This window comes from Cibotium barometz, chromosome 21, assembly GCF_041138505.1.
Source record: "Cibotium barometz isolate CiBa-2024 chromosome 21, ASM4113850v1, whole genome shotgun sequence".
In the NCBI taxonomy this organism is placed as follows: domain Eukaryota; kingdom Viridiplantae; phylum Streptophyta; class Polypodiopsida; order Cyatheales; family Cibotiaceae; genus Cibotium; species Cibotium barometz.
In genome coordinates, this window is record NC_141066.1 from 24,518,244 (window position 1) to 24,590,332 (window position 72,089).

At 39.8% G+C, this 72,089-nt stretch overlaps 1 protein-coding gene and 1 pseudogene across 1 annotated transcript; one reads left to right on the plus strand and one right to left on the minus strand.

Moving 5' to 3' along the window:
• The first annotated feature begins 18,257 nt into the window (after window positions 1-18,257).
• Window positions 18,258-20,461, plus strand: LOC147626989 (uncharacterized; annotated as a pseudogene).
• A 2,520-nt stretch (window positions 20,462-22,981) lies between these two features.
• LOC147626990 (heterogeneous nuclear ribonucleoprotein 1-like) lies at window positions 22,982-25,314 on the minus strand. Its single transcript, XM_086815571.1, has 2 exons — window positions 24,827-25,314; window positions 22,982-24,431 (listed from the first exon to the last, which is right to left on the minus strand). The coding sequence occupies exons 1-2, from the start codon at window positions 25,046-25,048 to the stop codon at window positions 23,196-23,198; spliced, it is 1,458 nt and encodes a 485-aa protein (XP_086671697.1). The 5' UTR covers window positions 25,049-25,314; the 3' UTR covers window positions 22,982-23,195.
• Window positions 25,315-72,089: the final 46,775 nt, after the last annotated feature.

Sequence of the window (72,089 nt, forward strand, 5' to 3'; positions counted from 1 at the left end):
AGAGCCGAAGCCTGAAGAGAAAACAGACGAGAAGCAGACTGCAGAGGCGGGACCTAGTAGGGAGGCAAACAATGAAGAACCTAAGTCTCATGAGGGTGCCAAGGCTAGTGAGGATCCCAAGCTTTATGATGAAGATCCCAAGCCTAATTTACCTGATGTAATGTAACCAACTCAACTTTAAGAATTGTTTCTATTACTGTTTTTGTCCCTTAACAATGATTATAAGCTTCAATCATATTCGGACTGATTAGAATCATGTCAATAATGGTTCTAGACACCGAGGAGGCTTATTATCTTGGATGTCAATGGATTGCTGCTCAAAAGACGGCCCAAGAGCTTTGGACCAAGTACTATAGGGAATTACAAAGTTGGAGAAATGCATGTCATTCTAAGGCCCAAACTGTATGAATTTATCAACTTTGTAACTAAGAACTTTAGATTGGCCATATGGTCCTCAATGATGACGCATAATTTGAGGCCTCTTGTCACGGTAGTTTTGAGAGAATCTAAGATTGAAGAAATAGAATTGTATTTCGTATATGACTAAAGGCACTGTTACATTGACTCATGTGTTGGGGTGCCCTTACTTATGAAGCGCTATGTGGATATCCAACACCCATAAATCCCACAAATACATTATTAATTGATGATACCCCTGAGAAGGCTATGTACAATCCCATGGGAACATGGATATCACCCTTTCCTTTCGAAGGTAATGCAGATGATGTTTATTTGGAAGAACAATTGATTCCATATTTAGATGGATTGCACAAATCAAAAGACTCTGTACAAGATTATGTAATGAGAAATCCTTTTTTGTAATGTAATGTTTTCAACTGTTCTATTTTCACTCAAGTGATGTGTCTTGGAAAATAGTATACATTGTATTATTTTTTGAAAGTAATGCATCAAACAAAAGACTCTTGATTAATTATGTTAAAAGAGTACATTCAAATTTGTAATGTCAAGTAGGAGTGTCATTAACAAGATAGACTTGATTAATTATGTCAGAAGAGTACATTAAAGTGGGTATTGTCAAGTAGGAATGATCTTGACTGTGTTACCCAATTCTTTACATTGTATTAGTCGCTCCCTTCTAAGGAGGACCTTTCTTCCATTGTGAATGAAATTAAAGTGTGCCGGCGTGTCTTACAAGGATTCTTCAACAATATCCTTTCGTAGCTGTTGTGAATTACATTTTCCTCGTATAGAAACAATTGTCACCAGTGTTGAAGCTTCATCAATCACTTCAATGTCTATGACTTTATCGTCCATTGCTTGCACTTGCGGCTTCCTGATCCAGTGGTACCAACTCTCCATTGTTGATGTAACGGGACTTGCTATACCAAAAGGACAAGATAAAAGTTTGAGTTGTAATCATGTACTTCGCAACTACTGTCTCTAGTAGTTGCAATCATGTACTTCGCAACTACTGCCTCCAGTGCAATGTTACAATGGATATCGTCAAAAACTTTACTCGGACATCCCTCAAGAATTCTTGCTAAGAGGAATGTGTCCAAATCTTTGCAGACAAGCATGGTTCTCGTTATCTTTACCTGAAATAAGCTAAAAAGGTTCCACAAACACATAATTTTTACTACACGAGTTGGAATGCTACCTCGTAGGGAGCGTTGCACATCCTTGAAGACCTTGCTCTTGCTGACTCCATTACTGAGGGGTCTGGGATAGGCCAATCCATGTAGTTCCACTCAGCTTGCAAAGGTAGCTCTTCCAAGTGGCAACAATTGTGTTTCTTGTTGAGAGCAAATGGTAGAAATGATCATAGAAAAAGATTCCTATATCTACAAGGCTTTTGTTGCTCCTTCCCTCATACTATAGCCAACCAATGTGTGCGTGAACCACATTCATAATTCCAATGATGCACTGAACTGGCTCCCACCCCTCATATGATGAGGGGTACACATCTGCAACCATAGACGTGGACAATTTACACAGTTCATTAGACCATTATGAGAAAATAAAAGATTGACAAGCGATAGATTTACTTACAGTTTTGTCTATATGCGAGGGAAAATTTATGTCATCTAGATTCTCAAGCACAAGCTCATTATGCATATATATATGCTGCACTAGGACTTCCTTGATGGTTGTCCTTCCAGTCTCTATCTTGAAGTCTTTTACTCTTCCTTTTCATGATGCCCTAAATGTATTCGTGTTACTTGTCTTTCTTTTCTTTCTTGACTCCATAAGGACCCATGTGTCCCTGGTGATTAGCACTTCAGTCCACTGATTTTGTGCATTGAGAGAGTTGAATAATACAAGTATAGCAAACATTGATGATCTTGGTCTCCTTGCCCTAGGACTTGAAGCATCTATGATGGCATTAGTGGGGCAAAATCGGGATGATATAAAACGAGATTTGCAACCCATATTTTCAAGAAGGAATGGAGTACAAAAGCCTGAAGATTCAGAAAATGGAGTGCAACAGAAGGTAGAGGAAATGAAAAGAGCGTGAGATATTGTTTAAGGCCAAGAGGAAGTTTGAGAGGGGGGAATTTTCCCTCCTTTGCAAAAAGGTGTATTTAATACATGGATTCAAATAGAAGTTTCCCTCCCTACAAAAGTGCAGGTGTGTTTAATGCATTTGGGTGTGAAAAGTGACTATCAAGTGTAAGTAGAGTACATTTTGATGTGAGAAAGAAGAGTTTTTGGATTTAGAAAAAAAAATAACCTATTTTTCAACGTAACGTTGCCTTCTTCCTGATTGGATGCGCTCCCTTTTCTCTCTCTACTAAAAGGCCCTACGAATGACCTCCAAAATGTCCTAATGTATAGCCTAAACAATGACAAATTCTACACGAAATTGAAAACTCAGATACACACCATCATAGAATGAAGAAGGAAGGAAACTAAGATATCATTTCTAAAAAGAAAGGTGTGTGCTTACCGTTCTTCCTAAGGGAAATTCAAAAATAGAGTGTAGCAACAACACTGCATTGTAGCACACTCTCCACCTACACGTATGGCCAAAAGATTTCTTAGGGACTTTGCATTTCATGCATGATGTCCCGTCTAACATCTTGAGATCTTGGGTGATGGCCTCAAGACTACTTATAAACTTTCTAATTGATCTGCACACAACTTTAGAGTTACAAATACTGAAATCCTCTCTCTCTCTCTCTCTCTCTCTCTCTCTCTCTCTCTCTCTCTCTCTCTCTCTCTCTCGATATTAAAAAAATGATTGTGCAGACTTACTGTCTAACAGTGCCATGATAGCCTTCAGGGCTAAATTGGCCAAATAACAACGCTTCGAATCTATATTGTAAGCGATTAAACTCCAGTGCAAACTACTAAAGGAAATTAAGCATAAGAGAAGTAAGGGAAGGGAAACATACATAAAATATTCAAATTAAATCAATATCACCCTACTAAGATTGCATATCACTCTCTTGAGGATATGCCATTAGGAGGAGTTGAGCTACGTCAAAATTTATGGAGCTAAACCACAGGTATACATCCACAAGGGAGGTCTGCTGTGAGGTCAAAACAACCAAAAAGAGGCCCGAATCTACAATACAAAATTTCTCTTAAACCTATGAGACGAGAGATTTGATAAAACTAGGCTACATAACAAAATAACATTATCAAATCTAGGATACATAACAAAATAACATTATATCAGTCACTTTAAGCAAGCAAAATACTTTAGAATCCAGATAATGATAAGGATATAGGAAACCTTAGAGCTGCCAGCAAAAATTTATTGTTGACCTCCTTGTGCAAATTCAAAAGAATCCAAATCTCCTCCATATCGAAAGGAAAGTACTATGGATTGTTTCATATCGGAAGTTTGATATAAAAGGAGAGGCCTAAGATACGCAAGGATTCAACATTATTATGTATAATCACTTGACAAACATCTTCAATAGCAACATCAGCATCCCTCCTCGGCCTCTCTTATAGCTCTTGATCTTGGTTGCATCTAGTTTGTGAATTTAGCCGTGTGTCACGAGAATGAGTGACATGTCACATATGTGACCTTAACAATTCCCCTCAAAGGAGGGATTTCAAGAATATCTTTTATCTTCATGTCGGAAAGAAGCACACGCTCAAGAGTCTTGTCATATGGAAATCTAACAAGCTGAAGGGAGTTCATATCCCTCAGCATCACTATGACTCTGTGCACATGGGCAGCGAGGACATAACTATCTTGAAAGAACTCAATAAGACATTCCTATGCAGCTTCCTGCAGGCAACCTAGGGCAAAAGCCTGCCAATACATTTCCATTGTGAATCTGTCTCGCAAATGGATCTTACAAGGCACTAGAAAGGGAGCTTTGGGATGGCGTTTTGCATGTTTCTTTCCACCCTTCTCAGCTCAAGGAGGATGGATCTATGCTTCTTATACCTCCGTCTCATTACTGAGAGTGTGGACATATTCTTCCCAAGACCAACCTTCTTATATTTTGAAGCTCTTTTCCCTACTTCAGGATCGTTATGTGATGAGTGCCTTGCGGTCTGTTTCATACGTGTCATCTGAAAATTTAAACAGGCATTTAAGTTACAAGTCCTCTCAAAAAAAATATCAGAAAACAAGAAAGTAACACCAAATCACTACATTGATGTGATATGGGGACATCGGACACAATCTTGATCCCCTCCTCACATTGTAGTGATTTCTCATGCAAGTCTCTTCCTTCCACAAAATTACTCACGACCACACAAAGACCATATTCAAAAATTTTGTAAGGCCTTGTGTGACGTTGTAGTGATTTATCACATAGTCATTTTGTGAAATGAAGAGCTCTAGATGAGAAATCACTACAACATAAAATGGCAACATCAAACACAATGTCAATCCCCTCCTCACATTGTATAGTGATTTCTCATGTAGAGATCTTCATTCCATAACATGATTATTTAAAAGCTTAAATAAATTAACAAACAATCAATAAAGTATAATGCATGCACAAACTTGTACGACTCACTACAACGCAAAGACCATATTCAAAAGGCCTTGTCTTGTGGTATAGTGATTTGTCATGTAGTACTGATTTTTGACATGGGCACATTAAAAAAAACAACCATGCAATCCTAACAACGTAGTTTGAACAAATTAACGCTCCATCGCAAGAAAACAATATCTACTGCTCTGTGGAAATTGGTAATATAAGAAAAAAACAATTCAAGGACGCAGGTTAGGTGTGATTGGCACAAATGTATTTAATGTATGACAGGCAGACAAAGATGTGCCAAACATAAATTTAGAGGAACGCATAAATTTAGCAAGATGCATAAATTTAGTAAGATGCATAAATTTAGCGAAAAATATAAAATGAACAGTCACACTATAGCACGAAAAGCAAATTTAGAAAACATTGAAAGTATTATCTCGCGTTGTGGCAATTTGTCTGTAGTTATCTTGATTTAAGTAATTGTTGAGGATGCGGAAGTGGAGCCCGCGAAGCATAGACAAAGCGTAGAACAGTCGAGTCAAAGTATACGAGATAGAATAATCGAAGTAGCAAAAGCAAGAAGAAGAATGACACGTGTACACATTAAATAGTAATGGCATGAAATGATTGCAACCAATGCATGTGTGACACATGTCTTTAACACGTGACTCCAACACATGTGGAAGATTACGTAGGGCGACGGCCAATGCACGAGTGCCACGTGTAAATACTGTTACATAAAGCATATGTACCTATATTCATTACCGATTGTATGAATTTTTTCATGCATTCTTCATATCTTTGTCGTGCGTTTTTGTTACATCATCATAGTCGCCGCCATATCCAAGGAGGGATCCGAGCTCTAGTCACCACCTAACCATAGAGGAACGTCCATAAGTGTTCACATTATCAAGCTTATATAGTGGCTTGCATGCCCACACTAGCCCTAGCGCATCTCCCCTAAGCCCCGGAGACACTTGCCATATGTACTCTGGCGTGTGGACTCCATGTCTGGTCGAGCTCCTCCCTGCTACTAACGAGCGACTCACACATGCAGTTACAAGCTACGTGACATTTACCCCCCCTCTTCTAAAGAGTTTTTGTCTGTGAAAACAAACTGGGGGAAGTTGTTAGTATATAGTTGTTCTCACTTGAGGTGTTTTCTAATCTATCTTTCCACTTAGCAATGGCCTATCGGTACACAGTACACCTCATGTTCCAGTCTTTGAACCTAAGAATTCTCCTTGGTTCATGTGGAAGTGTGGTAACTCCAAGGACTCAACTACAACTTTAAGACAAACTACTTTGTCTTGGTGATACATTGTTTTCACATGCCACTGACGTGAAAAACTAGGTGTACTCAAGAGCTCTCCGGCAACTCAAGTTTCTAGACTACGCTACTAAATATTTGTAGACTAGTATGTATGTAATATAAATATTTTTTTAACATAAATATTTAATTATAATAAAAAATAAACATATTTAATATAATAAAGGGAGCAAATCTATCATGAACAACAAAAAACAAATTCCAAAGGTGAGAGGTACTCCTCTCCACTAGATTATTCATCCATGCACAAACATATGATCTAGAACCTCATTGGGTTTCTAGTTTGACCACCCATCAACCTATGGATAGTTGACCTCACTCTTAGAGTGATATTTAACCTTTGAAGATTTCCTTCAAGATGACTATCAAACTTTCTATCTCTGGGTAGGCCATATAGTTTGTAGAGATGTTTGATAAAGAGCCTTTCAAACTTAGATGTGTTCACGTCTTATTAGCTAGTCAAATGTTAACCTTTTTACTTTTTCCTTCAAGAATAATTTTTACTCACGAGAAAATGGTTCAAAAAGTTGTAAACAAGTATCTGTGTGTAGACCATATGGTAATCTACGCATGTAACTTCCCTAAATACTATGACAAGGAAAGCAAGACACACAACACATATTTTCCTTAAGTACTGTGACATGAAAAATTGATATCTTTAATTTTCAATTTTGTACATATTTTGATAGTTTCTCAATGGTAATAAGGTGGAAGCTTGTCCAAGAAAATTGCAGTGCCCACAATGGAATAACAGCGTGGTGATGCGACGGCTTGGCGGCTACCCTGATAACAGCATTCTATCTTCAAATATAATGGTTTTACTTGATTTAGGGTGCACACATTGTAAATGCCACAAGTAAATACTTTGGTATGGTAGATAGACTAGTGATGTCGAAAATAAAAGTGGGCCTTCATGCGTACATGGATTTTAATTGTATTCTTAATATAGTATTCACCATAAGGCTACAAGTTGGGGAGTATGGAAGGCATGTGGAGGAGTGTGTAGGTGCATAATTGGGAAAGATTCTTCTAGAATGCCTACATGATGGAAGAGGAGAATTCCGCCATGTGTAAGTGGGATCTCCACCTACATGCCTCTAAGACTTGGCTATTATCTCATCACACTTTCAAAGTCAAAAAGTCTTCAATTTAATAATCAATAGAAGACTTAGCCTAAGAGGACAATTGATGGTGACATCTACCCTTATGTCACTGAAGGGTTGAAGATTTTTATGTTGTAATTTGTAACAATGGAAGAGAGGGTGATTCTCTACCTATAAAAGGAGCCCTCCTCTCCCTTTCAAATCAATGACTAAAGCCTCCTCAATTGAGCATTTTGTGTCATTGCCATTCTTTTATCTTCAAACCCTTATTCAAACACTCTCCTTACATGTGAATGTCTCATTTAGCATTAGCTCTTCATGCTTAACCCAATTTTGGACCTCTTTGATGATTCATGATAAGTGGGATAAGGAGTTATTATCTTTGGTGGGCCTGTGACTTCTCAAGGTAGCCCTTGCCTTATTGCTGCCCTCCTTTGGAGGTACCAATGGTTTTAGCGGTAATGAGCATGTGAAAAGACTTTGGGGACCATAGGTAAATCTTTACGAGCAATGTTAACCCTTACCCTCTAGCTTGAATCATGAAGGAGATGAAAGGCAAGAGGCTATGTGAAAATTGAGGTTTCATGCAAAGAGAGGGAAGTGCAGTTTTTGTGGTCTAATACCCAAATTTCAACCATCACTCGGGTATTGGTTTCTAAAATTGATCATAGGGCTAGGAATATCTTTATATGCTCTTTCCACTCATGTAACTAATTTCTTAATCCTTTACTTCATTGGTTGATGATCAGAATTTTTTCCAAAGTTGCTAACTTTTAGGCGAATTTTGGTAGTTTTATAGTCATGTAGTAAAATGCTCATAACTTTTCACTCGGTTGCCCGTTTTTAAAAGTTTTTATATAGACGCGAAGCTCTCTTCAAGCTCTACGTACCTATGTAATACTCTTTTGTACCAGTCTATATGGATTTAAAACTGCAATTCTTTGTGTATCTCTGTTTTTATAGACTTTGGCTATTATTTCTTCTTAATAATGATCAATTCCTCTTAATCTCTTACCAAAAAGCAAATTCCATGTATCTTATCCTCTTGTAAGTGATTGTTATATTATTTTACTTTAAGATGTTCCGTCCAAATCGCCCAATTCGAAGGGATGAACCTTACCAACATTCCCCGTATGTTTTCGTTCACATAATCCTGAGTCGGAAGATTTTCTTCCAACAAAGAATTGCCCTCTTGTTTGGAGCTGCAAGACTGGCAGAAATTCTTTCTTCTCCTGAGCCTTTCATCTTTCCTTCCATGAATTATGATCTCACCTTTGATGTGTTTATCTTTATCTGAAGTTAGGGAGAGAAAGGGAGGTGAGGAGGCTGTGAAGTTTCATACAAGTGTGTTTTGATTCTAAGAAGTGACCAAAGTCAAAACCCCAACTTTGTGTCAGAGTACTATGACCAAGGAAACATGCAACACTCGTGCTTCACTAGAACACTAAACCATAGTTGCCACACTTACAACTATGAAAGTTGTCAATAAAATACAAATTGCTACTAAGGCATCGAATAACATCATGCCTTTAGTATAAACCAAAAGTTCTCAAATCCTTAAGAACCTCATAAAATAAATGTGCTCCAATATTCATTGAATTCCTTTACATGTTCTACAACATCAAAATGGTTTTTCTCTTGTGGTTAGAAACACATGGACTTTAATTCAACAAATTTACACAATTGTTATAAGTCTTCGCAAATGTGATAAAGTTCAATTAACCTTACATATAGTTTAAGGAAAGCTACACTTTCCTCTCTCGAAAAGTTCTTAAGTTCTTCCAAGAATAGTTTATAGATCTTGCAATGAAGATATTTTTCACATAGATGGCATCTATGTGATGTATAGTGTATATGCAGTACTAGAAAATCAAGAGTAACGTGCACCAATGAGATTACCATTTCCAACCCACAAGTAGATACATGCCTATCCACATGTCTATTCTTGCAACCACTTTGGTTGTTTGGCAATACATATCTATGTCTCTATGGCCAATCATATCTCTACGGACATGTTTATGGGCTATCTATGGTAACATCCAAAAGCGAATAGCACCATCCAAACACACCTCTGCAAGTGTGGTCTCAGTGGACACCTCTATTATATGAAACAATATCGTAAAACATTCCAATTATCGGAAATGATTTACTATAAAGCAATAAATAAGCAATTCTTATCACGAGTCTGTATATACATATGCTAAAATATGTGGATTAGGTATGCCTCCAACACAACTTACACTGTTAGACAAACAAAATCAATCTATGTGCTTCGAGATTGCTTTGACATTAATAACACAACATCCAATTTGTGTTGAATACCAATATGAAGTCTCGAATAAAACAAATCTTTGTTACCTCCTCATTATGTAGCAATGCACTACCTACCCTCAGGTGACAATATACTACCCAAATATAATCAATGAGAACAAAAAAAAGGGGTCCTTGTACGCACTTCATAAACATATTACAAAACATAAGTGTGTATAATTTTTCTTTGTCCTAGTGAATTAAAGAGGAACAACACCCACTTCACCTTGTCTATCATAAAACCAAATCTCTCTCGCGATTTGCTCAAGCAACTCTGTATATTTTTATTAGTAACCACGTACTTGAGGATATATATATACCCTTCTCGAGTTAGAATATCTCAAGAATGAATCTATCCATGTAGTAATGCAAGTACTCCAAGAGCTGCCCTACATCTACAGCACCAATTTCTTGGATCACTCCAAGCAGAGATGGATCTTTGCTCAAGCATGGTATGTGTAGATGATAGTTTCAAAGAGAACGTCATGGATTGTATCAGGAGCTTACTCCTAATCATGCAAGTTACCATCACCACTTGCAACTTTCAATAGTGGTTGTAATCCTATGCCAAACAATTTTACCCAGTGCTAAAAATGGAAGTCTTTCCAAGTAATCTTGGGTCCTTGAAGCTGCTCTACAGAAGTCTTTTAAAAAATTTGGTTTGCAAAATAAAACCAAGCTCAATATTTGGTCTTCCAGATGGGAAGACCAAGATAAAAATTATTTTTGCTTGGGAAGACCTAGGTAAGGAGAAGTCTTCTTTGATTCGAAAATATATGTATAATTTTTTTGGACCAATATATATATATATATATATATATAGAGAGAGAGAGAGAGAGAGAGAGAGATGTATTATTCAAAAAGCATTACATCTATCCACCCTTACAAAGTTATCTAGAATCAAAGTGTGATTTTATGAAGGTTCAAGGAACCATAATAATAATAATAATAATAATAATAATAATGGACTACATGGCATAATTAAAGCTTCAAATTCGGGCATTAACGCTTAAGCAAATGAAGTAATGGATATATATATATAGATAGATAGATATGTATTATTCAAAAAGCATTACATCTATCCACCCTTACAAAGCTATCTAGAATCAAAGTGTGATTTTATGAAGGTTCAAGGAACCATAATAATAATAATAATAATAATGGACTACATGGCATAATTAAAGCTTCAAATTCGGGCATTAACGCTTAAGCAAATGAAGTAATGGTACGTGTAGTGGGGGGCCTCAATCAAGAGAAGATTCGGAATTAATTTAAAGAAGATGAAGCTCTGAACTCTGCCTCCCGCCAAGCTGCATCGCCGTCTTTCTTTCTCTGCGGGCGGATGCCCTCCCAAGTGCATGGGCACTGAGAGGAGGAGCCCCTCCCTTGTTCGTCCCCAGCTCCCATCACCTGCAAAATCCATTCAAATGCTCAGCAGTCACTCGACCGGTGCTTCTCCCTCTTCATCTCTGCAAGCTCCTAGAACAAACCAGTGGAATCAACTCCCAGACAAACCCTGGGGAGACGACTCATTAATAGAAGCAGTAATGGAAGAAAACTCCCGCCTGATGCAAGAACTTAAGGAAGCTAAAGAGCAGCTATTATCTTCAAAAAGCAAGGATCAACCTAAAGAAGCCCCCATTCCCCCAAAGGAAGTCAGTCAGAACAATAACGGCGTCCAACAGAAAGAACCTAACAGCACAGCTGAAAGAGGTAACCCACAGCCCCTATCAGTCCATGTAAATCTTCCTATTGAACAAGTCAGGAACAAAGTTGAAGATTACTCTGAAAGATGTCTGGTCGGCCTGCTTTTTAGCCCGCGCCCGTCGAAGGAAGCAATGAAAGCCTGGATCCGAGACAGCTGGTCCTCCATAGGAGTTGAGGTAACGCTCACGCAAGCACTGGCCAAAGGATACTACATTTTTATGTTCAAAGAGGCTAGCATGGCTATGAAAGTCATCAGCTCGGGACAATGGATGTTTAGGCACCTCCCATTTTGCTTTATGAGGTGGACTAAAGACTTCAACCTGGATGGCCCAAAATCTTCAATTTACCCTGTGTGGGTAGAGCTCCCCAACCTACCCATTCACCTTACTCCTTGGATCAAAGCCATCCTAGCTCCTTTGGGTCAAGTTCTAGGCACCAAAGCCTTCACTGACTATAATCCCGCATGGCACCCCCAAGTTCTCGTTGAACTAGACCTGTCTCTCCCCCTTCCGGAAGAGATTTCCATTGGGTGTGGGGAGTTTTCCCTTTCCCAACCAATTCTCTACAAGCATCTTCCAAACTCCTGTTTTCACTGTGGAAAACAGGGTCATCTCATTAGGAATTGTCCCATCAAGAATCCTCAAAACATTCTTCCTCACCTAGCTAACAAAGCTCCCCCCCCTCAGCCCTTGGTCCAGTCCCCCCCCTCCTCATCCAACCCGTCATCCATTCCCAGAGAGCCTGATGTGCCAGTAGGCAGCAGACGAAAGCCAACTGTCAAACCTAAACCCGCTGTGCCTATAATAAAGCCTAACAGGTATTCAGTCCTGGCTGCCATTCCAGAACCAGGGGCTACTGAAGAGGAACAGGATTGCGTGGAAAGTACTCCACTAAACAAGCTAAGACTAGAGAAGGAGGTGGATAACCTTGATGATACAGAAATGGGTACTGTATCCAAAGGGGAACAGAACTGGTACACAGCCTGATTTACTGAATGACATGGAGATCAGTAAAGAGCTTAAGAGAGGGAGAGCTCAACTTGGAGCCACCCCCCAATCAGCCACCAAGGGAGGAACTAGCAAACCCCCCAACAAAAGATAATGAAAATAACCAGCTTCAATGTAAAAGGCCTAACGGACCTGAACAAAGCGCAACTGGTCAGACAGTGGCTTAAAACCAAAGGCCTCTTGGACATCATTGTTTTAGTGGAAATTAAGACTACAGGAGAAGAGCTGACCAGAAGGCTCAACACTGTCTCTCCCGACCACTTCTGGATTCACACCCTGCATTCCCAAGGAAGTGGAGGCTTGGCCGTGGGAATTCACCTCGACCTCAGTTCCGAGCTGACAGTTCCGAGCTGAAGGGCTTTCACATAGGACACAACAACCAATGGATTGCAATGTACCTCAACAGCTTTACTCTCGTGGGAATCTATGCCCACGGACCTCAAAAACAAAGGACTGAAACCTGGAACTCCCTCCTCAGCCTGCAGGGCCCCACCCTCATTCTGGGAGACTTCAACATGGTAGAATCCCTTCAAGACAGGTTCCAAGCCAAGGGACAGGTCCTATTTGGAAGAGAGAAGCTTGCTTGGGAGAAAGTCAAACGCAAAGTCAATCTGCAAGACCTAGGCCAGAAAGGAATTTTCTCATGGCAGAACTACTCAACAGGGGAGCTCAAAAGGAAAGCCAGGCTGGACAGAGCTTATGCTAGCAACGAAATTGTTGCAAAACATAACAGATGTGAGTGTCAGGTTGACTCTTCGACCTGCATCTCTGATCACTATCCCATTATCACCACCATGGATAACCAGGACACCAGGCACAAGGCTGGCTGGTTCCACACTGATCCTACCCTTTTTAAATTACCCCTGGTCAAGGAAGAGATAGCCCAAATCTGGAAATATTTCTTCTCTCTCAGCCTTCCCCCAGCTAAAGCCTGGAACCTCGCCATCAAGTCCACTCAAAACCTCCTAGAGCAAGTAAGGAAGGAAGTTTCAGCCCACCGGACCAATAGGCTCAGGAAACTGCAATCTCAGCTTCGGATACAGGAGCCTTCTTCCAACCCTGAAAACCTAAACCAAATCAGAGCTCAAATCAAAAGGGAGGAGGAAATAGCCCTCCAGCAAGCCAAGCTATTCACCAGAGACTGGTGGGCAGGTAAAGCTGATAGACCGAGCAAAGAAATGTTCAAGATGCTTAAAGTGAAACAAAGACAAGAACATCTTCCCCTCCTCTGCTTCAAGAATGGAATCAAGGCCAGCAATCATGATGAGAACAAGCAGCTCCTAACTGATTACTACAGGGACATCTTCCTCGAAACAGGACCCCCCTCTCAAAGCAAGCTAAAAGCCATGCAGACCATTAAAGAGGTAAGAGAAGCAACTGTTCCTCCTAATCTCGCAAAAGTGCTGGAGCGGGACATCTCTCACGAGGAAATAAAAAGGGTAATAGTATCTCTCAAGCCTAATAAAAGCCCAGGGGAAGACGGATTGGCTGCTGAATTCTACCAAACCTTCAGCGAGGTTGTAGTGGACCCTATCCTCCAAGTGTGGCAAGAAGCTATCAAATATGGAGCATTGCCCTCCCAAGCTAATCAAGGTCTTATCAAGCTCATCCACAAAAAAGGTCCCAAGGAGGAAGTTGGAAACTGGAGACCTCTTACAATGCTTAACATTGTCTACAAGATCATCGCCAAAGCCCTTGCCAACCGTCTGTCCGAGCACATGGATAGCTGGATAAATAAGGAACAGAAAGGTTTCATCAAGGGTAGATACATCCTAGACGCCATCATAGCACTTTGGGAAGGCTTTGAATATGCTGAAAAAACTAATCAGGATTTTCTCTTCATAAAGATCGACTTTGAAAAAGCATATGACAGAATACACTGGGATTTCATCCTCCAATCTCTAAGGGATATGGGCTTGGGACCTCAATTCACCCATATGGTCAAAACCCTCTTCGGTAATGCCAAAGCCAAGATAATTTACAATGGAGAGCTATCTGCCCCCTTCCCTCTCCAAAAGAGCATCAGACAAGGTTGCCCTTTAGCCCCCCTCTTATATGCCATAGCCTCAGATGGCCTTAACTGGCTCATCAAGGACAAAATGAAAAAAGGAGAGATAGCTGGAATAAAGCTCCCTAATGGAGATCAGATGTGTACACAGATGTTTGCTGATGATACCAACTGCCTGATAGCCAATGAGGAAGAAAGTATAAAGGCTCTCTGGGAAAGCTTACAAGTCTATTGCATGGCTTCAGGCTCTTCAATCAACCATTGTAAAACAGGCATCAAATCACTCATAGATCCACCACCAAATTGGCTTATGGAAGCAGGATGCAACCTACTCCATGACGGTGAGATCTTCAGGCTGCTAGGAATACCTATGGGCTTTAAGGTCACTCTAAAACAAAGATGGCAGTGGGTCATGGAAAAGATTGACAATAAGCTACTGAGATGGAAAAGAAGACAGCTCACCTTGGCAGGGAGGATCATGATTCTCAACCACTTCATTCTGCCCTACACCATCTTTTTTATCAGCTGTTGGCGGCCACCAGATTCTGACCTCAGCAACTTTACCAAGCTGTGTAGGAACTTTCTCTGGGGCGGTGATCCCTGGAACAAGAGCATACCCAAAGTCAAGTGGGACATATGCACCACCCCTAAAGCAAAGGGAGGACTAGGTATCCAGGACATCAGGATCATTGCCAATAGAATGGCAGCTAAATGGATCATAAGAGCATGTGCTAACCCCTCTGAAGATTGGGCCCAGCTTCTCCTAAAGGATACCCCCAGATTTGTTATCACGGGATTCAATAAATGGAATAGCCTACCCCTTGCAACCATAGTCATATCCAAGTTCTCCATCTCCCCCAAGGGCAGTCAACTAGTGTCCTCAATATGGAAAGCTTGGAACAATGTCAAAATGTTCCTAAACCCAGCCCCAAACCTTCGCATTTCTAATGGTGCTCTGGCCGGGGATTCCTGCTGGTGGTCCAGTCTCCCTTTCCCCCCCCTTCAACCTGAGGAAGCCCAAATAGCGCTTAACCTACACAAGAGAGGCATAGTAACATGGGCAGATCTCAGAGATCAACAGCTAGGAACCTAGCTTTCAAGAGCTGATTTAGTGGCAAAATATGACTGCAGGACCCCGGAGCTGGACCTCCTGCAAAGCAGAACCTCGAAGTGGGACCTGCAAGAGACCTGGAAGCTAAACTTCCCTTCTGCCTTCAACATCTGTGCTTACCAATGGACACGCAGTAAACCTCTCCTCCCCATCCCTAAGTTTACAAAATCCCCACCCATCCACCTACCCCTCAACCGTAGATGGCACTTGCAGTGGGACCGCAAAAAATGGTACAACAGCCTCAGGAACCTCTGGAACCCCCACACTGACCCCAAGAAGTCATGCCTAGCATGGCTCATTGCTTATAGAGCACTATGGACCCAAAGCAAGGCAGCCAAATTCAATGTGGCCTCTAACCAATGCGCCAGATGTGGACTCCCAGAAGACGATATACATATTTTCATACAGTGTCATCACATTTCTCAATCTCTCAAAGAACTGCAAAACACAGCATCTAAATGGGGCACAGATCTATCATGGAAACAGATATTACTGGGAGAAACCATAGGATGTTCAGACATGCTATAGAATGTCATTAGAACCGAATATCTGTGGCATGCATGGATGCTTAGAATAGTAGCAACGTTCAACAATTCAGATATCAAAGGTCCCCCGCTGTCTGTCAGTTTAAGCACAACATGCAGCAGGTACTGGTCTCAAAGATTACCTTACCTAATCAGCTTAGAGGAAAAGCTAGAAATTAAATGTAACAAGAAAGCCTCAGACTTCATCAAACATAAACTGGAAACAATCAAGGGAAAAATCAGGTTAGTCATGACCAAAGACAGAACTCTGATTGACATAATCTGCAGACAATAAAGTTGATCTTCATACAGTTAACAGACATCAGCAGGTTCTCTACAAACCCACAATCGGAATCAACGGATGAATGATTCAGGCCTCATTCAATGCACAGTACAAATGACAACCAGTCTCCTACAAGTTGACAGAAACAAGGAAGGACAAGTCCCGGAAAGTGACTTGCAAGACCAACTTGTCAGTACCAGCCCATGCATCGACCTCAAGTCCCGCCACATCAGGAAGGGCAGATACCCGCGAAGTCCCCTTTGCCCCCTGTAAGAATGGTGGAATACATCAGAACAGAGAAGCGGAGTTTCAAGCCAATCATCACCACAGCGGGGAGTAGCTGGCACCGACACCATCTGCATTCAGTACAAGGCCCATCAACACAGATGACGAGTGAGATAAAAACAAGGGGCCTCAAAAGCCAATATCAAGGACCACAAGCTGATGCATGACATCAATCCAGAATAAGCTGCAAGTAAATAGACCTGACTCGAGCCCTCACAAAAGAGAACACCTTAAGAGGTTACCAAGTTCGGAGGAAGGAGGAGTCCACCCTCTCTGAATCGCCACCAAAAAGATGGATTGAAAGGACGAGCCCCTCTTCCGATTACCAGCATCTACAGACGGTTCACGTGAAGGAGATCTTGCAGAACAGCTTGGCGTCGGCGGCAGTGAATCTGCAAATCAGTTTAAAGCACCAGCATCCTCCCCCAGATTGGAGAAGAGTGGGCGGAGCCAGATCAGCCCGTGATGGAAGAGGCAAAGGAGGAAGATGTAGTGCCCATGCTAACCCCACCCGTCGACCAGAGAGACAGATGGAGCCGGCGGCTGGGCAAAAGGAAGTTTGATCATCAAGTGGAAGGAGGAATAGTGAGAGGAAGCTCATCACCACCGATGAACGTTCAGGCTCGGTCTCGCCATGCAAAGATCCCACTCCCCTCACACGCGGCGCACATGCCTTCACGTGCGCCGTGCTTGCCAATTGGCCTTGCATCATCGGATCCGTTTTGGATTGTCCCTCAAGCGAATCCACGCGTCAGCCATGCGAAAATGGTCTTTGTAAATCCGCCCCTCCCTTTTTCTTAATACATCAGCCTTTTTTTGAAAAAAAAAAATCAAGAGAAGATTCAAGACACTTCACAGTGCTGCTACACTGATTCTCAAAGGATTCGCAAGTCAACTTGTCGAGACTCAATACAGAAGCAGCAAGCTAGGTTGGGCCGCTGGGCGGACGGACCCGGTTACATCACAGCTCACGCAGTCACGACTCACCAGTGCCCAATGCGGCCGGGCAGTGGGCACCTTGCCACCTCCTACTGCGACCACGGCCTTGACTGTATGGGTACTGTACTAGCAGTACATTGTAATTTGTCATTGTCAAAAAATAATTTTAGCTGAAAAGAAAAGCGCCCACGGTTTCCTGTGCTTCGATCTGCCCCAATAATACTCCTCCTTTAGAGAAGCATCCTGCCTTTGCTACATCTTTCTTCTGATTTCTCTCTCAGGTTAGTCATTTTTGCCTAATCTTCCAAGTAGCCTTGCATTCATCTTCACCTTAGCTTACTTAATCTTGCATTAATCTTCAGTGTGTTTGCTTAATCTTGCATTAATCTTCAGTGTGCTTGCTTTTAATTTCACCTTAGCTTACTCATTCATCTTCACCTTAGCTTACTTAATCTTGCATTAATCTTCAGTGTGCTTGCTTTTAATTTCACCTTAGCTTACTTGATTTTAACTCTCCTTAATCTTGCGTTTTTTTATCACATTCATCGCTATGTATGTTGTTCGTGAGAGGTTCTTGTCAAATAGCTATTTTTTTTCATGGAGTTATATATATATATATATATATATATATATGATAACTAATGCTCATGTCTCAAGATTGTTATGTGTTTATTTAATCATATAATTCATTAAGATAGACTTTAATCTTCTTTTAATAGGTCTCAACTATCATCATGAATGAAGCAAATATCAATAAGATATCTCGGATTGGAAGACCTAGAAATGATCCTATGCAAAAGAATATCAAGGATGCTTTTGCCCTAAAACGAAGGGACGCCATTAACTTGAACGAGGAAGTTGTCGAAGCAAATTCTCTACGGGAGGAAGATGACAATGTTGAGCCGTTTGAAAAGAAGGTCAGAACTTTCATTCCACAATGGAAACAAATACATACGTGGACACGTCATTTTTCTAAAAATGGGAAAGTAAGAGAAAGATGCTTGTGGTGTAAAGAATTTGGAATGAATAACCCTTATGGTAAAGAAGGGGCTACAACCATTCAGCTTCCTGCTCTTGAGATAAGCATGTGGAATCGGATGCGCATAAGCTAGCTGCCCAAAGGTGGAGGCTCAAAAGCCACAAAGATGTATTACCAATTGAAAAGCATGCAGAGCTTATGGTTTATGCCGAGAAAAGTCGCATCATAAGTGTTATGTAAACAATGTATTTCATTGCGGTTGAGGACTTGCCTTTGGGCTTTTTTTCAAGTCTCAATGCAAGTTCTTACGATACATGGATACTCCAAGAATGCCCATCAATGATGAGTATTCCACATATACCAATAGAACATCCGGAATGGAGTTTCTCAAAGCCGCAAGAGAGCACTATTGGGGAATGCTTAAAGCCTTCATTGGCAAAAGTCCATTGTTTTCGGTGTTGATCGATGATAGTACGGATCTCACCTTGGAAAAACACATGATCGTGTATATGACTTACTTAGACGATGAAGGTAATGGTCCATGGGCTTGCAAGTTTGTGGCTTTGCTCCCGTTGGATGATGGTGGGAAAGTCCAAACAAAGTTCAATGCATTGATGACTCTCTTGGAAGAAATGGGCTTGTCTCTTGCGAAGCTCATTGGGTTTGCATCGGGATGAAGCCTCATGTATGAGGTGTGAATAATGGAGTACTTGCCAAATTGCAAGAGAAAGTGCCACATGTCATTGGCGTACATTGCATTGCTCATCGTCGTGAAGCGTTTGTGGTCTCAGATGCATGTGACAAATATATGGAATTTGGATTTTTGGATGCTTTTGCCAATAGAGTTCATGCATGGGTGGGAAGGTCCACTCAATGTCACAAGAATCTCAATAGGTTAATGAAGGCATTTAGTCTTAAACCCTTAGAAGTTCTAAGGATACATAGTGTTCGATGGTTATCAAGGAGTAAAGTTATGAAAAGATTAGTGGATACGATGCCCGCCCTCTTGAGTGACTTTAAGGAGAATGATGCAAATCCCTATAACATTGCTACAATGTATCAAGTGCACTTCTTGATTCATTTTATGGCGGATGTATTGCATAAAATGAATATTCTCAATAAGAAGTTTCAAAAAGACCATGTGGATATCACGGATATTACAAATGCCTTAGCCATTGTTATTGAGCTTCTTTAAAAAAGGTATTTTGGTAATCCATTTGGGTATGGTTCAAAGAACTATAGAGAGTTCTTGAATAAGGTCAACAATCATGCACTTGTCTATGTTCGAGAGGATGGTTGTGTTGAAAGGCATGCTTTGCATTACTCTTTGTTGCCAAACTCTACTAGTGGAGGGGAACTATATGATTGCATCACCCTTGCCAAGGCATTTGTTAGTGAATTAATCAATGCAATAAATGTAAGATTTACCGATTTACCTCTTTTCAATACGGCAAAGCTTTTTTTCTCCTTCTAGCTATGAGAAGGGTGTTCATGTTCGAGGTCAAACGTACAAGGGATTTATGGATCAATTATTTACAAAGTTTGGTATTCAAGGGAGTAAGCTTATAGATGCAATGCAATGTGAGTTTGAAGTGGATCGTTTTTGTCTCACATTGTACAAAGCAAATCAGAGCTTTACTTTTCACGAAGCATGGGGACATTGTCGTGGTGAAACGGAGTGGGTTGAATCTTATCTAAATCTCATGAAGCTTTGGCAAGCACTACTTATGGTTCCAGAGAGCACTGTCGAATGTGAAAGAGGATTCTCGAAGCAGAATCGTATTAAAGATGATGAGAGGAGTAGTCTTACATTGACTACATTAGACACTCATGCTTTTGTCATTATCGGCACCACATGCTTTGGATGACGTGGATTGGGAAAAGATTTATGACATATGGTCCTCCATGAAGTTTCGCAGAGTTCGGATGTATGTCTTCCTAGTTTTGCACGACGTATGATGATTGATTATGCAACTTTTTGGTGATGGGAAGACTATGTATGTTGTGCGAGTTTTTTGCATTGCAACTTTTTGGTGACGATCCGGATGATTGTATGTTGCAAAATTTTTGGAAGGAAACTTAAAATGCATGCATCTTTGTGGTGTAAAGAGATCGACTATGTAAGTTGTAACTTTTTGAGAGAAAATGGACAATGTAAGTCTTATGTGACTGACAACGTAACTTCTACAACCTTGTGAGATTGATAAGTATTGCATCCTTGAGAGTGAATTATCTAATCATTAAAACTATTTGGATTTCAAGTGACTGTAAGTTTTTAGGTCCGTTGAAAGTGAATCACCTTTTTGTTTCTCTAAGCTAGCTTGAGTAAGCCACTTCACTACAATGGTAGATGTTTTTCACAAGTACCTTGCTTTGTCAAAGAGAGGAAGTGGATCCATAATGAAGAAAGACTCCATTGCTTCATTCTCAAAGATAAAAAACTTATCGAGGTAAGAATAAAATAACTCAACTTTAACATTATCTTCTATTGTGATTTCACAAGTATCTTACCTTTTGGCATGGTTTTCAAGATGGACAAGAGGATAAAAACTTTATTCAATAAACATGGGCAAGTTGGAATTGAGATAAGTCAACAAATGGTATTTCTTTTCATTGTATTCAAAATTTAATTTTTAATATCTTTTTGTATTGTAACTCTTTTAAAAGTTTTATTTTTGTAATCTCATAGCTTAGTATATAACTCCACAAATTATAATGACGTAAATTTATAGACAAACTCAAGGTGTATAGAAGAATATTAAGATTGTGTATAAAATGCTTTTAGGCTCTACTTTAAGGTTTATGGGAAGTCCAATTTTCTTTGGGGATGCATAGTGAAGACCTACCATTATGTGTAGTTTCAAGCAATAAGACTAAGCTTCATTTTGGTCTTCCAAAAAAATACCAAGGCAAGTCTTCCATTTTTAGCCTTGGTTTCACCTAAGTCTTGCCTCTCTCTCTCTCTCTCTCTCTCTCTCTCTCATATGGAGCTAGTCTCAACCCATGGCACTAACTAGGGGATCACAAACTAAACCATGAGATAGCCCACTCGGGGCATAAAGAGAGAATAATCTTCCTCGCCGCACATACTACCACATATCTACCCTAACCATCTTTTCTCCTACCCAAGCTTACTGGCCACCTAACTCATCAGTTGCACAAGGCCAACTTTCGAATGCAAAGACTACCCATAACATGTTCCAGAGTGAACCCCATCAAAAAGAAACCATTCATTCTCTCTCGGTACACGAATGGCTGGATTGTGTGGAAAACAATGTAGGATACATTACTCAGATCATTGGACCATTATCAGATGTGGCCTCCACCCACCTGAAGGACAGTAAGGGCAAAGACGTCATTATCATACTGTCAGAATTTCAAACACTCAGATACCCGCATCAGTTACAGTATCTCCAGTAATGCTTGGGTTAGAACCCTCCCCCGCACATAATGCTGTGTCCTCAATTCAAGATACCAAACCACCATCAAAGTAGGGACAAGGTACCGAACTACATGATAACAACCGTAAATCTATTCTTAAGAATGCATTATTTCACAGCACAAGAAAGGTGGCAACTTTATGTTTCTAAACCACAGCTTGCAAGATACACCTTCTGTTCAAAGACACGAAATTCTAGGTGAAAAAGCAGAACTGCACACAAACCATGGGGCATGCTTGCAAAAGCAAATTTCCAAGTGAATCATACGTAACATTACTGATGCACCATATACATGATCATCAGTCATCATATTTCTATGTGAACCACCCCTACCATGTCACAGGGTGTAACACAAAACAACATGGTATCCACTACATATGTCCGAATATGTAAAAATGCAAAGAATGAGGTTGATTAATTAGGAAAGGTCTCAGGCCACAAATAGTAAACTGCATCAGGGATGAATTTCATAAGCTCTAAAATCGAACTTAGCAAATGTAGAGTGTCCCGTGTATTAAGGACATTCTCATGTATCAAAGAACACTATTCTGCGATGTTAAGCTACCGATAAAACAGTTCTCTGTTAGACCAGTGTTTAGACTAGAGTAGAATATGATGTCAACCTGGGAACCCCATCCAAAATTTCCACATCTCAACCATGGAAGCGCGCACTCCAAAGTTCAGCAGACCATCAGAGAGCTGAGCTTCAGTCCTCTCACAACTCAGCGGCAACCCCTGTGACATAGGGCACATTCAGGAAGAAAAGGTATAAGAAAAGGAAAGCTTTTTCTATGCCCTAGAGAGCCTGTGCTCAATCCTGGAAGGCTAATATATAAGAGAAAGCTGCTCCTTAGGTTATTCTAAGGTTAAATTTCCAGCCTGCAACTACCTCTATAAGTTGTCAATCATAGTAACAGATAATATTGCACAGCCCACAACAGCAACCAGAAGGTCATTTCAATGCGCCACATAGAAACCAAAATTCTATGCTTCACAAACTTGACTTTCCACACGACTTTGTATGGGCAAAACACAGATCAGATAAAATTCCTAATAAACATCAATAATACTAGAAAATACCCAGTTTTAAAAGAAACAAACAACCTAGTACAATTACTATAACAAAAGAGCTTGCATACTCCTCCCAATTGATCACTTCCCTTAAAAACACGTAGGCAAACGAGGGCTTAAAAAGCTTGTAGAGAGCATAAATCCAGAAAATGCATACGTTACACACCGCCAAGATCATGAAATCAGGCAGTACGTTCACCAGTAGCAGGATATGGCCTAAAGCGAGTATCAGGACCACGTTGTGTCTGCCTTCCTGCCACACCATACCCTGCAACATCTGTAGAAGGGCCAGCACCCATCCCACCAGAAGGATTCATCCCACCAACATATCCAGCACCAGCTCCTGCTCCAGAGGCTGCAGCAGGGGAATTGTGAGATTCACCAGACTTCCAAGTGGTGTCTCCATATTGTGCCCCAGTAGCATATGGATCACCATAACCACCAGGTCCAGCTGCCATGCTGCGGTTAGGATAGCCCCCCGCATTGGAATTGTGGGTGGCATCATTTGTCCCATACCCATATCCAGCACTGTTATATCCCGCATTGCCACCATTTGCCTGAGGAGCGGCACCACCTGTATTCCATCCGGGAGCACCATATCCACTCATCCCTGCAGCTCCACCAGCTCCATAAGCAGCTGGACTCCCACCACCTGCAAATGCTGTACCAGAATTTCCCCAAGGGCTCCTCGCACCAACAGGTGGGGCACTGACATACCCTCCAGATGGACCCACTGGAGCACCGTAACCTGCTGCACCTCCATATCCTGTTGCAGGGGCAGCACTACCATAACCAGCTCCATATGCTCCTGCAGGAGGGTATCCAGCTCCACCACCATAAGCAGCAGTTCCATACGCTCCATTCATAGGCACACCGTAACCTGGAGTTGCTCCATATCCAGGTGTTCCATAAGCAGCCGGTCCATAAGATGGATATCCACCTCTCCCACCTGGGGGTGGGGCATAGCGGGGACCACCATATGCATTTCCAGAACTTGGGTTGCTTCCCTGTCCATAACCAGTGTTGTAAGATGCACCCCGCCCAGATCCAAACCCAGCCCCACCTGTACGGCCTGCTGATAGCTCCCTTGGAACTGCCTTTTTCACTTCCACCAACTTGTCATGTATCTCATGGAAAGTCTTCTGCTGTATTACTTTCTCTACCGCATCTTCAGAATCAAAGGTGATGAATCCAAACCCCCTTGGCCGTTGAGTGTTGGGGTCATACATTACAACCACATCTGTGATGTTGCCAAACTGAGAAAAATAATTCCTAAAATCTTCTTCTGTTACAGAGGATGCTAATCCGCCAACAAATATTTTCTTAGTCCTATTTAGACTTCCTGAGACTGGAACCGCATTGTTGCTTCTAGGTAAGTTCTGCTGCTCATCTCTGGGTACAGCTTTCTTGACTTCCACCTAAATAGATTAAGACAAAGGCTAAACTAGTTACAAATTCCTAAGCCTAGTTCATGAAACCTTACCCTGAAACCAAATTTTCAACCTCTGAACCTAAATCAGATACAGTAGCTCTGATTCACTAACCGTTAGCCCTAACTCAGCAAGGAAGAACAAGACATACCACCTAATTTACATATCCTCACCCTAATTCAGCATACAAGAACAGGAGCCTAACCGAACTTCGGCATACCAGAACAGTAGTTGTTAAACGAAAGCATAATATCTAATCCTAATTCACAAACCCTGACCCTGAATCACCAAGAGAGAAGCATAGAAAGGAAGGTGAAGACGAAGACATAGCAAGAAACCCTGATTCATCAACCGTAACCCTAACTCAACAGAAGAAGACATACCATTCGGCCGTCGATGGTGTGCTTCTCTAGTAGAACTCTATCGGCAACAGCTGGATCTGCAAAAGCAACAAATCCAAAGCCTCGAGCACGGCCAGTTGCTCTGTCCTTCATGATGACAGTCTCCACGACGCTGCCAAAGCCATTGAAGTAGTCCTTGAGTCTCTCCTCGGTAGTTTCCCATGAAATACCTCCTACAAATATCTTCCCCTGGTCTGAATCCATGGGCGCTCGGGAAGCTCAACAAGAAGAAGGAAACCCTGAATTCGAAACAGAGTATGCCCTTTTTGAGAAAACAGGGTCCTAAACCCTACAGGGCGGGGGAGGAAAGGGTATGGACTCGTGCAGGTGCGTTAGGGTTTAAAAGAAAAGGTAATGGAGTTTGGTCGCTCGTCATCTTTCACACGAGAGCCGGCGGACGGTACACTCTAAAACAGATGAACTAGGGGTTGCAACCTTCGTACCTCCTCACGTTTTTTTTTTAATTACTATGCATAAGATTATCCCAAGTTAGGGCTTTTGAATTTCCTAACTAAGGCATGGATTCAATTCCCTCTCACTACATTCGTGAGATGTACAAAATGTAGGGGCCAGGACAACGATCTAAAAAAAAAAAAGCATAAGATGTAATTAGGTTCATTGCATTGTGTCTAATTCAGGTGTCTAATTCGACATAGTTTAGGTTCATTGCTTTGTGTTTAATTGAGGTGTCTAATTCAACATTACTTTTCGCCGGTTGTCAGCTCAAACAAGTGAAAGTGAGAGGCTTCCTCTCAAAGAATAAAGAAAAGAAGTGAATTGGGCTAGTCCCCTTCCCTTCTCAATATGTATATGCAATGTCTTTCTATAGATGTATGGAGGTCCAATGCTCCGCGTAACTAAATGTAAAGTCAATGGTTTCTAAATGCAAAGTTAATGCTTTTCTAGTTAAGAATGAAAAATTTGGATAACTTTTCTATCAACTTGCTCTACACCCTTAAGAAGTTTAAGACGAAGGTAATCTTATCTATGGGATTTGATAAGACATTATCAGCAATGCCAAATCCACAAGGTCCAACACAAAAAATACATGAATCCCCCTCTTGTTTTGGCATAGAGGAGAAGGGATATAGACACTTCATGTTCCATCATCTAGCATCATTAATCATTTTGTTATGACATTGATTAGGATGTTTTTATGAACTGCAAAGCCTTGGTGAGTCTGAGGAATCAATCTTTGATTCATAACCTCAAGAATCAGTGTGTCTTGGAAAAGCTAAGAAGAGGTGGAGAAATTCATCACAAGGATCGAGAATCTTTGTGATCAAATAGAGTAGTTTGGATTAAGATTTTTTACAAAGATCTTACATGTAGGTGCATAAATATCCTCCTCAAAAATATGAGTCATGTTACTTCGCTTAATACACAAGTTAGAAACCCTCCCTCATTGCTATGCTTTTGGAGGAGGAGATACGCCAAAAAGGCAAGAGATGGTGGAGATTATACCTTCTCTCTCCTAACACAAGGAAAGGAAAGGATAAAGACTATAGTAAATCCTCTTAACAAAGGAGAAGAAGAAGAAGAAGAAGAAGAAGAAGAAGGTGAATTGTTTATGCTACCACAAGCCTTGTCAAGAAGAAGGTGAATTGTTTATGCTACCGCAAGCCTTGTCATATTCACAAAGACCACAAAAAAGGGGCAAGCACTTGAGAGAAATTGTGTATTAAAGCCATCTAAGAAGGAGTCTGGCAAAAAAGGGCAAGCAATTGAGAAAAAATGTACATTGAAGCCTTGTCCTACAAAAAAGGCAAGCAATTGAGAAAAATTGTACATTGAAGCCGTCTAAGAAGGAATCTTGCAAAATAGTGCTAGCAACAGTGCTGCCCAAGTGGAATTGGAGCTATTTATGGTGATTGAAGAAGTTTGTGTAAAAGCAGTCCATAGAATACGATGCTTCTCGGATCACTATAACAATGGAGCATCTTGACGCATGACTAGTCGTAAGGATTGGAATACATCTCTACGATCAAGAGATGACCTGTAAGGTCCCAAATCACCAATAACCATTTTTCTCTAAAATAAGCATTTTAATAATAATGTATGTCCCAAATCACCAATTACTAATTTTCTCTTTTTTAAAAACCATGGAATAATTAAATATATATACAAGGCCAATTTTAACTAGAAGTGAGTGGACTAAAAGAATTTCATGTGTGGACAGATAGCTGTGTGAATTAGAGCTTCAATGCAAGATTTATGGACAATGCATAATGTTAGTATGGAGAAACTCTCCATCAAAGGAGATAAGCTTTGAGTTTAGTAGATAGGGCTAATGAGTGATTAGATGGTCGCACCTAATTAACTAAAGCACATTAAAAAATGGAAGGTGAAGGAACTAATGTCTTGATAAGTGATTGAAGGAGTTACTAGGTGGTCTCACCTAATTAACTCAAGAGCGCATAAAAATGGAAGGTGTAGGAACTAATGTCTTGCTAAGTGTTTGAAGGTTGTTAGAAAAGGGGCGGAGTTGGGATCTATTTAATGGAGCAAGTTGAGACCTATGTAATGGAGCAAGTAGTGATTAAAACAGTACTATTTTTTAATATTTTGAGGGAGATGCTATCAAATTTTTTAATATTTTGAGGGAGATGCTATCAAATTTTTAAGTGAATTTATCTACAAAATCCTAGGGATAATTACTAGCTTATTTGCCCATCAATTATCTCTCTTAGCAAGGCTACCAAGAGCCCAAGGTTATCAACTAAGGCAAGCAAGTGGAGACACTCCCCTACATGTAAAAGGAGCATAAAGGTGCGTGTAGTCACTTGCAAGACTTGCTAGGAGACTCGTATCTTCCTCTCTCCTCCTATATGGTTTGGAGAGAAAAGGTCCCATTTTGGCCCTTATACCATGGGTCCCATTCGATTGATTTAGTATATGGGAGATTCCTTTACTTCTCTAAGGTTGCCACATTTCATTTTTTTCATGGGCTTTAGATAAGTTCTATGCAGCTTAACCAAAATATCACTTGTTGCTGCCATTAGCAACAAGTGAGTAGGTGGTTGGGGATGCACCTCTTATCTCTTTATGGTCAGTGATCGTTTCGAACCCATGACTTTTTCAGGGGCTTTAGATAAGCTCTACGCAGCTTAACCGAGATAGCAGGTGTAGCCAACCACTTCATGCTCACTTGTGTTGCCAAATGGCAGGCACATTTCATTTTTTCGTTAACGAATACCTTACACAACAAGACTATGTGAAATTTCCTAGTGCAAGTCCATCTCATTAACATTTTTTTTGGAGCATTTTATTTGAGGTTAGGAGGCTGAGGAGGAGGCAATCTAAACACTTTGGGACATTTTGAGGGTAGGAGACTAAGGTACTCAAAACATTTTGGAGGATTGAGAAAGTATGTTTAATAACCAAGTAAACTGTTGTTTTGTCTTTAAAAAAAAACACAGTCTAAACCACACTTAGTTTTAATCTTATTTTTTAACTCGGGGATGGCTAGAGAGCAAGCATGATTGAGCAAGCAAATATCAATCCTTTTATTATGTTTCGGGCTTGAGAGCATGATTGAGCAAGCATATTTGGGTTTTATTTCTTTGGGCTCAAGAGCATGATGGAGCGAGCATATTTGAGTTTTATTTCTATGGTTGTGGTGAAGTGTGACCTGCCTCACATTGGAAGTGATCAAATCCTATGGAAGGGAAGGGGAGGTGAAGGGGGATACATGGCTATAAAGGGGGAGGAAGAGAGGGACATATGGGAGACATATGCCTACATAACTACAAGGTGTAAGGAAAATAGAATGCTAATAAATCCTATGCGAAGGCGGGAAGAGGTGATAGAGTGGTGGATGCAAGGGGGAAGGGGAGGGCATACATGGTTGTGAGGTGTAAGGAAGGAACAAGTGGCTAGAAGGAGTGATAGGGGGGGTACATGGATACAATGGTGAAGTGGAGGGGACACATCACTGCTGCAAGTTGTAAGGCAAATAGAAAAATAGGAAAATATGTAGGTGACATGTATTTTTTACACACAAGTGAAGTTATAAAATATAATTCATAGAAATGAAAAGCATAAGAATATACTAGAATTCAAGATAAAATTGAATTTATTACAAATCATGTACCATTCTCTGATGTGAAAAATATATGACATAGCACACAATTGAATGAAATTATAAAACGTAATGATGTTGATAAAACCTTTAAAAAGCAGCAATGATTAAGGTTGTCAAATTACTAAATCTACTTAAATCATAGCAAATGTGTACAATAGTAGTGAAGCTAAGATAATGTCCATAATGTATGTTCCTAAATCATCCATGACCGTCACTTCCATGCATAAACTCATGGGCTCTTACAATTCTTCCTTTAATAGGCTAGATTTGCTTTTTGAATAAACACAAGTATTTACTCACCCTCCACAAGTAGAAAAGCTACAAAATTATAAGCACCATTAGCCTTCTAGGTACATCTCTAGATGGGGAGGCCATGCTATGGGTGAAAGCCTGGTCCATGGGATAATACACCGCCTAGATTTTCCTTGAAAGGTGCAAGAAAAAACCTCACCAGCCAAGCCGCCCCAATAACAACCTTGCCACCAGTAAACAAGCCGCCCCAAAAACAACCTCTTCACATAATGAACCCGAAATTCCTCTTCAAAGAAGGTGGAGAACTTTAGCCAATAGCCTCACAAGTTAACTTTTTAATTCTTTCACGCCTCTCTACCAATGGTCTTGCCTTCATCAAAATAGCTACATCAAGAGTTTGATTGACTTAGCTTCATGCTTGTGATTGCCAAAAAATAAAGTGAGAAAAAAAGGTAAAAAAGGAAAAAGCAAAAGGCAAAAATTTAATCACTCACAATCAACAATGAGGCTAGTGCGAATTTTAGGGTAGTTTTGCAATTAGTTGCTAAGAGATGAAGGAATAAAGATTTCCGTCAAGGTGTGAAATTTATGAATAGACTTAGCACATTTGGTGATCCTTGGCATTTGGATGCAGTAAAAGAGATCCCCAAAAATGTGGTGCAAAGATTATGGAAGCAGGACGTTCGAGTTACATTATATTTTGCAACACAAGTCTTATCTATGGTAGCCTATCCTTGGGGAGTTGTGAAAGAAATTAGTATACATTTGATTTTATTCATACAAAGTGATGCACACTAGATTGAAAGCCTTGCATGGTAGACACTTGGTCTATGTTCTTTATAATATGAGAATGACATGCATGCCTCATATAATCTCATCTTGAGCTGCCACCATAATGTTACCTCCTAGATTGACACATGACGTAGTAGACATAACTGAAGGCAAAGGTAATGAAGGTGAAGATGAGTGGGAAGTACTTGTTGAAAAATCAAGTGGTGAAGGGTACATGTGGAATGATGGGGAGTGTTCACCAAAGAGAAAGAAAAAGGAAATGTTTGTGTAAAGGCCTAAAGGGTCTCAGGCAAAAGGCTATTTTTGAGATAAATATAAGAAGAAGAAGTAAGAAGGGCAGATGCCAAGGTTAAAAGTAGATTCCCAACAATGATGTAAGCAATGAAGTAGTCAAAGTGTCCCTTGAGGTTGTGAGGAGGTCAAGTGACCTTTGAGAGATAGAAATGGTGGAGCTGATTGTGGATCTAGATGCTTCCATGAGAAGCTATATAATGATGTACTCCTATGCTCATTAAATGCTATATTTGATTGTTTTTTAGTAAGGCTATATTTGAGCATGATTAATGCATAAGAGAGTGTGAATGGTAAAAATAGTTATATTTGTGCGAATCATAACTCATGAGATCAATATTACACAATAGCATGCAGGACAACATATTAGCAGAATCCAAAACAAAAGTGAAGTTTGTATCTTTGTTGAAGGTTTCTTTAGCTTAAAGTAAGGTAGTAGTGAAGAACTCCAATGGTAAGAAGGAAAAGCACCACCGGCTTCATGGTGTAGTGGTGGGAGGAGCAAGTAGAGAAATGTGTGGCCATTAAAGACACAACTTGCACTAGTTCAGCTTCAACAGGAAGGGTGAGAATCTCAATGGTGCTACTGTGGTGGCGATAGTCCAAAGAATCAAATGGATAAGTTTTTTTTGGAGAAAACCCTAAGGGTTTGTAAGAATTGGTGTAAACAATCTAACAAATGCTCGTTCACATGTTGAGTTCTTTGAAATTACTTTCAAGGCCTTCAGTTTACCACATCGGACATCATTATGAAATGGGCACCGCTAATAATGTCTTCTTTGACATTGGCATTCACTTCGGGCTTCATTGGATTTTCCATCAACTTTTTTGCATAAACATTGTAGCCTTTGTAAGTAGTTTATGATGAGCCAAGGTGTGTGAACTAGTATTTGCCTGAGAGGTGTGAAGAGCTGGATTAGGATCTTGAACTTACCACACGCTATAAAATAAAAGGGCATGTCTCCCACCTTCTTTTGTTATAACCTTAACTCCTACTATCATGGTGTAAAATCTCAATTCAAGTCAACGTTATAGCCTAAAGAAGGCAAGGTGAGATGGAACACTCTAGAAAATGACAAAGCGTATGATAGAGATTCATTACCACTTGTGTTGGAAAATAAGAAATGGAGGGTACATATGGAATGAAAGGGAGTGTGCAACTTGTTAGATATTTGGTAGTACTACCTGTGAGGTCATGCACTTGTGTGCCATGGGCACTTTTGTCCCACTCAGTTTTCTCCCATGGCCATCTAGGTGTGAATGAGTACCTTAGGGTTAGCTAACTAGTATATAAGAAACCTCATCCTCAATTTAGGGCCTCTATTTATTTTGTGCTTCATTGTACCTTGAGCTCTTGCTCCTAGTGAGCTAGCCTTCTACACACTCTTTTTCTCCCTTGTGTTCTGTTTGATCTGCGAACATTGAGTGAGTGAGTGTTTGAGGCTTTGCTTCCATTAAAGCTAATAGTGGTATCAGAGAAAAGCTTGCCCATAGCTTGCTTTTTGGCAACAATGTATACAAGCTTGCCATAACTTGCCTTGATGCTTTCTATAGCTTGTTTCATTTAGTCATTATTACAATTTAGGTTGGAGCTCTTCACAATGGTGGTGCTACAAGATTTTCATTGAAGCTTTCTTTCTCTATATTTAGTGAAGAGGGCTTCTACATCTTGAATCGACCATTCTAATTCTCAAATACAATCGAATTGTATAAGGGATTTAAGCTACAAACAAGCGATTCAGCCATACCAGTAATCAACTTATTGTTTCGCAGTTGGATTCCCTATACAATTGAATTGTATAAGGGATTTCTGCTATAAACAAGCAATTCAACCACACTAGTAAATTAGGTTATTTTTTCACCATTAGATCGTTTCGCTCATTTCATCAAAACGATTTGACTCCACTTTTCACTGCTTCACCTGTAGGGCAACACGTGGCAGATAGAATTGTTCATTTTCTTGGATCTTTTTCATCTCGAGAATCATTTTTGGGTGTAATTGCTCCATTTTGTGATCATTTTCAGGTTTTACAATTGGCAGATTCCACTCTTTAATAGTTGATTTTTTCGATTAACAATTTCTATTCTAGAATCGCTTCAATTCCTAGTTCTCCACAACGATCCTACTCCACTAATCCAACTTCGACGATTCCACTTTCTCAGGATTCCACTTTTTGGCAATTCCACTTTCCACCAGGAATGGCTTTTATTTTATTGGTTCTCCATAGTAACTTCGGCGATCCACTAGGAATCGCTTCAATTCTTGGTTCTCCATAATGATCCTACTCCACCCATCCAACTCTTCGGTGATTCCACTTTCCACGTTACTGATTCGACTTTCTACCAGGAATCGCTTCGATTCTTGGTTCTCCATAGTGATCCTAATCCATGGATCCAACTTTGGTGATTCCACTTTTTTGGCAATGCCACTTTCTCTGACGATCCTACACATGATGATTCCACTTTCTATGATCGTCTGATTCAACTTTTTAGGGTCGAGCAAGTTTACTTCTTGGATCAACTGATTCTACATTTTTGGATCGACCGATTCTACCTCATTGTTGGGATCGTCCAATTCTTCTTTTTGGGATCAACTGATTCCACTTCTTGGATCGCCTGATTTAACTTCTCGGATCAAACAATTCTACTTTCTTGAATCATCCAATTCTACTTTTAAGGATCATTGGATTCCACTTTCTAGGATCGTTCGATTCACTTTCTTGGATTGCTCGATTCCACCTTCAAGAATCGTCCAATTCTATTGCTAATTTTTATCAGTTTGTAGATTGTTCATCAGCAGCCAAGCTGATTTCAGTTCAAGATTTATTTTTGCATAGATTATCTTCTCAAATTCACCAACAGTCAGGCTAATAACTTTGCAAATGATTTGTTTTCTTTCCAAAGAGGATAAATTGGATGGGTTGAATTATTCCCTATGGAGTTTTATGGTCAGAAATGTCCCTATTGCAAAGGGCTTATGGGGTCATGTTAGTGGGGTGACAACCTCTACCCTGGCATAATTGCTTGTGCTACTCCTTAAAGGGGTCAAGGCAACCCAACAGACCAAGCAATAAGCTCTTTAAATTACTACTTAGATTAAAGAAGATGGATTCATATGATGCTCAAGCTTTGGCATAGATTTCCTTATCAGTTAAAAGGTTTATTATTTTTCACATCACTCTTGTAAAACATGCATGCTTGCTTGGAACACTCTAGAAATTATGTATCAGGCTAAAAGTGATGCAAGGATTTCCTTTCTCGGAAGGCAACTTGATAATGAAAATATGCAAAAAGGGGTCCATAAGAATATTTAACAAAATTGTAGTGCTTGAGAGAGTAACTTCTCGAAATTGATGAAGTCATTCCTAAAAAGGACATGATTAACATCACCCTCCCAATATTGATGAAGTCTTTCCTAAAAAGAATATGCTTAACATCACCCTTTCATTCCTAAAAAGAATATGCTTAACATCACCCTTTCAATGCTTGAAAGGTACTCAAGGTCTTAGATTGTTCTATAAAGGGGAGTGATTTAGATCTGCAGGCCTTCAGCGATTTTAATTGGGTATGTGATTACGATACATGACACTCCACATTTGGAAACTATTTCTTTCTTGGTGATTCATGCATATCTTTGCTAAGAAATGAATGACCAACATCGTCATGTGAAGAATCCTATCATTCATGCCAAGATCAAGCACATTGAAGTGCATTATCACTATGCTAGAGAGAGATTCCATGCAAGAGATGAAAAGATTGGGGGGGAGAGAGCTTGAGGTCTTGTAAACACACACACACTACACAGAAATGGATAACACACACACAAAGATAGAAGGCTAAAATCTTCCTCTTCTTGCTACTCTCAAAAGAAGACTACAAAAGATAAGTGAAAACCCAACATAAGTACTAGAGTACTATGTACAAGTGGTCTATAATGTGAACATGCAAAATAGGTGAGCTAGCAAGAAAAATATGGCATAACTTAACGGGCGGACTATGTAGGTGTAATCCAACTATAGAATCACTATGGCAAAGATTCATGTCGGCCACCAAACGCGCCAGTTATATAAATGTGAAACAATCACCTAAGCATATTGTGAGTATTAGCTTTGGTTGGAGCTCGACATCTCAACACTCCTCCTCAAGCTCAACTCCATCTCAACACTCCTCCTCAAGCTCAACTCCATCTCCAATACTCCAAGTTTGTTTGTGAAATCTGTGAAGCTTCTCAGCTCCTAAGGCCTTGGTGAAAATGTCAGCAGCTTGGTCCTCTGTGCTGACGAATATGAGATCAATATATCTTGCCACCAAGACCTTCTCTCTAACGAATGATAGTGGACCTCTATGTGTTTGGTCCGCATATGAAACACTGGGTTCCTAGCCAATTGTATGCTACTAGGGTTATCACAATAAATGACAACATGCATGTTCACATGCAGCACCAGATCTCTAAGTAGCATGTGTAACTAAGCTACTTCACATGCTAAGCTACTTCACATGCTATCATCCTAGCATCCCTGTACGCTGCCTTTGTACTCGACGAGGCAATTGTTGGTTGCTTCTTGCTGCTACTTCACATGCTATCATCCCAGCATCCCTGTACGCTGCCTTTGTACTCGACGAGGCAATTGTTGGTTGCTTCTTGCTGCTCTAAGTAATAGCACCACTCCCAAAGGAAAACATGAATATGCTAGTAGATTTTCTGTTCAAGATGCTACTAGCCCAATCTGCATCAATGTATCCATACACTTGCAACTCTATATACTAGTCTCATAGAAGAGACCATAATCCACTATGGACTTCACATAGCGTAGTGTGTGCCTCACACCATCCAAATGCAATTTTCAAGGAACCTACATAAACTGGCTGTCCAACCCAACTATGTAGTTCAATTCTGGCTTGGTGATTGTCATGTAGATTAAGCTACCCACTATCTTCCTATGTTGTATCCCAATTTACATGCCCAATAGCATCCTCACAAAACATGTGGGTTCAACATCCTGCACAACCTTTACCATATATGCATAACGGTGAGCTACATAACCATCATATATCAATCTTTAAAGTGGGATTTTCACCCTATTTGATTTGCATAGTCTTGGATCTATGCTCATCGCCTGCCTTAGCCTTCTTTACACTAGGTGTCCTGATTTCTAGATTCCCAAACTTGTTGTCATTAAGGCTCTGCTCTGAGCCACTAGATCGTCCATTAATAATAAATGTCCTACTGAAATGTCAGGCATACCAAGGGGCTCATCAATCTTCTCTTTGCCTTTATGTGATGCACCTGCTGAATTTGTAGGATTGACATTCGGATGCAACCTGCCACTCCATGGTTTATCAACAGACCCACTACTAGAGGGATCTTTTGGTCCACTCAATGACTATGATTATTGACTTGCATTTTGTGCAACCACATGTTCTTGTGCATCAGCCCCAATCGAGTCTTTGATCTTTTACATTAGCATGCCAATTGCTCACCTCATCAAGTACAATATCCCTACTCACCCTTATCTCCCGTGTGACAGAGTTATAACATTTGTAATCCTTTTGCTCAAGGGAGTAACCCATGAAAACACATTTTTCAACCTTCAGATTGAGCTTACTGTGTAGCTCATCAAGAATATGTACATATACAATGCATCCAAAAGCTTTCAAGTGTGACGAATTTGGTTTCTGCCACTGTACTTCTCCTTTGGAGTCATACCATGCACTACTACTCTGGGAGTGCTATTCATAATGTAAACTCCAATTACAAAACTGCTTTAGCCTAATAATGATCAGGCACAACCAACTTTTGGAATGTGCATGTTCTTCCTCTTAGCAACTCCATTTTGCTGCAAAGTGTACCTACATTGCCTCTGAATTCCATGCTTTCTAAGATATGCATTGAAATCATTGGAGAAATATTCTCCCCCTCCATCTAATCTCAGGCACTTAATTTGCAAACCTATTTGTTTTTCAGCCAACATTCTAAAATTCTGAAAGTGAGTAAAAACTTCACTTTTCTCTTTCATAAATTACACGCACACCTTCCTTGTGTGGTCGTAAATGAAAGATACATAATAGTGACATCCTCCCATTCGTTGGAATTAGGGTTGCAGGGAAGCACACAAAGCTTGGAGAAGAAGAAGCAAGAATGCACATAACACACAATTTATTAGATTGTGTCAATGTACAAAAGATAAGTTAGCCCTAGAAGGATGGACGTATATACAAGCCGAGGGAAAAAACCTCCTAAAGAGGGAAAAAGTGCCCCGGTGGTCCTGTGTGTTCACACACATCACTGCCTATATATATATGGCAACAAATCCCCCCTGGGAGTGATGGTGTGAACGAGAGCTGGCACTCATGTATAGGGGAGTGCCATGCCCGAAGTAGATCAATCCACAAAGGGGAGCAAGCCCAAAGCTTTACGGAAAGCTTCGAACTTCTCACGAGGAAGCGCCTTTGTGAAAAGATCGGCGAGGTTGTCCTGTGTTGGCACATAGGCCAAGCTGATCTCTCCTGCTGAGAGTCTCTCCCTGACATAGTGATAATCCACCTCAATGTGCTTTGTGCAAGCATGAAAAACTGGGTTTCTCGCAACTGCCAATGCGCTTTGACTGTCAGTGAAGATAGAGGTGGCACCAACACCCAAGTTAGCCATAAGCCGTATGAGCCACACACACTCAACTGTAGCTGTGAAAGCTGCCCTGTACTCAGCTTCACAACTAGAAAAGGCCATAGTAGGTTGCTTCTTTCTCAACCAAGATATGCATGAGCTACCGAGCATGAAACAAAAACCACTTGTAGACACTCTTGTGTCATAGCAACGAGCCCAATCCGAGTCTGAAAAAGCATGTAAATCTGGCGGCAATGATCCCCCCTTGGGATAAAACAACCCAAGATGTATGGTGCCACTCAAGTAGCAAAAGATACGTTTAACTGCCTTCCCATGCTGAGACCTTGGGCTATGCATAAACCTGCTCACCTGCTGTGAGATTGCAAACTGAATGTCCGGGCTCGTAATGCATACATAAATGAGGCAACCAACAGTTGTCTGATAGAGTGTGACATCAAAGTGATCTCCAGCATCATGAAGACTCAACTTCAAACCTGTCTCCATTGGAGTAGCAATAGGCTTGCAGTCTTCAAGGCCAAATCTCCGCAACAATGTCTCAATATACTTTGTCTGACACAAAGCAATACCTCCATCACACTGCTTAAATTGTATCCCCAAATAATGATGTAAATGCCCCAAATCTGACATCTCAAAAGAGGCATTCAAATCAGCCTTAAAATCAGCAATATGACTCTCATTTGGTCTTGTGAGCAGCATATCATCGACATAGAGAGCAATGATTAGATGTACATCATCCACATGTTTAGTATACAAAGTGCTTTCTGTTGGACTATTCTGAAAACCGTGTGTAGTCAAATATGCATGTATCTTTTCATACCAAGCTTGTGGAGCTTGCTTTAAACCATATAAAGCTTTTTAACCTGCACACTTTGTTTTCCTGCCCTCTTCGAACAAAACCACGAGGCTGCGATACATACACCTCCTCATGTAAATCTCCATTCAAGAACGTAGTCTTTATGTCCAATTGATGTACATTCCAACCATTATGAGCTGCCAATGCACAAATGCTACGAATGGTAGTCATACGACAAGTGGGAGCAAAGGTCTCATCAAAATCAATGCCCTTTTCTTGAGCATAACCCTTTGCAACAAGTCTAGCTTTATAGCGATCAACACTGCCATCTGGCTTTCATTTCAACTTAAAAACCCACTTACATCCAATGACCTTTTTACCAATAGGCAAATCACACAAAGACCATGTACCATTCTTCATTATAGCATCATATTCATTTTGCATTGCAGCCAACCAATGAAAGAGGTTCTTCGTCTTCACACATACTAGACACAGCCAAAGCATAACAATCTGATGCATAAGAGGCATGCTGAAAACTTGAACAAGTATGACTAGACATAGGTGCATCAATTTTACTATCATGCAAGGTTTGCACCAGCCATTTAGGCATACCTCTAGCCTGCACATTTTCAGCCCTATCCTCATGAATTACATCCTGTAAATCTGCATCAGAAATAGACTGATCTATGATGTCGTTTGAAATCTGCATAGGTTGAGTATTTGCCTCATTAGGACTTACATTTGAATTTCCACCTGTAAATAAGGGCAACAACGTATCAAATACATCCCGTGAGCTCACACCTGTCTCTTTGGTACATGATAACAAAGGCTGCACAGCATCTTCCACAAAAACAACATCTCGACTAATCAAGATATGCTTTGACTGTGGATGATACAATCTGTAACCCTTGCTCTCAGCACTGTAACCAACAAAAATGCATTTGACAGCCTTATCATCCAATTTTCTACGTTGTTGCACAGGCACTAAAGCATAGGCCAAGCAACCAAAAGAAGACACGCAAGTGACCAATAGAAGGCTTCCTGCCATGCCAAGCTTTGTATAGAGTAATAGACTGCAAGGCCTTAGTGGGACACCTGTTGAGTACATATGCAGCACACATGACAGCCTCAAGCCAAAATGCATGTGGCAAAGCTTGGCTCTTGACCATACATCGTGCCCATAAGTGACTTGTTTTTTCTCTCAGCAACACCATTTTGTTAAGGGGTATACGGCACTGTACATTGGTGTTTTATCCCATGACTAGCCAAAAATGCATCAAACTCTTTAGACGTGTACTCCCCCCCTCAATCAGAATGGAGGGTGCCCACAGTACAATTGGATACATTTTCAACCATAAGTAAAAACTGTTTGAGGCACAAAAACACTTCGGACTTTGCCTTTAGTGGATATACCCATGCATGCCTTGAGTAATCATCAATGAAAGTCACGAAGTACAAGTGTTTACCAAATGATGAAGTTTGCATAGGCCCACATACATCACTATGTACAAGTTACAATTTGCGAGTGGCCCGCACAAAACCATCCTTTGGAAATGCAGAACGCTGCATTTTGCCCAAAATACAGCCTTCACAAACATGTTTCAATGGTGCCTCAAGAGGGGGCAATGAAGCAACCATATCAAATTTCTGCAAACGCAGCAAACTAGCAAAGTTCAGATGACCAAAACGAGCATGCCATAGTTTTGCATCTGAAATTGCCTTTTCATCAGAAACTGCATTTACTGAATCTTCCACACACTTGTTATAAGAATTGAGCCTATACAGTCCACGAAACAAGGTGCCAGATACAATAATCGTATCACCAGAAGTCAAATCATGAACAGTACATCTGTCATCCACAAATTTGACTACAAGTCTAAGTCTAGCAAGCGTAGAGATAGATAATAGATTATTCTTTATCCCTGGCACATACAAAGCATCTGAAAGTGTGAAAGCGCTGCCATTTGTAGCAGAAGCATAATTTTACCAATGCCCTTCACTGGGTAAGAAGCATTATTGGCACATGTGACAGTATTCCCATTAAGGACAGCATCAAGACAAGTGAATATATCATGATGTGAGGTAATGTGCTTTGTAGCACCACTGTCAAAATACCATACATCAGAGTCAACAGAAACTGCCAAACATGCATCATGTACAGATGGGTCATACTGACAATACACGCTAAACGCCCATTCTGTATCCTGCACAACATTTGCAGAATCTGCATTTGTAGAAGCATCCGCTATTGTGGCTGCATTTGACTCTTTCTTCTTTGCCTCTTTAGCCTTTAGCTTAGGGTAATTCTTAAAGACATGATCAGTTGCACCTCATTTTTTTCTTGCCTTTATCAAGAGCCTTCTCAGACCTATTGTTGCTACCTATGGAAGGAGAAGAAGTTGCAGACCTACTAATAGGAGAAGAAACAGTGGAAGGGGTTGCCTTACTACTTCTTCTCTGTTGGGCAGCAACAAATGCCTGATCAACTGCACACTGCCTAGTCTTGTTTTTCCTAGACTGCGCTTCTTGCAAGAGCTTGTTGACTAAATTATCATACTTGACAACATTAGGTCTGTCCTGAGTAACAAGTCTCCACGTGGAAGCAAAAGTTTGATATGACTCAGGTAAAGCATCAAGAACAATTTGCACAAGAGAATGATCAGGAATAATCTCACCTGCAGAAATCAATTGTTCCTTGAGATCTTTAATCTCAGCAAGAAAAACATTCATGTCATCATCTTCCTGCATTATCTTTGATTCTAGCTCTTTATGCAGATAAGAGATTTTTGCCTCGTTTACGACCTGCATACAAACTAGCTAGAATATCCCAAGCCTGTTTTGCTGTTTTAGCTGAACGAATATGTGGGGTGATGTTACGTTTGACAGAAAGTGCAATCAAGGCATGAGCCTGTGCATCTTTACCATCCCAACGAGCTTGTTCAGTAGTGGGTAAAATAGCAGCAATAGTAGAGCTGCTAGAACCTGCAACATCCTCAACAGATCCTACATCCACAGAACCTAGACGTACATCCATACCCTGCACAATGTTCCACACTCCTTTTGCAACCAAAACATGCTGCATCATATATGCCCAAAGTGGGTAGTTGCTGTCTCCATCTAATTTGTCATCAGCAGACATGCGAAATACATCATCTGTTATCAGCCATGGCCATTGACTGAAACTGATGCAAAAGCTGCCTGTAATGAAGCAAAGATTGAACAAAAAACAACTCGTGCTATGTAGCACAGTCCACAATAGAATACGTATGCCTGTTTTGTAGAAAACTGCACTGTCAAAGTTTTTGCACAAAATGACGAAAACACCTGTGCAGAACTTGAAATGTAAAAACGGAGCCCGAAACGACCTCGGATGCAATTTCTGAGAATGCCAAGCCCTATGGGCTTATTTGCAGAGTATAGGGACCTGCATGCGCTCGTGAAAGCTTACCTCAATCGGAGAACATGAATCGGAGGGTGCTAGCGGTGTAGCCCTGGGAGCCAATGCTTGCTCTGATACCAATTGTTGGAATTAGGGTTGCAGGTAAGCACACAAAGCTTGGAGAAGAAGAAGCAAGAATGCACACAAGACACAATTTATTAGATTGTGTCAATGTATAAAAGATAAGTTAGCCCTAGAACGATGGGTGTATATACAAGCCGGGGGAAAAAACCTCCTAAAGAGGGAAAAAGTGCCCCGGCGGTCCTAAGTGTGTTCACACACATCACTGCCTATATATATATGGCAACACCATTGATGCTATCTTTGTCAGCCCCCATACATCTGAGTGCACCACATCAAGTGCCCTCTTGCTTACATTTATGTCATGTGGAAATACATTCTTTGTTTGCTTTCTAAATTGACATGCTTTGCAAACTTTGGCAAACTTGTAATAATTTCACAATTCTGCATAGACTTCAATCGTAGATCATTTACACGACCAATACATTTGTGCCAAATATCTATATTGGCCATAATACCTGCACCTTGTGTAAACATAGCAGATTTTACCTTAGGCATGCTTACATCCAAAGTAAACATTCTTCCCACTCTCTTTCCCTTTGTAACCAAATGACATTTGTTCTTGAAGTCCTCTACATCGCAACCATTAGGGTTAAAGCGTACCTACAAACTATGCTTAATCATCTATCCTCTCTTTATGATGTTGGGCACGTGAAGTACTTCATTTTGCCATCTTCTATAACCAATGGCATTTTTCCAATATGAGCAATAGGATGAGCTATGTCATTCCCCATCTCTACATATCTTGGTTTTTCCAAGTTCTTCACATCTCTAAACCACTCACCATAACAGGTCATGTGGTTAGAGGCTCCTGAGTCCACATATTATACATCATCAACATTTGTGGATAGATCTACAAAAGTCATTGTATTTACCATGTGCTGCATAATAAATAAATGTTTAGATCTATCTTTAGCCTACTTGCTTGAAGATGCATAATTATTTTGCTGTAGTTTCACATTGTTCATGTCACTCTGTTTCTTACAACATTCTATAAAAAAATGACATGGTTTTTCACAATAATAGCAATCTCTGGAACTTGTTTATGATTGTTGTCTGTTCTAATTGCCATGGCCTCTTTGGCTCCCCCTGGCTTGAGACGAGTCTCTTCTACCTGTGTATGATTATAACTATTGCTACTGCTCGAACTATTGGACTATTATTGTCCATAATGCTGGTTTTCATGTCATCCACCACCTTGGCCTCAACCACGACCTCTACCTCTACCTCTACCTAAATTGGAGTAGAAGGCCTGTTCTGATGGTTCTTACTTTGTGAAGAAGAGTCCTCACCTAGAGACTTTTCTTCTATGATTAGCATAGAAACTAAGTCCTGAAAGTTGGGAACATTCTCCTTAATTACAATGGAGATCTTCAATGGCTTGTACTCTTTACCAGATAGACCAAATTATGATCTTCCACCAATACATTCATAGACCCAAGGGATTCAGTAATGCCCTTGATATTTAAGGCATGCTCATTTGATAGATTGCTTTTCTTCTCCACAATATGCAGCTCTTGTTTAGCTACATTTTCCTTGCCTTTGTGTTTATTTGGAACATCTACACCAGGTTTTGCCATGCAACTGGTGGAGTGTTGGCACCCTATATGTATCATATCATTATGTCTATGACACTAATTGAAATCTAATACATGACTTTCCTTGCATCCTAGTTTCAGTCCTTGAATGCCTTTACATCTAGTGGGATGCCACAGTTAGCTAAAACAACAGGTAAATCAGTCAGCTACAATCAAATGATTTCAGCAGTGTAGTCATCAAACGACTCGATCTGACTTTTCCACCACTTTACTGCACGTGGATAGAATCACCTATTTCTTTGATTGTTTTCATTTGTAATAGTTTTTGGGTGTAATTGCCTAATTCTTCTTTCGTTTTTAGATTTATAATCGGTTGATTCAATTGGTTAATCAATAGATTCCACTTTGTCTGATCACATGATTCTACCTTTCTCGCATTCTAAAAGTGGAATTGTTTTAGTAGCGATTCAACTTTGTCGATTCTACTTTTAGTGATCGATTGCTTCAACTATTTGGATCGACCCATTTTACTTTCGTGAATTTCTCAACTCTCTTTCTTAAATCACTTCATTCTCCTTTCTTAAACCACCCAAATCTACTTTCTGCCTGGCTATTCTACTCTTTGTGATCAGTTGATTCCATGCTCAAGGATCATCCGATTCTACTTTCATAGATTGTCCGATTCCACTGCTAATTTTTTAGCACTTTGTAGATTGTACTAACTTCAGTTCAAGCTTTCTCTTCTCATCATTCTTCTTGAATTCACCCTAGCAGTTAGGTATGGTCAACATCTCTATAAATGATTTGTTCGGTATTCTTTGCAAAGAGGATAAATTAGATGGGTCGAATTGCTCCCTATGGAGATTTATGGCTTGGAATATCCTTTGTGCAAAGGACTTATAGGGTCATGTCAATGGTGATGATCCGTGCCCTAGTGTGCAATTACTCAAAAGGGTTAAGGGCAATAAACCCAGTCTCAAGTCCTCAAACTATTGAGATAATCAAAGAAGATGGGAGTCACATGATGCCCAAGCTTTGGCATTGATCGCCTTGTCAATTAAATGGTTTCTTTTTTTCTATACATACACTCTTTTAAAACATCCATGTTTGCTTGGGACACTCTAGAAACTATGTATCAACTTATAAATGATGCACAAGTTGCTTTTCTCAAAAGATAACTTGATAATGAGAAAATGCAGGCGAAGGGGTCTAAATTGCAAGACTTAAGAGAATAACTTTTCAACATTAATGAGATCATTCTTGATAAGTAAATGGTTAACATCACCCTTAATTCTTTGTATAAATCTTATCTAGGTTTCAATACTTCCCTTTGGTTCTCTTTGAGAGGCAATTCAACCTCTCTTATCTATCAAGTGCTTATTATCTTACTATTATAGGAAGAACAATTCAGAAAGAATGCTTACTGTTGTAGGAAGAACAATTTAGAAAGCAAACTTTTGAGAGTTCTAGTAGTGGTCAGGCTCTCACAGCCAAGGATAAGGGCAAGAAAGTTTAGTGGAAGATGAATTCAAATAAAACTTTTGAGGCTAAGGGTGATTCTAAATAGCAAAAAAGGATGACGACAATATTGCAAGAAGCTCAGCCATGCAATTGAAAATTATTTCAGACTTCAAAATAGGGAAGAAAAAAAAGAAATCCAACAAAGGTTCTAGTAGCTCTGCCTCTAATAATTAGAGTTTTAAGAAAGAGGACTCTACTAATGTTGTTGTCCCATAAAGGCTTCTCACATTCTGGCTCTTTACCACCATTATAATCCTAAGCATGATGGATGTCTCAATGCAGCTGTCTTAATAGTGGTGCTTCTAAGCACATAACTTCTCAAAGAAGTTTGGCCGAACATATGGAGCTTGCGCAAGGTGGTCACATTGTTATGTGTGGTGCTGAGATAGTTACCACTACTGCTAGTGGGTGAGGATCTTCATCTTCAAAATGTACTCTTCACTCTAGGAATTCAAAAGAATGTGCTTTTTGTGCCCATTGTAGTAAGGAGGGGCCTTAATGTTGAATTTACAATATATGATAAATGTATTGTCTGTGATAAAGAACATGACAAACAAATTGTACTTTCTCAATATTTAACCACCACTTGTAAAAATTAGACATGTATGATAAGTGCGGAGTTCCTTATTTGGCAGACACCTCTGACGTAATGAAAGATGCCCAGTTTGTGGCATGCTAGGTTTGGTCACACTTCTATTGGTGGTTTGATGTTCTTTTGCAGAAACATGGGATGTTAGAGGATCTTCCTCAACTTGATCCACCACCAAGATATGTACGTGAAGGTGCATCCTTGACAACCTTTTAAATAATGAAACATATAGAGCTGATCACAAATCATAGCTCACAAAAGGAGTGTCGTCTAATGAGGAATACCTCTTTGGGAGGAAACTTATACTTTGTTGCATGCATTGACTACAACAATAAATATGAGTGGTCTTACCCTATGAAAGAAAAATCAGAGGTAATTTTTATTTTCAACACTTTGTTGCTATAGTGGTTGAAAATGAAACTAGTTCAAAAGTTCAAACTTTCGTTCAAATAGAGGGAATAAATATATGTCTAATGTATTCAAAGATTTTTTGGCACAAAAAGGCATTAAGCATCAATGTACAACTCCTTCTACACCACAAAAGAATGGTGTTGTTGAGAGACAAAACATGAGTCTCATGGAAATGGTTAGATGCATGGTTAAAGGGCAATAGTTTCCACACAAGTTCTGGATGGAAGCACTTCTTTGCGCTACCTATGTGCTAAAGGTGCCCCATTAAAGCTTCGAAGACTATCACTCCTTATGAATCTTGGTTCAATCAAAAACCTAAGGTTGAACAAATGCATGCTTTTGGTTGTTTGAAATATGCATGCTTTTGGTTGTTTGAAATATGCACATATGCCAGCACAAAGCAGAACTAAGCTTAATGACAAGGCAGTAAAATGCATTTTTAGTGGCTATAGTGCTAAAAGAAAAGGTTATTGTCTCTAAAATCCTCTTACAAAGAAGATTATTAGTAGGATGCCATTTTTACATGGGATTTTATCTATACAATGATGGAATTCATAAGCATGCTTATGCCAATTCTTCGGACATGTTTGATAGATTATTAGTTGTGTCAATATCTATTAATGACATGTTTGATAGGTTATTACTTGTGCCAATATCTATTAATTCTCAGCAGATTTTACCTATTGATCCTTGTTTGCAAAGGTGGAAGACTCAAATATTTGATGCACCAACTTTAGATCAGGATAATGTAGTAATCGATAAATATAAGCATATGCCTAGATGGGTTAAAAGTACCTTGTGTGATAGCACATTATTGGCTCCTTTGTAGAATAGAACAAGATTTGATTCTATCAATGAATCTAAGTGTATGCCTAGATGGGTTAGAAGCACCTTGTAGGATAGCAAATTATTTGCTCCTTTGTAGAGTAAAACCACGAGTAGAACGAGATTCGATGCTAGAACCACTTCTTCATCATATATTGTTGAGTTTGCATTTTTAAGTTCTCTACATTATGTAGATGAACCTGAGTCTCTTGAAGAGGCTTAAGAAGATCCAAATTGGGTGAAAGACATATAGTACTCGGCAAAGAATCCTATCTTTCATACCAGGACCAAACACATTGAAGTACGTTTCCACTATGACTTTGGAAAACCTGTAATAATTTCACAATTCTGCATGGACTTCAATCGTTGATCATTCACATGACCAATACATTTGTGCCAAATATCTATATCGGCCATAATACCTACACCTTTTTGTAAACATAGCAGCTTTGAGCTTAGGTATGCTTACATCCAAAGTAAACATTCTTCCCACTCTCTTTTCCTTTGTAACCAAATGACATTTGTTCTTGAAGTCCTCTACATATAGCAGCCCATTAGGGTTAAAGCGTACCTAAAAACTATGCTCAATCATCATCCTCTCTTATGATGTTGGGCACCTGAAGTTGGGCATGTGAAGTAATTCATCTTGCCATCTTGTATAACCAATGACATTTTTCCAATAGTGCCATGGCCTCTTTGGCTCCCCCTGCCTTGAGACTGGCCTCTTCTACCTGTGTATGATTGCAACACTGCTCTGCTGTTGGGAACTATTGGACTATTATTGTCCATAATTTTGGTTTTCATGTCCTCCACCACCTTGGCCTCAACCACACGACCTCTTTGGCTCCCCCTGCCTTGAGACTGGTCTCTTCTACCTGTGTATGATTGCAACTACTGCTCTGCTGTTGGGAACTATTGGACTATTATTGTCCATAATTTTGGTTTTCATGTCCTCCACCACCTTGGCCTCAACCACACGACCTCTACCTCTATCTCTACGTGAATTGGAGTAGAAGGCCTGTTTTGATGGTTCTTACTTTGTGAAGAAGAGTCCTTACCTAGAGACTTTTCTTCTATGATTAGCATAGACACTAAGTCCTGAAAGATGGAAACATTCTCCCTGATTGCAATGGAGGTCTTGAATGGCTTGTACTCTTTGCCAGATAGACCAAATTATGATCTTCCACCAATACATTCATAGACCCAAGGGATTTAACAATGCTCTTGATATTTAAGGCATATTCATTGATAGATTGCTTTTCTTCTCCACAGCATGCAGCTCTTGTTTTAGCTACAGCTTCCTTGCCTTTGTGTTCATTTGGAACATCTACACCAGGTTTTGCCATGTAACTGGTGGAGTGTTAGCACCCTATATGTATCATATCATTATGTCTATGACACTAATCGAAAGCTAATACATGACTTTCCTTGCATCCTAGTCTCAGTTGTTAAATGCCTTTACATCTACCGAAATGTCACAGCTAGATAAAACAACAGGTAAATCGTTGGCTACAATCAAATCATTTCAGCAGTGGTCATTAAACGACTCGATCTGACTTTTCCACCACTTTACTGCTTGTGTGGATAGAATCACCTATTTCTTTGATCATTTTCATTTGTAATAGTTTTTAGGTGTAATCATCTAATTCTTCTTTCATTTTCAAATTTATAATTGGCTGATTCAATTGGTCAATCAATAGATTCCACTTTGTCTGATCACATGATTCCACCTTTCTCGCATTCTAAAAGTGGAATCATTTTAGCAATCTAGCTTCGACAATCCAACTTCGTCGATTCTACTTCCAGATTCTACTTTCTTGAATTTCTTAACTCTCTTTTCTTGAATCGCTTTATTATCCTTTCTTAAACCACCCAAATCTACTTTCTAGCTGGCTATTCTACTCTTTGTGATCAGTTGCTTCCATTCTCAAGGATCATTCGATTCTACTTTCACAGATTGTCTGATTCTACTACTAATTTTTTAGCACTTTGCATATTATACCAACTTGAGTTCAAGATTTCTCTTCGCATCATTCCTTCTCGAATTCACCCTAGTAGTTAGGTATGGTCAACATCTCTATAAATGATTTGTTTGGTATTCTTTGCAAAGAGGATAATTTAGATGGGTCTAATTGCTCCCTATGGAGATTTATGGCCTAGAATGTTGTTTGTGTTGCAAAGGACTTATAGGGTCATGTCAATGGTGACGATCCTTGCCCTAGTTCAATTACTCAAAAGGGTCAAGGCTAATAAACCCACTCTCAAGTCCTCAAACTACTGATAATCAAAGAAGATGGGAATCACATGATGCCCAAGATTTGGCATTGATCGCCTCAATTAAATGGTTTATTTTTTCCTATACGTACACTCTTTTAAAACATCCATGTTTGCTTGGGACACTTTGGAAACTATGTATCAACTGATAAATGATGCACAAGCTGCTTTTCTCAAAAGACAACTTTATAATGAGAAAATGCAGGCAAAGGGGTCTAAATTGCAAGACTTAAGAGAATAACTTTTCAACATTAATGAGATCATTCTTGATAAGTAAATGGTTAACATCACCCTTAATTCTTTGTATGAATCTTATCTAGGTTTCAATACTTCCCTCTGGTTATCTTTAAGAGGCAATTCAAACTCTCTTATCTATCAGGTGCTTGCTGGCTACAAGAGAATCATTGTTGTTCGACGCTTAGTTTCCACGCCTAGTCGCATCATCAATATGTGCATCAAAATAGATGTCAAAATAAGCGTAGAAAGGCTTGGAGATACTCGTCGAAATATGCGTGGAAACAGGCGTCGAAATGACAGTCAATTTTTTTTAAATTTTTTTTGAATATATATATAATATTTGCTAGTTCCCATCCTGGGGTGTGTTTTAGCCTTCTCTTTCTACCTCTTTGCAAGCATTTGTGTCTATGAGAGAGAGAGAGAGAGAGAGAGAGAGAGAGAGAGAGAGAGAGAGAGAGAGAGAGAGAGAGAGAGATCAGAGAGAAAGAGAGATAAAGAGAGATAAAGAGAGAGAGAGAAAGGGGGGCCGAGGGAGAGAGGAGTGTATAACTTCCATCACGCTCTTTGAAGGAGAACAAATGCTAGCTCCTCCTCCTCATCACTAAGGTGCAATTAAGAAAGCGCTCTTTTTTACAGTGCAATTAAAGTTCATCATCAACTTGCTATCCATGGCTCCAAATAAATTTATTTCTAGAAATACTCCATCATTGTTTTCAATTGGTGGAACCAGTTATCTTGTAGTAGTAGAAGGTAATTCATCCATGTCGCCATCCTCTTCTATCTCTAGCATGAGAGCTGTCGATGCATCATTATCATACTCAGCTTGAATCTCTTCTTCTTTTGGATTATCTCTAGTGTCTGTTTCTCGTTCAAGATGTATTTGCTCAATGAGTACACCTTCATCCGATCCTAATCCCGTGTGAGCCTCACCTACTTCCTCAACTAGTATGTCTTCTTCTTGTTCTTTAATAGGTGCTAGTGGTGTATGCTCAACCATCACATGATCTAGGGAGAGTTCCTCAACTAGTATGTGTTCTTCTTGTTATTCAATAGGTGCTAGTGGTGTATGCTCAACAGTCACATGATCTAGGGAGAGTTCCTCAACATCTGGAACAGTCAACTGCTATTTTCACCTCTTAAAATATTTGTTTTCCACGTGGATTTATTTGGATCACAAACAACCATTTATGATCTATCGGGTCTTCCACAAAGATGACTTTCTCACAGTGCTCTGGTAGCACAAATGTGTTCCTTTGGTCAGTCCATATCTTTGTGCGGTCTACTTGAAGAAATCCACACTTGTCTTTGCGTGCAATTAGTTGCGCCCCTTGAGTTACCAACTTGAATCATTTCAAATAAAAAATGAATATATCAAACTTTCTGAATCCAACCTTGATAATATCTTGGATTGTTCCAAAATAATCTAGCATGCCTACTTCAGTATTGCCATCACTTGCACTTGAACGACTTTCTTGCGAAATTAGCCTTCACACCACAATCAAATGTTGTTCTCTTTTTATCTATTCCTTTTACTCGAAAGTGACGTCCGCGTGACCAAATTGCCCCAAACTTATGATACTGCAAGCATAATAAATAAGTACTTTTATTGTATAAATTCACGAAAGCACAACATAAAAGACAATGCATGGATATCTCAAACTCACATACATGGAAATCACAACCATATGCAAGCTCCTCCTCCTCATCACTTATTGATTCACCATTGCGTTTAGCTTCTTGTAGTATGGTTTGCTTGAGCCATTTATTAGAAGGAAAGTCTAGAAAAAGTGCAAGTTCTGTTGGGGGTACGGTAGTGTGCGGGTTGTTCAACTCCTTCTAAAACTCAAATGAGCTTGGTCCCTTTCAGCCTTCACCAAGTAATATCTGTCGATCCATTTCTCCATAGCATGTGAGTTTAAGATGCAAAATTTATTGATCTTCTCACGCAATGCTACATCCATTGTTCTCAGAAGGCCTTTCCCTTGTGGCTCTTCCCCAACTAGTTGATCATCTTCTTCTTATGTCCATAATCTTGGCATATCGGGATCAGATGTACTGAGAAATTAAGTTATATATACAAGTGATTCTTGAACAAGCCATCCCGCTACCATACTACCTTCAGGACGAGCTCTTTGATGAACAAATCCTTTAAGTGTCTTCATAAATCTCTCTAAGAAAAACATCCATTGGCTATGGACAACCCCATATCCATAGCAACTTCATTAACCTCATGAACTAGCAAGTGCAATTGAATGGTTAAAATACTTGTTGGAAAGTATTTCTCAGCCATTGTAACAACCTCGATGGAGTTTAACTGTGCTGCTTCCAATGTGTCTCTACTAATCTCTTTCCTTGATATCCAACGCACCACTGCACCAATTTTGTAAATTGTTGCTCTAATGTCATCGTTGAGGCAATCCTTAATGGCTATAGGAAGCACTGATTGTAAGAATTTATGCCAATCATGACTCTTCAAGCCACTAAGCTCATCGTCGTTTGTAAATGCTCCCTTCAAGCAATGCATGCATCCTGTAGGGGTACGAAACTCACTAATGCACTTCTTTACACGCCGTTGCTCTTCCTTTATCATGACCCAAGGTGATTTTGGTAGCTTCACCTTTCCTTTTGCTCTATTTTGGGCCCATAAGTGTTGCATGTGTTGAGAACCTCTTGTAAATCATCTCGTCGTGCGCTCTTCTTTGCTCCTATCGTGGTTTTCCAAAGCACCTCGCCTATATTCTTGAAAATGGGCATTGGGTCAAGAAGATGGTTCACTAGAAGGTCATTCCAGTATGGAAGTTGATGGAAAATGGATAGACGCTTCATTCTTGGAGGTGTACAGGTTGGATCCAGCTCCCATAAGGTCCTCCAATCACTGCTCTTTCATATGCGAGGAGACCTCGCTAGAAATCCCTCACACAAAGGATGGTCCACTGGGAGATACCTCTTGTGGCCCTTGTATAGTATCTTCTTCATAGACTTTGAGTATCAAGCCTCAAGTTACGGCCCACATAATGGACATCCATTATACCCTGACACTGAAAGCCCTGTAGAACATCAAAAAAGATTGTAGCAGGTAAGTTTGGATGACAATCATGACAACATAATATGTTAACAAGCTACAGTATTACCTAAGCACTCTCCATAGCCAGGCCAATCATGCATAGTCCAGATAAGTATTCTTCTCAATGTTAGTGCACATTGTCCAAACCTCTTGGAAATATCATGAACTTCAATGCCCTTCCATAGAACACAAAGCTATTCAACTAAAGGGGCTAAATACACATCCATGTTCTTCAACTTGTACTTTCTAGGAACTATCAAAGACAATAAAAGATGCCCTTTCCTTTATTGCTAGCCATGGTTAACTAGTTAACTAGACAAATAGGCCATGTGAACCATGATGAACTTCGTAGAAAAAATGGATTCACTCCATCCATCGCTCCGAGTTGAATTGGTGAGCCTCCTCGTGAAAGGCTACCCACTTCTCTTCAATGTGCTTCCATGTAGGGGAATCTATGGGCACACGCATAACACCATCCGTGGACCTAGTGTTACGATGCCAAGTCATCAATCCTGCAATGGATTTGCACTTGAACATTGTTTTAATCCGAGGGATGATAGAAAAGTGTCATAAAACTTTTGCTTGTACCCTTTCTCCTTGCACATCTTGTCTATATCTCGATGTACCACAATGTGGACATTGTACTACGTTGTTATATTCTTGTCGATAAAGAATACAATCATTTGGACAAGAATGGTGTGTGTTGTAGTCCATGCCAATCGAGTGCAACATTGCTTTTGCTCGACTATGGTCCACTGGCATCTCGTTATCTTCTGGCAATATTTGATGTTTCAATAAGCTGTTACATAAAATAGTCAGGCTAAGAAAATGCATATAAAGGTACATAACTCACTAATTGCATATAATATCATCACTTATGCAAAAAGTTTTGATACGCTCATATCAGACCATCCAAAAATCGATTGCAAGTTCAATATGGATAGGCAAGCGGCACGTGAAACAGACACATGTGCTCCACGATATAGTGGAAGACGAGCAAGCTTGCATAGCTCTTTCTCTTCTTGGAGGAAGCGTATTCCAAACGTTGTTAGGAGTTTTTTGAGTGTGGTTTTCTAGCATATGTACATATAGATGCATGCTCATATAGTACTGGAATGCCCAATACCTCACTCACTGAGGATGATAAGAACCATTTTTTGTACATAGAAGGAAGGCATTCTAGGTTCTCCCACTTGTGTGTGGGAAGTGCTGAGCAAAATTTAGTGACATATAGTGCATGGGTGAGTTTATGGCAATGGTGCAAAAGGCACAGATAAAACTTTCGTTGATGATGATAACTAACTAGGGGGTGGACATGTGCCAAACCAATGAAGCAGTGATGGAGAGGAGTTGTTGAAACAAAAAATGTTGAGGATTAAGCCTTTTTAGCATGTGATGATGTGTTGATGCAGATATGTTGAACGATGCAAGCATCGATGGTATAATGTTTGGAACACATTGTGGAACACCACCAGAATGTGGGTTGTGTTGGGGTTGCGATCTCGTGAGCATATGTGGAAGAGTAGAAATAGATCAAATCTTTATAGAGGACGCACACGCAAAACGAAGATTTTCATCAGCAATATCAAGTCAAAGGTCTGCATGAAACTAAAGGCCTTAATACATAGAGGCCTTAAAAAATACAAAAATATCCATCGAGAAAAAGTATGTTTAACTAGGCCAAGCAATTGGCAGAAACTTAGAAAAGTTCTATCAGTATCGAAAGTAGAAAACGGTACTAAAAGTGGATGTGATAAGATATGATGTGGATCTGAATGAATGTGATTGGATGTGATTAGATGAGATGTGAATGTGATAAGAGGAGATGTGAATGTGATGTGATGAGATGTGAGTGGATGTGATATGATGTAAATGGATGTGGATGTGAATGTGAGGAGATGTGGATGAAATTCGATGTGATGCAAATGTATGTGGATGTGAATGTGAGGAGATGTGATGTAAATGGATGTGGATGTGAATGTGAGGAGATGTGGATGAGATGTGATGTAATGTAAATGGATGTGGATGTCAATGTGATAAGATGTGAATGACATGGGATGATATAAGAAAGGATGTGATGTGATGAAAATGGATGAGAATGAGATATAATGTGATAAATGTGCATGTGAATGAATGAATGGATGTGTATGAATGTGATGAGTTGTGAATGGATGTGGTGTGATATGGATAGATGTGGATGTGATGTAATGTGGATGTAGTGAATGTGATGTGATATGGATAGATGTGGATGGAATGTATGTGATGTGATGTGGGTGCAATGAAAGTGATGGGTGTGAACGGGAGTGATGAGATGTGAATGGGTGTGATGGATGTGAATGGGTGTCATGGATGTGAATGGGTGTGATGAGATGTGAATGTGTGTGATGAGATATGAATGGATGTGATGAGATGTGAGTGGATGTGATGAGATGTGAATGGATGTGATGAGATATGAATGGATGTAAATGTGATGTGATGATATCTGAATGAATGTGGTGAGATGCGGTGAGATGTGAATGTGACGTAATGAGATGCGAATGGATGTAATGTGATGTAAATGGATGTGATGTGGATCTGGGTAGATGTGAATGGATGCAATGAGATATGAATGGATGTGAATGTGATGTGATGATATCTGAATGAATGTGCTGAGATGCAGTGAGATGTGTGACGGTTAGATATGAATGGATGAGATATGATGTGGATAGATGAGATGTGATGTGATGTGGATTTTGGTAGATGAGAATGGATGTGAAGTGATGCAAATAGATGTGAACGTGATGTGATGATATGTGGATGTGATGTGGATCTGACTGAATGTAGATGGATGTGATGTAATGTGAAAGGATGGGTGAGATGTAAGGTACTATGAGCTAGGAACTATTGAACAAGCTCCTGAACGAGCAGGTGGTGAGCGTTCTGGTTGCCAATGATGCCATAGGTACATCGATGATCGAATGATTAGAAATTGGAATTAAAGCTAGATATTTTGGAGGATTATGATCAGTGATACTATGGTTTCATTAAAAGATTGTTTTAAAGAGACCTGAATCTGTGAAACATGCAATTTCATATTGGGTGTTTTAGTGCTGTTACTATCCTGAAGTTTGCTTGAAGCATCGGCTAGGGGGCTTGGGAACTCTTTTCCTTGGTACCCGGGGCAAAACATAACAAAATTCCTAAATGGATCTTATCACTATAGTGGTTGGGCGGTTGGCTAACCCATGGGATTGGATGGGGTTAGGTTGGACCTAATGGATCCCTAAAATGAGACTCAATTTTGTTAAATTCTGATAGTTGAAGTAAATCCCAGATAATCCTTATTCTATTGAAAAGAATCAATGGATGTGCCTCTTAATGAGGAAAAAGACATTGGTCTCTATGATCCAAATGCAAGTTCCTCCCTTGATCCGGCCATGTGACCCACGGGTTTGGTCGGAATGTCAATGGGTAAATTTAAGACTTTTGACTACGTTAGAATATATTTTTGTGGAGGAATCTCCCGTGCTTTCTGGGCGAGGGAAGTTTTTTTCGGGTTCGATTTTGGAAGAACCGAGGGATTAGTCTCTTGTCCGGATATGCGTGGGCGAGGCCCCCAGTGAGAGGCTTTGCCCTACGCAAGAAGTGAGACTTCCGCTACTAGTCTTTCAGCTGGTATCACAGTGAATTGGCTAAAGTGGATCAACTGAGAAGTAAGAAATGTCAAAAATTTATGAAGTACCAGTAAAAGATTTTAATTGTGTGATGAAATTCATACAAATTGATATTCAGAATAAAGATTCATAAATTCAAAATTGGGTCTTCGGATGGAAGTACCGCAATTGTGTGGAATCCCTGACTTGCTTGAGGCCTAGATATGGTGGTATTTACCTTATAGCTCCAAGGAGCGTGATTACCCATATATACCGTGAGTATAACTGCAGCTCTTTACTGGCAATATATACTAGTAAATCTAAGACCTTGAAGTTATAAGAAAAAATGTTGTCTAGATGATGAATTCAAATGCTGGTTGATATGATTTTAAAATTCTGGTTGAGAATTGATGAATTGATTTGGATTCTGACTGAAAGATGATGATTTCTGAATTCTTGTTGAAAGAAGATAAGTTGAATAAAGCCACAATGAGGATGAATGGGAAGAATCCCAGTGATGAATGTTAGTAACTGAAAGATGATTATGACTTTTAGCAGATCACTGTGAGATTGGTGGATTGTGCTAACAGATTGTTGCTGTCTGACCTTTGATCCAGTGGATCTAATTAAGGATATGAATGTTCTGTATGTTTTGAATGAATTGTTCTCTGATAATGAGTTCTGTATATTCTTCTTGTAGAAGGGATCTTTATCCTAGGATTCTGTGTGGGTTGACCAGACTATAAGGAACCCCATAATCAGTTGTATCTTAAGGTGAAAGACTTTATCCTCCAACTGCGAGATGAGAACATCTCGCGTTTTTTAAGTGGGGTAGTCCTCCCTCCACCTTTTGAGGTGTAAAGGTGTAAGAACCTCCCCTTTTTTTCTTGTAATTATTCCCCTCTCTGAAATAGAAGAAAGATCTTGTTTTACCTTGTTTTGGCCTATAGAGAGAAAGTGTCTAGAGAGAGATAATCCAAAATTGAGATATCTTTGGATATAAAAATCCTCCTAGTGTCTAAAATGGATTCCCCTAAAACAGAAGTCCAAATTCACTTTCCAATGTGCATTAGGCATTAATTGAAAATGGTATAAGAGACCTTAGCCTAAGGGTCTACATTTTTAAAAATTTTTGGATTATGGTCCAATTAAGGTTCCAATGGGCCAATTAGAATAATCCAAGTGTTGGGATGAGATAAATCCAAAAGAATAAATAAAATACCCAAAAATGAGTAAATGCTCACATAAGATAAAGAGTTGACTGAGTACAAGGTTTATTAGTTAAAAATTATGAGATATTACTAAAAAAATGAGATATTTTGGAATAATGTTGCATTTTTGACACCTTGGTGTAAGGAAAGGGGGACTCTTGAGGTAGTCACCTCTTTCACATGCGTGGAAGGGTTTTTAATTCAAAAAAATTGTGATATTTTTATCTCCTCTCTCTCCTGGATTAAACCAAATTAAAAAAGGAGCCAAACTCGTCCAAATCTTGTCCAAATTGAGTCAACTGAGTGTGAAAAATTTTAGAACCCAGTTCGACTTGGTTAGTGGCCTCCCTCACCTATAAATAGACCCTCAGTCACTTGTAATAAAATATTGGAGCTATACCATGCCAGTATTATATTAAAATAATCATATTTTCTATTATCCTTTAAATTTTTCTCTCTCTTGGCGGCTTGGAACTCTCTCTCTCTCTACAACAACTCTTGGAGTTGCTCTTCTCCTCTTGGTGGACCAATTGATTGGTCGAGGGCTTCACTGCAATTAGAGAATCAAGCCAAAGTTCGAGGTAAAATCAATTTTTATGGTTTCTTCTTATTTTCTCAATGACTTTCTTCATCTCAACCCCTCTCAAGCTTGAGAAGCTTTCAAAATGATTGTTTTCATTCAAATCAAGCATTCCCTAAAAATCTTAATGTTTAATTAAGAGAAAGTTAATCTTTATGCTTGATTATAATGCTTTCTTTAAGTAAATCTCTCTCTCTAAAAGTGTAGACATCTTTATGGCTAAATCTCTTGGAAAAAGATGCTTCTCAACGATAGTCTCTTACTTCAAATCTAAACTTTAGGCTCAATGAGCTAGAGGATAAGATTTGATATTTTCATGATTTTGGATTAGTGAAAATAATGGTTAACTCTTTTTAGAATATTTATGAGTAAATAAATATTACTTTAATTCATTCTAAATGAGAAAAGGATTATCCTAGTAAATTGGAAAAAGATGAATGTCTAAATTAACTTAATCTAGTGGAATAATCATAATTATGTTTATGGTTATGGTTAAAATTATGATTTGAATACATAGTTTGATTTTAAGCATAAAAGAGGAACTACTATCATATTTTCATTACAAGCTTTTATTCTTTTAAAAAAAATTGAGAATTATCAGTAATAGTAAAGAAGCTATGGCATAATTTTTAAAAAATAATACATATCTTATTTTTATGCATAATCCTAAAAGAGAACTTTCTACCATATTCTAGGATTGGACATCCTATGTAAAAAGAATGATTTTCATCATATTCATGAGAAATAATATTTTTGTAATTATGCATAATTAATTGATTATGAGAAAAGAGTAAATTTTGGTAAATTTTTTTTAATGCAAAAAGAGGAATTCCCATGATATTTGAGATCCAAGTAATTAAATGGTAAAAGAGAAATTTTTGGCATAATTCAAATTATGAGTATTTATCAAAAGTGGAATTTTGAGCATTATTAATTTTATTGGAAAATATGGGTAGAATTGATTTTTATAAATCCCATGAATCTTTTACTCAAAAGAAGAATATTGAATATATTTCACGTGAGAAATTTGAGAAAGAATATGAAAATATCCATCCAAAAAAAGTACCTTTAACTAGGCCAAGCAATTGGCAGAAACTTAGAAAAGTCCTATCAGTATCGAAAGTAGAAAACGGTAATAAAAGTGGATGTGATAAGATGTGATCATGTGGATCTGAATGAATGTGATGGGATATAAATGGATGCGATGTGATTAGATGAGATGTGAATGTGATAAGAGGAGATGTGAATGTGATGTGATAAGATGTGAATGTGATGTGATGAGATGTGAGTGGATGAGATGTGAGTGGATGTGATGAGATGTGAGTGGATGTAATGAGATGTGATGTGATGTAAATGGATGTGGATGTGAATGTGAGGAGATGTGGATGAAATGTGATGTGATGTAAATGGATGTGGATGGGAATGTGAGGAGATGTGGATGAGATGTGATGTAATGTAAATGGATGTGGATGTGAATGTGATAAGATGTGATGATATGTGAAAGGATGTGATGTGATGAAAATGGATGAGAATGAGATATATTGTGATAAATGTACATGTGAATGAATGAATGGATGTGTATGAATGTGATAAGCTAAGAATGGATGTGGTGTGATATGGATAGATCTGGATGTGATGTAATGTGTATGGAATGAATGTGATGTTATATGGATAGATGTGGATGGAATGTATGTGATGTGATGTGGGTGCAATGAAAGTGATGGGTGTGATGGGATGTGAATGGGAGTGATGAGATGTGAATGGGTGCGATGAGATATGAATGGATGTGATGAGATGTGAGTGGATGTGATGAGATGTGAATGGATGCAATGAGATATGAATGGATGTGAATGTTATGTGATGATATCTGAATGAATGTGGTGAGATGCGGTGAGATGTGAATGTGACGTAATGAGATGAGAATGGATGTGATGTGATGTGAATGGATGTGATGTGGATCCAGGTAGATGTGAATGGATGCGATGAGATATGAATGGATGTGAATGTGATGTGATGATATCTGAAGAATGAATGTGTTGAGATGCGGTGAGATGTGAATGTGACGGTTAGATATGAATGGATGAGATATGATGCGGATAGATGAGATGTGATGTGATGTGGATTTGGGTAGATGAGAATGGATGTGAAGTGATGCAAATAGATGTGAACGTGATGTGATGATATGTGGATGTGATGTGGATATGAATGAATGTAGATGGATGTGATGTAATGTGAATGGATGGATGAGATGTAAGGTGGATGAATGTGATGTGATGTGAATCTAATGTGAATGGATGAGATGTGATGTGAATGGATGTGATGTGGATCGGGGTAGATGTGAATGGCTGTGATGAGATGTGATGTGGATGAATGTGATGTGGATAGATGTGATGAGATGTAATATGATGTGATTGGATGAGAATGGATGAAAGATGATGGAAATAGATATGACTGGATGAGGAATAAGCAAAGTGAATTGATTTAGAAGAATGTGGAATAACGAGAAATGATGTGGAACAAGGTGGAAAGATAAGAGTTCGTTAGAAACTGTATTTATGACCTGTTTTTAAATGACTGTTTTATGTCAAGAATGCTCGGGAAGCATTTTGACCATCTTGTGAATGAGGTCATGGGGAGACCTAAGTGATAAAGTTGTAACAGCTGCTGAGGACAGAGAGTCAATGGAGGACGTCTCGAGTAGCAAGGTCGACCGAGGTCTTGACCACCTCGGTTCGATTTAAATGGTGAGCTTCCGGTACGGTGGATGAGGGACCAAGGAAGCGGCCTATGAGTGAAGCGCTCGGTGACCTGTGAGAAGGAGCCTAGAGGGTGCTCACCATACGGTGCTCGAGCTCTCAGTCCTCGAAGATACCCACGCGTACGTTGGGGAAGAAAATGGAACAAGGAGTTAGAGTTGTTTTCTAAACTCGGGCATGGATCTGGTTGATTGGCCTTACTGGTCCGGCGGATGAGTCCATGGCTCTTTTATATGGATCCATTGGTTGATCTTGTTGATCTTCAACGGAGAGTCCATCTGGATTTTTCTTATGTGATTATATTTCCAGGTACTATGAGCTAGAAACTATTGAGAATAGGCCCCTGAGCGAGCAGGTGGTGAGCGTTCTGGTTTGCCAATGATGCCATAGGTACACAGATGAAGGAATGATTAGAAATTGGAATTAAAGCTAGATATTTTGGATGATTATGATCAGTGATACTATGTTTTCATTAAAAGATTGTTTTAAAGACAACTGAGTCTGTGAAACAGGCAATTTTATATTGGGTGTGTAAGTGGTGTGACTATCCTGAAGTTTACTTGATTTACTTGAAGCGTCGGCTAGGGGGCCTGGGAACTCTTTTCCCTGGTACCCGGGGCAAAACATAACCAAATTCCTAAATGGATCTTATTTATCACTATAGTGGGCGGTTGGCTAACCCATGGGATTGGACAGGCTGGACCTGATGGATCCCTAAAATGAGGCTCAATTCTGTTATATTACGATAGTTGAAGTAAATCCCGGATAATCCTTGTTCTATGGAAAAGAATCAATGGATGTGCCTCTTAATGAGGGAAAAAGCATTGGTCTCTATGATCCAAGTGCAAGTTTCCCCCTTAACCCGGCCATGTGACCTCTGGTTTTGGTCGGAGTGTCAATGGGTAAATTTAAGGCTCTTGACTACGTTAGAATATATTTTCCTAGAGGAATCGTCCGTGCTTTCTGGGCGAGGGAAGTTTTTTCGAGTTCGGTTTTGGAAGAACCAAGGGATTAGTCTCTTGTCTAGATATCCGTGGGGCGAGACCCCGAGTGAGAGGCTCTGCCCTACGCAAGAAGTGAGACTTCCCCTGCTAGCACCCCCAAATTTTTGATGCGCGGTGGGGGCAGGGATCTTTCACATAGAGTGTAGTTACAAGGCTTGAATATAGCAAAATTCTACCACCTTAACACCCACTCTTTATTATCACACAACCATGATTAACCCAATGAGAAAGATGCTCACAACATACCCACAACACACTCATGCACCCAAGGTACTTTTTGCCAACATCAATTCTAAGATGTTTAGCATTTTTTGATTTAGTGTGAGATAGAGTTGTTGAAAATAACCTCCCATTTAAGGATAGAACCACCGAACAGTGTCAACAATTGTTGTGAAGGCTAGAATGAGTGATAAGGATTTCCTCGTCATCACAGCAAAGCTTCTCCAAAGAAAAACACCACAACATACCCTTTGTCTTCCTGCCCATTTCTTCTTGGATAAACAATTAGCAATTCTTTCTTAACCTCACAAAAGAAAAACAGCGGCCACCATTGGAAGGTATAAACTACTAGTAGGAATTTCCTATGATGACTAAGTGGTCAAAATAAGGGTAGTTTAAAATTTGTAGAGTGTACACATGTTGAGTACCTTAATCACCTCCCTCAAAACAAACAAGGTCAACTTCTCCAGCCCCAAGATAAGAGATTCCATGCACAACTTCAACATCTTTGGATTGAAGACCAAAATCACCATCGCTTGCCATTAGCAGTGATTGCACTAGAGAAGATGATGACGGCCAGAAGGCATCAACTAGAGTTCATAGGCTGGCCGTATTGAGGAGGTAGGCTTTGTTGCACGCCCTTGCGAGACTGGAGTGAGAGTCAACAAGGAAGTCTCTGCTCTCTCTCTCTCTTTCTCTATGGCTCTCTCACACTAGTGGTAGCAACACAAACAAAATAACACACACTGACACCAGCAGCGTCAACCAAACAAACAACAAACACAAAAAGTCTCTCTAGGATCGTCACCGGTGGCAGCAAATACAAACCAAAACACCACTCTCTGCTCGCTATCAACTGTGCCTCTCAACAACACAACAAACTCTGCGCTCAAAGCAGCAATACAGACAAGAAACACACCTCTCTCCTCTGCAGCTACGGCAGTAATACAAAAACAACTCACACAAAAAACTTTGGTATCGCCAGGCTTAGAGAACCGGCGGCAAAAAAAACAAAAAGAGCCCGCACAAATATCATCTCGCCAGCGCCTCTCCGTTTATACTATGTGAGTGTTGAGGAGTTCCTCTGGCAAAATCGGTAATTTCTGAATCCTTGTTCTGTTTTTGGCAACCACCATGCCCGCCATTCTTTGCTTGAATATTTCTTTGTTTTTGACATTTTCAATTCCGCCACCTTTTTAAGAATATTACCTGGCTTTTTATTATTTCCCTTATGCAAGCAAAATATATTCAATATTCTTCTTTTGAGAGTAAAAGATTCATGGGATTTACAAAAATCAATTCTACCCATATTTCCCAAATAAAATTAATAATGCTCAAAATTTCACTTTTGATAAATACTCATAATTTGAATTATGCCAAAAATTCCTCTTTCACCATTTAGTTACTTGGATCTCAAATATCATGGGAATTCCTCTTTTTGCATAAAAATAAATTTACCAAAATTACTCTTTTCTCATAATCAATTAATTATGCATAATTACAAAAAAATCATTTCTCATGAATATGATGAAAATCATTCTTTTTGCATAGGATGTCCAATCCTAGAATATGGTAGGAAGTCATATTTTAGCATTATGCATAAAAATAAGATATGTATTATTTTCTAAAAATTTTACCATAGCTTCTTTGCTATTACTGGTAATTCTCAATTTTTTTCTAAAGAATAAAAGCTTGTAATGAAAATATGATAGTAGTTCCTCTTTTATGATTAAAATCAAACTATGTATTCAAATCATAATTTTAACTATATAACCATAAACATATTTATGATTATTCCACTTGATTAAGTTAATTTAGACATTCATCTTTTCCCAATTTACTAGGATAATCCTTTTCTCATTTAGAATGAATTAAAGTAATCTTTATTTACTCATAAACAATTTTAAAAGGATTAACCATTATTTTCACTAGTCCAAAATCATGAAAATATCAAATCTTATCCTCTAGCTCATCAAGCCTAAAGTTTAGATTTGAATTAAGAGACTATCATTGAGAAGCATCCTTTTCCACGAGATTTAGCCATAAAGATGTCTACTCTTTTAGAGAGAGAGATTTACTTAAAGAAAGCATTACAATCAAGCATAAAGATTAACTTTCTCTTCATTAAACATAAAGATTTCTAGGGAAAGCTTGATTTGAATGAAAACAATCATTTTGAAAGCTTCTTAAGCTTGAGAGGGGTTGAGAAGAAGAAAGTCATTGAGAAAATTAGAAAAAACCAAAAAACTGATTTTACCTCCAAGTTTGGCTTGATTGTCTAATTATAGTGAAGCTCCCGACCAATCAATTGGTCCACCAAGAGGAGAAGAGCAACTCCAAGAGTTGTTGTAGAGAGAGAGCTCCAAGCTCCCGAGAGAGAGGAAAATTTAAAGGATAATAGAAAATATGATTATTTTAATATAATTTTAGCATGGTATAGCTCCAATATTTTATTACAATTGATTGAGGGTCTATTTATAGGTGAGGAAGCCCACTAACCAAGTCCAACTGGGTTCTAGAATTTTTTAGGTCCAGTTCGACTCAATTTGGACAAGATTTGGACCAGTTTGGCTCCCTTTTTGATTTGGTTTAATCCACGAGAGAGGAGAGAAAAATATCACAATTTCTTTGAATTAAAAACCCTTCCACACATGTGAAAGAGGCACCTACCTCAAGAGTCCCCCTTTCCTTAGAAGGTGTCAAAAATGCATCATTATTCCAAAATATCTCATTTTTTTAGTAATATCTCATAAATTTTAACTAATAAACCTTGTACTCAGACAACTCTTCATCTTATGTGAGCATTTACTCATTTTTGGGTATTTTATTTTATTCTTTTGGATTTATCTCATCCCAACACTTGGATTAATCCACTTGGCCCATTGGAACCTTAATTGGACCATAATCCAAACATTTTTGAAAATGTAGACCCTTAGGCTAAGGTCCCTTATACCATTTTCAATTAATGCCTAATGCACATTAGAAAGTTCATTTTAAACTTCTATTTCAAGGGAATCCATTTTAGACACTAGGAGGATTTTTATATCCAAAGATATCACCATTTTAGACACTAGGAGGATTTTTATATCCAAAGATATCTCAATTGTGGATTATCTCTCTCTAGACCAAAATAGGGTAAAACAAGATCTTTCTTCTATTTCAGATAGGGGAATAATTACAAGAACAAAAGGGGAGGTTCTTACAACTTTACACCTCAAAAGCTGGAGGGAGGAATCTTACACCATGCCAAGGTGTGAGTATCTTGGGTACTTAAGAAGGCGGCTATCTTAAACACTCTACTTCATATTCAATCAATGATACAAAACCTTTTGGAATTAATGTGTGTGAGCCCAAGGGGCCTTTGTGCTACAAGTTCTTTTGAAGTTGTGAGTGAGGTGGGAATGTAGATTTGGTGTGTGTGTGTGTGTGTATGTGTCTGTTGACGTGCCCAGACCCCCTTGTGTGCACAAGAATGCCATTCACATGCTAATCTCTCATTCTCTCTCTTTTCTTAATTGATCTATTGCTTAAGGCTATTGAGCCTATGTAATCAGGGTTTTTTACCCATATATATCATCTACCAATGGAGTTGTGAGGTATAGAAGTTGATGTGCCTTTTTCCCTCTCTCCTCTTAGTGTGAATGTGTATTTTGGGCTGTGTTCTGTGTATTTGGATGGTTGAATGAGGGTAGAGAGTTGCTTGACTATTGATAATGGGGATCTTGTGATTGTGAGGGTGTGAGTTTCCATTTTTCAGCTTTAGTAAAAGCTGGTGGCACCCCTAGTTTTGTTCTTTGAGTGTGTTTCGGCATGTGTGGGTGGATGTTGCTATAGAGGACTGCCCTTTTCTTTTCACCCCACATGTTTTGGGTGGATGTTTCTCTCATGTTTCTATAGAGGATTGCCCTTTTATTTTCACCCCACATGTTTTGGTTCCCCCACTGAGGACAACCAAGCTTTAGTTAGGCCATTGGAGAGTGTAGGCCCCATTAAAGGAGATTTTGGGAAGGGTCTTTTAAAAAGGGTTTCTCTAATCAAGCTTTGGAAGGAAAATTACAATGATGTCTTATCCAGAGTTTCTAGGAGGGCAAAATGAAGACATTGCAAAGTTTCTTGAGAACATGGAGGTTGCTTGTATTAGCAACCACATTGATGATCCTGCACAGGTGCTGTGTCTCTTGCAGATTTGTCTCAAAAGTGATGCAAGAGTGTGGCTTAAAGCCTATGAGGATGCAATAAGGGTAGCCCAGCCACTTGAAGTTATGACTATGGATGGCCTAAAGCAAGCCTTAATCGATAGGTTCAAGAAGATTGAGGATCTAGATAAGGTTTGGCATGAAGTACATGATCTCACATAGGGTGATATGAACATGTTGATGCCTACATCAAGAAGTTCTCCTTGCTCTGGGAAAGATTTTGCAAAGCTTTAGGACCTGAGCAGCCACCCCCTGACATGATGAAGAAGGGTAGATTTATTGTGGGCCTCAAGGGCACTATATGTTGGAGGGTGGAGTTAAAAAAGCCTAAGTCTTTTAAAGATGTTGTGGAGGTTGCAAGAAGTAAGGACTGGAAGCTGCAAATGGATGAGCCAGCTGGGGATGGATTCATCTATTATGAGGCCAAATGTGAAGTGAGTTGAATTGCTTCCAGCTAGGATACCCAGCGAAATAATCCACAATACTGATTCATCAATTGTCCACACCATGCCTCAAATAATGCTCGCATTATCACCAACCACTACCATAGATGATGGACTAAGGCATGATATGCGACAAATGGTTGATCGAATGAAGAATCTTAACCTGAATCTTAGAGTAATACAGGTGGTGGACGAGGATGGAGAAGAGGTTTTTACCAAGCCAATGGTGAAGGCCGGTCAGGAAATGGTGGAGGCCGTGGATATGGCAGGGGATGAAGATTATACCCACATGTTACAATTGTGGAGAACTGGGATATCTAAGCCTTGACTGTGCGACAAACCGCTAGGAATGGGAGGTGACATGTATCCTTTATCTTCACAGTTGCCTAATAGAGCAAATGATTATGGTATTGAAATTAAAGGTGAAGCACATCCTAGTGGGTTAACTAATGAGGAAAAAGGGAAAACTAAGGTAGTGAATGTGGTGGTCTTAGAAAGGACAAAGAAGCAGGAAGAAGTGGTGGTAATGCCAATGGGGAAGAGGACAAATGAAGAGAGGAAGGAAGAGGTGTTGTAGGGTCCAGCAAGAAAAAAGGGAAGGTTCATGAAAGGAGAGGACGCTAGGCCTCGTAGAAAATTTCAAGTCTATGATTTTCCATTAGGGGATGACCAATCAAGCTATAAGTTCAAGTCTGACATCAACGACAGAAAGGTAAATGTGACTTTTGGACAATTGATTGAAATGGTGCGCAAACTAAGGAAGCAATGGAAGAGTCTTGTTAATCCAATTGAAGAAAAGCTAGAGAAGGGATCAGTGAAGGTTCTCTTTATTGAAGAACTTCTAGATATTTGCCCAGTTGTAGATGTTTGGCATAAAGGAAAAAGTATGGGGCATGCTTATGTAGATGGTGGTGTTCAGATATGTGTCATTACTCACTCTTCTGTGGAGTAGCTTGGTTTTACTGTTTTAGGCGTTTTCGCTTTTTGTATACATTTGGCCAACCATCAAAAGGTCAAGTGTTTAGGCTTAGTTAAAGCCCTCAAAGTGGAGGTCTATGATGTTAAAACAGTTGTGGATTTTCATGTTATGCCAACAGGGTTAGGAGCCTATCCAATCCTTGGTTTGCGTGAGTAGTGGGAGCAGTACAAGATTGGAGACATGGTACTATATGCCTCTACAACAAAAAAGGTAAGCTTGACATGCATAGTAGAAAGTTTTTGGAAGATGCAGGGAAACGTGATTCTAATGATGAGGGATGTTGCTTTCCTTTTAGTAGAAAGTTTTTGGAAGATGCAGGGAAACATGATTCTAATGATGAGGGATGTTGCTTTCCTTTTAGTAGATAAAGATGTAGGGAAACATGATTCTAATGATGAGGGATGTTGCTTTCCTTTTAGTAGATAAAGAGAAGGATGAAATGAAATTGTGGCACAGGTTAATGTGGAAGAAGAAGACACCCTTGGACCCTATGAGGCGATAGAAGAGCTTATGTAGCCAAAGGTGGAACCAAGCCAAAAACAAGAACTTTTGATGAAGACATTGAGTCCAGATCTATCCTCCATGGAGAAAAACATGTATTTGGAATTATTGTCTAAGTTCCCTAATCTTTTTATCACCTCATACAAGGAAATAAGGTGATTCAAAGGTGAGGAATTGAAGATAGATTTGAAGGAGGGTGCAAAACCTATAAGGCAAAAGCTTAGAAGGATGGGATGTGAACAGATGAAGGTTTTGAAGAAAGAGGTGGAGAAGCTTCTTAAAGTAGGTTTCATTACCCCAGTTATTGACACCGCTGATTAGGTAAGCCTAGTAGTGGTAACTCCAAAGAAGGATGGAAAATGGAGAGTTTGTGTGGATTTTAAACCCTTGAATGCAGCTACCAAGAAAGATCCTTATCCACTACCCTTCCTCGAGGATGAGTTTCTCGACACATTATAGCTGGTTTTGAAAGGTATAGTGTTTGTGATGGTTTTTCTGGTTACTTTTAGTTGAAGATAGCCTCTGAAGATCAAAAGAAAACCACTTTCATTACACCCTGAAAAGATGCAGGGGGGAAGAGAGCTTGAGCTCTTGCAAGCACACACACACACTCACAAAACCCTAATAGAGAACACACAAGGTGAGAGGCTGAAAATCTTCTTCTTCTCTACTCAACACTCAACACACCATATACAAGAATAAGAGTACACACAATATGAAAGGTACTCAACCAATACATACACGGGTTCTCTATAGTGTGAACCCGACTAAATGAGCTGGCGCTATAACTATGCCAGTCTCTAGAGTGGCTGTCACACAGCCTGTCATCCCACTGGCCGCATATCACCCAAGATCTCACCAACCATGCCAGTGGTGTAAGTGCGGGGCCTATCCCCCAGGCGGGTCATCAGTGTCCACCGCCTCACTAGAGCTCGATATCTCAACACTCCCCCTCGAGCTCAAATCCATCTCATGCACACCAAGCGAAGCCCTGAATCTGCGGAGCTTCTCTGTACCCAATGCTTTGGTGAAGATGTCAGCTACCTGATCCTCTGTGCTGACATAAACAAGGTCAAGATCTCCTGCCAAGACCTTCTCTCTGACGAAGTGGTAGTGGACCTCTATGTGCTTCGTACGAGCATGAAAAACTGGGTTCCTGGCCAACTGTATACTGCTAATGTTGTCACAGAAAATGACAACTTGTCTATCCACTGATAGACCCAAATCTGCAAGTAGCTTTCTCAACCAAGCTACCTCACATGCTGCCATAGCAGCTCCCCTGTACTCGGCCTTTGTACTCGATAGAGCAACCGTAGGTTGCTCCAAGTCACAGCAGCACTCCCCAAAGAAAACATGAATCCACTGGTTGATCTTCTATCTGAGATACTACCAGCCCAATCAGCATCTGTGTACCCATGTACACATATCTCTATCCCAGTCTCATAGAATAGTCCACAATGCAAAGTAGACTTCACATACCTCAGTATGCGTCTCACTGCATCCAAATGCGGTTTCCGTGGAACCTGCATAAACTGACTCACCAACCCAACAACATAGCTCAAATCTGGTCTGGTGATCGTCATGTAGATCAAACTTCCTACTATGCGTCTGTACATAGTAGGATCCTCCAAGATCTCTCCTGAATCTGCACTCAACTTGCCATTCTGATCCAATGGCACAGAAATAGGCTTACAGCCTGTCATACCATACTTGGACAACATGTCCAAGCCATACTGTCTCTGCAGTAATCCAATACCATGTGGTGACCTAATCACCTCAATGCCCAAGAAATATCTGAGCTCCCCCAGATCCTTCATCTCGAACTTCTGTCTAAGCAAGATCTTTACATCAAAGATCTCTGCATCATGGTCCCCCGTAATGATCAAGTCATCTACATAGATGACAACAAGCACAACCCCTCTATCACCATGTCTCACATACAATGAGAAATCTGCATTGGCTACATGAAAGCCAATAGTGACAAGATATTCAGAAATCTTGTCAGACCATGCTCTTGGTGCTTGCTTTAAGCCATACAAGGCTTTCTTCAACCTGCAAACATGCTCGGGGTGACCCACATCCTCATAACCAGGTGGCTGCAACATATACACCTCTTCTTGCAAATCTCCATGCAAGAATGCATTCTTTACATCCATCTGACAAGATGGACCATTTCTTTGACGCAGCCACTGCTATCACAACTCTCACGGTTGCCATCTTGGCAACTGGGCTGAAAGTTTCCTCATAATCAATCCCATATGTCTGCGCATATCCTTTGGCTACCAATCTAGCCTTGTACCTGTTTATGCTTCCATCACTGTTATGTTTAACTTTGTACACCCACTTGCATCCAATGGCTTTCTTGCCTTCAGGCAATTGCACTAAGTCCCAAGTTTCATTTCCATATAGTGCATCCATCTCCTCATCCATAGCTTTCTCCCAACACACATTTCCAACAGCCTCATCAATGCATGTGGGCTCTACAACCCGCACAACCTTTGCCATATATGCATAGTGATGTGCCACATAACCATCATATGTAAATCTCTGCACAGGGTTCTTCACTCTCCCTGATCTTTGTAGCTTTTCATTCATGGCTTCCATAGCCTTCTTTACACCAGGTGTTCTCATAGCTGGGATCCCAAGCTCCTCATCAAGGCTCATATCTGAGCCACTAGACTCTCCATCAACATGAGAATGCCCTGCAGAAATGTCAGGCATACCAAGGGGCTCAACCACTTTCTCTTTTCCTTTACGTGATGTAGTAATCACATTTGCAGGGTTGGTATTATGACGCAGCCTGCCACTCCATGGTCTATCAACAGACCCACTAGATGAGGACTCTCCTGGTCCACTCAAAGACTGTGATTGCTGACCTGCATTCTGTGCAACCACACTTCCACTCAAATCAGCCCCAACAGTTTCTTTTTCAGCAGCATACCAGCTGCTCATCTCATCAAACACAACATCCCTACTTACCCTCAGCTCACGTGTAGCAGGGTTATAACAACTGTATCCCTTTTGCTCAAGGGAATATCCAATAAACACACATTTTTCAGCTTTCGGGTCCAGCTTAGTTCTCAGCTCATCTGGCACATGCACATATGCAATGCATCCAAAGACTTTCAGATGAGACAAATCTAGTTTTCTGCCAGTAAACCTCTCCTCTGGAGTTACATCATGTATGGCTGCAGTTGGAGTCCTGTTCATGATATATACTGCTGTAGAAACAGCCTCAGCCCAATAGCAATGCGGCATATTCTTCTCTTCCATCAATGCTCGCACAATCTCAGCAATGTGCCTGTTTTTCCGCTTAGCAACTCCATTTTGCTGCGGAGTGTATCTGCATGTATACTGTCTTCGAATACCATTCTTCTTCAAATATTCAGAGAACTCATTGGAGAAGTACTCTCCCCCTCGATCTGACCTTAGGCACTTTACATATTTCCCTGTTTGCTTTTCAACCAAAACTCTGAAGTTCTGAAAGTGAGTGAACACCTCACTCTTCTCTTTCATGAAATATACCCACACTTTCCTTGTGTGGTCATCAATGAAAGTCACATAGTACCTGCAGCCTCCCATAGATATGGTCTTTGTAGGACCCCATACATCTGAATGCACAACATCTAGTGCATTTCTGCTCACATATCTGTTACGTGGAAACACATGCTTTGTTTGCTTCCCAAATTGGCATGCTTCACATATTTTCTGCATACCTTCCACTTTAAATTTTGGCAGCCCTGTCACAATTCCTTTTGTTTGCATAGACTTCAATCTCTGCACATTTACATGCCAATTCTTTTATGCCATATGTCTGTGTCTGCAACAACTCCTAAACCATTTGCAAACATCGCAGCACTCATTTCAGGCATATCTACATCCAACGTGAACATTCTGCCCACTCTGTTGCCTTTTGCAACCAACCTGCACTTGTCTTTAAAATCTTCAACATAACATCCATCAGGGTTAAACCGAACCTGCAAACCCTGCTCAATCATCTGGCCAACTGAAACCAGATTCTTTGTTATGTTCAGTACATGAAGTACATCTGCAAGGTACTTCACTTTGCCATCCTGCATAGACAATGGCACATCTCCCAATGTGGGCAATTGGATGAGCAGTGTCATCCCCTGTTTCCACAAAACCTGGTCTTTCCGGGTTTTTCATCTCCTTGAACCACTCCCCATGACTCGTCATGTGGTTCGAAGCGCCTGAATCCACATACCATACATTATCTTTTTGTGCTGCATCAACATTTTCAGACATGGCATTCACAACATGCTGCATAACAAACAACCTTTCATTATCCTCATTATTTCTGCTTGAGGATGCATAGTTGTTTTGCTGCACTTTCCCATTTTGCATGTCAGCCTGCTTCTTATAACATTCGGACTGCACATGTCCAGGCTTACCACAATAATAGCATTCACGTGCATCATTATATTGCCTTTGCCAATTTCCACGGCCTCTTTGACTCCCCCTGCCTCTGAATCTGCCTCTTCCACCTGCGTGTTGTTGTTATTGTTGATTCTGGGACTGTTGTTGTTGCTGCTGCTGCTGGCCATAATTCTGATTACCTGTTCGGCCACCTCCTTGACCGTGTCCACGACCTCCTCTACCTCGTCCTCTTCCTGAACTCGTGTAGAAGGCCTGTTGCTCTGAGCTGTTTTTACTTTGTGAAGACTGTTGGTCTTCACCCAAGTTCTTCTCTTCGATAATCAGCATAGACACCAAATCTGTAAAGTTGGGAATGTTTTCCCGAGTCTGAATAGACGTCTTGAACGCCTTGTATTGTGGCCCGAGACCACGTAGACAGACTTCCACCTTGTCATCATCATCTACTGACACACTAATAGATGCAAGGGATTCCACAATACCCTTTATCTTCAGCGCATAGTCATTCACAGA

Coding starts and splice junctions, on each gene's coding strand:
- LOC147626990 (XM_086815571.1), bottom strand. CDS start 25,048: ATGGATTCAGACCAGGGGAAGATATTTGTAGGAGGTATTTCATGGGAA. Junction 24,432..24,826: donor ACACCATCGACGGCCGAATG/GTATGTCTTCTT, acceptor TAATCTATTTAG/GTGGAAGTCAAGAAAGCTGT.